Raw genomic sequence first — 63,130 nt, 5'->3', positions numbered from 1 at the left:
GTTTCCTAATACAACACATCTACCAGGATTCACAGTTGTGGCCAACCAGCAAACCAACAGTAGTATCAACACTAAGATTTTGCTTAAACCACACCAAAAACTAACCTTAGACCGAACCAGTTGTCACAAACAATTTTTCTTGTTGCCACCTGGAAAAAGTAAAAGAAAGTCAATAATGATAAGACTATCTATGCACTTCCTAGGAAAATGTTTTAAATAAGTCAGTGTTTTATAGCTTTTCTCATTACCAATAAAGCCAGCATTTACAAAACCCCCCCCCAAAAAACTAATCTGTATGTTGTTAGGTGGGACATAAGCTGTGCTTGTTACTTGTGATACCACATATAACAACCCATTGTATAGGTGGCTGTGAAAAATATGCATATAGGCAAGGTAAGTTTATTTGTATAGCACTATTCAACAACAAGGTGATTCAAAGTGCTTTACAGAGACATTAAAAACAAAAACAAATAAAAAGCATGATTTAAAATTGATTAAAACAAGCAAACAAACAAACAAACTAATTAACAAACAAACAAAACAGTATATAAAATCAAAAATCAGAACAATAGATAAAATCAGTAGTTAAAATGTTAGTTTTGAAATTTAAGCTTAAATGTGTGGAATTGGTGTTTTATTCAAATGCAGCTGAGAACAGGTGAGGGCACAAAACATCAGGCCTGACATTAGAAAGTGATCATGGCTGCCATGACTGGATATAAATGTTGATAATATAGCACCAGGATATCAGACGATGGCAGACCTTCCACATGATCGCATCTCACCAGGTGAACCTATATTCTCTCAGGTTGGAGTAGATTGTTTCGGACCTTTTTAGGTTAAGTGTGGAAGGTGTGAAGTAAAGAGGTATGGAATTATCTTTACATTTGTGGCAGTGAGAGGTGTGCATTTAGAGGTGTTGTCATCTTTGAGCACAGAGTCCTTTATTAATGCTCTCCGACGATTTGTATCAAGGAGGGGTCAGGTATCGGATAATGGTACAAACTCTGTGGGTGGTGAACATGAGTTGAAAGAGGCAGTGGAAGGATGGAATCAGGCTCAGATTCATGAGATGCTGCTGCAAAAAGGCATAAAGTGGATTTTTAATCCTCCTGCTTTTTCCCATCATGGCGGGGTTTGGGAACGTCTCATAAGGTCTGTCAGGAAGGTGTTAAATTCCATTTTGAAAGTGCAGAATTTGGACGAAGAAGGCTTCGTTCTTTGGGGCGATCGTGGCTCAAAGAGTTGGGAGTTCGTCTTGTAATCGGAAGGTTGCCGGTTTGAGCCTGGGCTCGGACAGTCTCGGTCGTTGTGTCCTTGGGTAAGACATTTCACCTACCGCCTACTGGTGATGGCCAGAGGGGCCGATGGCGCGATATGGCAGCCTCGCTTCGGTCAGTCTGCACCAGGGCAGCTGTGGCTACAATGTAGCTTGCCTCCACCAGTGTGTGAATGTGAGACTGAATGAATAGTGGAATTGTACAGCACTTGAGGGCCCCGAAAAGCGCTATATAAATGCAATTCATTATTATTATTATTTGTGAGGCAGAGGCTATTGTACATGGCTACAGTACATGTCTGACCTGTTCTGGAAGCGCTGAGTGAAGGAGTACCTGCCCCAGCTTCAAGAGTGTCAGAAGTAGCAGAAAATTGAACTAAACTTCATTCCTGGGGATGTGGTTATCGTGGTCGATGATTCTGCGCCTCGTAACTCTTGGGTGATTGGAAGGGTTGTGGAGGCAATTTCTGACGGTAAAGGACTTTTACGTCAGATTCGTATTAAAGCAAAGACTGGTTGTTTGGACAGGGCGATCACTAAAGTGTGTCTTCTACAGGAAGCAGAACAGTCATGAAGATTTTCAAATGTCTATTTGTATTAATGTGTATTTGTTTATTTTGAATTAAAATTGTATCCTTGAATGTTTGATAAAGGATTGATCGTGTTTATCAATATGTCTCCTACATGGTAAGTATGATGTAATTATTGCTCTAAAATAATTAGGGGCTGGTATGTAGGAGCCATATGAGTTGTTCCTTTTTTGGTTAAGTGGGTTGGTTTAAATGCACTGACTGTATTGGTGCATGGGTGTGGGGCATGACTCATGGTTGCGTTAGGTGATAAATGTGGTTGCACTCACTTGTTCACCGCCCCTGTTGTTGATGAGCAGAAAGGTGTGGTGAGGATGAGGGGAAACCTTTTGTTGAGCGCAACTTGATGTTAATTGATGACTTGATGCACTAAGTTATGCCATAGGCCAATGTTGTAGTTTGGCATAGTGATTGATATAATTCTTTGTGAGTTGCAATTATTTTGTTTGTGCAGTCTGTGCATTTGTTTAATGGTTTGATGCCATGTGCTGACTTGTATAGTGGACAGTACCATGTGGAATAAAAGGTACAAAAAGTACAGAAGTGTATTTCATGTGTTTATTGTTGCACTTCATCTGTGTCCTCATGTTTAGCCTGCCGCGGCCGTTGGTTGGAGGAGCTGCAATAAGCATGTTTTCAGTCTCTTGCCACATTAACACAGTAACACCATTTTTTTTTTTAAAAAGCTTGTACTTCATTAAACTCATTAATCAATAACTATGGATTAAACTGTAGAACTGAAAAAATGTAAGAGAAGAACTTCAGATCCTGAGTGTGAGGAAAGAGAAGAATCAGCTTTATTTCAGTTTTGAGAAATAAACCTTATAGTTGAGTTTGTAATGGTTCTTTTCTCTTTGTGATTACAGGAGCTGTCCTCAGATTCACACCTCGGCACCAAACAGTGACAGTAGACAGATCATCCAACATGTTCAAATGTTAATTGCAAAATTAACTGATGAAAACAGTGCAAAGGTTAAATTACCACATGTGCTGCCAGTGAAAGCTGCAGCTGTTTTATTGATAAAGTTAAAGACAAAAAGTCAAAGAGATTAATCACCCCTGTAACTGTGTCACTATATATCTGTCATGAACTAGCTGTGTGCAGGGAGATGAGGACCCAAATGCAAAACTCACAGAGACAAAAGCTGAACTCAAAATCTCTGCTTTATTGCAGGCTTCGCAAAGAAACTGAACTAAACTGGGAAAGCTAAACTGAGGACCGAGAAAACACAGAGAAAGGTTCAGGGAAGAGACATTGACGACAAAACCTTGAACTGAGGGAGACGTGGGCTGTGTCCGAATTCAGGGGAAGGATGTTTAAAATGCCATATTTGGATGCAATGACGTCAAAGCGACGCGGCGAAGGCTGTCCGAATTCAAAGAGCACTCAAAATGTTGCGACAAATGCGTCCTACTTTGCCCTGAATTCTAAGGAAAAATCTGGTAGTACAAAAGTTAAATTGTTATAGCGGTTGTGTTGTTAAGCTTTGGGCATCTGCATAGACATGTTTCTTTTATTTAAAATAACCGTAAACCAGCTTGTTTCGCGGGTCCTGCGATTTTTCATGTATTGCCGCTTACATACAAATAATTTAGATTTTGTGGAATTGGTGATATGTTGTGGGGAACAAAGACCAAATGGCTTAATTTATTAAAACTGTCATGGTCCTGGGTCATTTTGACCCAGCGTTTTGTGTTTCCTTGAAGTTCATTTTTGTGCCTTGTGTTTATTCTGATTTTGTATTAGTTTAGGGTTGAACCTAAAGTTTGGTGTATATTCAGCCCTACCTGTGTCTGTCCTCGGTGCTCTGTTCATGTCCCCGTGTTGTGTTATAAATCAGTCTGTGTGTTCCTGCTTTACTTTGAAGGCTCGTGTTCTGGATTTCCTGTTCTATTCTGAAGGTCTGTGTCTGTTGTCATTGTGTTCAGCTTGTGTCCTCCAGTCATCATGTGTATTCAGATCAGCTGCTCTTCCCTCCTGTGTGCGATTACCCAATTACCTTGTGTGTGTATATATAGTGGGTATCGGTCTGTGAGTACGGTCCTATTAACCTTCATGCTGTACAGCAGCGGTCCCCAACCTTTTTTGCGCCACAGACCGGTTTATGTCAGACACGGAGCGGCCTTTAAGGTATCGTGGATGAATACAACCACATAAAATGATCCGACCAAGACAAAAACTGTGGTATTTTGTAAATATAATAATAAACGTGAATGTACTGTGTGATTGTGTAACTTTATTAGCAGCGTCCTCTTGAAAATGCGCCAACATTGAGAGTAGCATCCTCCTCTCTGCCGCTTAATGCTCTCTGGTCGCTATGGTAACGTGTAAATATTTCTTTCAAAATAAGACACACAACTACAACAAGGGAAAGACCCAGGGAAACCGAGTTAACGATAACCCCTGAAAACCATAAATTTCACAGCAGAGCCTGAACTCTCGTGGCCCGGTACCAAACGACTCACGGACTGGTGGTGTTTTTATTTGCCTGCAATCATTTTTGATTTCCTCTGCCTTTAGGATTGCAAGTATCCAGGCTCAGGAGAGGGGGTCAGTGGGAAGCCCTCTGCTGCTACTTGGCCCTGGTTTGCCCTCATCCCTCATGGATGAGGTGATAGGACAGATGCCTTCCACTAAGCCTCCTGTCCCAATTTCCTCTCTCACTGAGGACACCCCAGGGCCAAGCACAGCAGTGGGTGACCAAAAGGACAGCGATGACGAAGCGGCTCAGCCACCTACGACAGGGAGAAAGAGGAAAAGAGTCAGGGATGATGAGCTGCTAGACCTCATCAGAGAGGACAAGAGGCAGCAAAGAGAGGCTGAGGAGAGGAGAGCAGGGGGAGGATGGACATACTGTTTTCACTTCTAGAAAGATTAGTTCCCAAATGAGTTATGTATTGAGAATTTTATTTATTTGAAAATGTTTGTTACATTGTTATATGTGTTGCATTAGTTTAAAGGTTTTATGTTATTAACAAACTGATTCAAACAAACAGTAATTGTCACTGAACTCAATTTGTTTTACAGGCATTTTTAAAATGTTTGAACATAACACTAACTTTGAACAATATTACATGGATATTTATTTGATAGCAATAAAGTAAATAACAATAACAATTAAACAAGAATATTTCAAATACACAGTATGCAAAGATGGAAAAACAATATTTTCAGTTGTGACCTGTTCCTGGACCGTTTCTTTTACAACTGTAATAGATTACAGGAAGTCTCTGGCAGTGTTGCTGAAGATCAGACATGGATGGGGTGCTGCAACTGAGACCTGTGGTTTGTCTTTTCTGGTCAGCAAGTGGAGAATCACACGGGTCTGCAAAGAGAGCTTAAGGATGCTTCCTCCCACTGTCCACTGCATCATCCATCCTAAATGCGTGTAGATTAAAGAAAATAATTTTACCTGGATATGATTGTCTCTGATGAGCCTATGGTACAAAACGTGCGGGCGACGACGGTAAGGTTTTTCTAGCTCCTCAAGAAATAAAATTGTCCACACAACGGAGCAACATTTGTTGCCCCTAATATAAAAATATTCACGCTGTGGCACACAGAGGTGCAGACGTGAGGGGAGAGAGAGCACCGAGGAAGAGCACAGACATAACGGGCAGGGGAAAACATGGAATAAAACACAAGGAGGGGAGACGAGGGCTCACAGATACACAGAGGGGCACACAGGTGGTAAAGTCACAAGGGGAAATCAAATAAGCAACATCTTAACAGAACAACCTAGGAACCATGGCATAAATAAAAACTAAGAATGCTAGAATGCAACATGACCCAGGATCATGACAATATCAGCATTAATTCCATACCTCAGTTTGCTGTTTCAGAAAGCTGCTGATCTCAGATCTACACAGCTTCCCTTTTAAACAATGGATGTACTCAGCTGCATGAAGAGCACAGCTGACTTTCTCTGGCACAATTAAATAAAACCTGATGAAGGTCAAATGTCGTCATTTGTATGTTGAACTACAAACTTGTGATCTGGAATTCTTTCACAGTTTTTTGCAGATAGTGTATTATTATTTACCAAAAAGTAATCCAGAGTTATTCATACCAGAGTAACCAGAGAGGATCATGTATTTTTAAATATATAACTTTCTACAGGACTGAATATAATATCTTTATGTAAAAGTCCTTCTTCTTTGTTTGTTTTCCTCCAGTTTTATAGAAATGACCCCATCGTAAAACCCACATGGTGTGTCGTAAACTCTGTGTTTGTATGAGCGAGCACGTGAGTGCCGGTGTGTACGCGTACCAGTGTGTGTGTAGGTGTGTGTGTGTGTGTGTGTGTGTGTGTGAGAGAGAGAGAAATCCTGTCGGTCATCAAAGTCCATCTCCCCACACCCAAGCGACACCGAATTCCTCTACAAAACATACAAAACATTTTACAAGCACTGAGACCCCCACTCTGCATTAGCATCCCCCGACTGTAGCTTCCTGTCTCCTTTTATGACAGGGTTAGGGTTGACAGGCTGACCCCCAGTGTCCACAAATTCCTCTCCCTCTACACCATTACACACACTCTCAGGCCTACAGCTAAACCAAACTGAAACACACAGACAAATCCTTCCCTATTTCTCTGATCTACTGCTGGACCCCCTCATCTAAGCAAATTTAACGCATTATATTCTAATAATTGGTTTTTGTACTCACAGTAGTTTAGACACAAATGTGAGTTTATTTACAGACAGATTTGGTTTAAAATAAAGGTTATTCATTCTCTTTTGTGTGTTTTCTGGCATTTTGTATTATATCTAAGTCACTTTAATTTTCTAAACGTTTATTCTATAGTGCCTGGGTTGTTCTGTTTAGTTTTGTTTATTGTCTAAGGAGCTTGGAAATAACTTCTGGATGTGATGGCCCAGGATGTGAGTGGGTGTTAAGGCGAAATGGGAATCTGGGAAGGGATCTCAAAACTGGATTATAGATGGCAGACAGTTGGTTTCGTAAACCACCGCCTCTGTTCAAAGATGGTCGCTCACAGTGGACGTAAATGGCCTCTTGTGAGCTCACCTGAGCTTCTTGGATGAGAGGGGAAACGACTTCAAGCAACTCAAAAGAAGTCCAGACGCTTTTCTTTCCAAGCTCCTTAGACTACGATGACCTGGATGACTGAGAACCTTCACAGACAGTTTTGTTTATATTTTTTTCCACTGTGTCTTTGCCCTTTGAGTCTTCCTCTGTGTGTTTGTGTTTATATAGTTGTGAGAGCCCTTGCGCCTTGTTTCCCCTGCTTTGTGTTTCATTCCATGTTTTCCGTCATGTCTGTGCTCTTCCTCGGGTTCCCTCTTGTCTACCTCTCCTCCACTCCTGCATCATGTTTCCTATTTTATTATTGATGTCTTGTGTATCAGTGTTTGTTCTGTTCAATTTTGCTTCCCCTGTTTCGTTATGGTCATTCATGCCAGGTGTTTTTCTCGTGTGTACTCACTTCCTTTTAATCCCTCTGTGTATTTAGGTCAGCTTCTCCCTCAGTCCTTCGTCGCGTCCTCCCTCATAGCTGTTTGACTCTCCCTGTGTTTCCCAATGTGTGTTATCATTAGTATTTCCCAGTTTAGTTTTGTATCGCCTTTTCCATTCAGCAAGTAAAGCTGGTTTTGAGTTTACGTCCTGTTTCTGAGAGTTTGCATTTGGGTCCTTCTCCTGCTTGCACACGGCCGCTTTTGTGACAGTTGCAGCTACAAGAGCACAAAATAATAATTCATTACCAAAAGCTGGAGCATTTTCTACCGCTGTGAAATATTCATGCTTTAAAACACACTGGAGCTAAAACCCTGGTGTAAATAATCACAGACACCATGAACCCTGCAGAGAAAACAGGATTCACACACACCAGAGACAAACAGGATAAAAATCAATCAAACTAAACACAGATCCTGTCACGGCTCGGGTCAGTGGCCATGTGAAGAGTGGAAAGGAGGACTCAAATGCAGCACTTATTCAAACGTGAGGGCGATTTATTAACAATACCAAACATAAAGTGGAGATGGCAAACAGAACTAAGGATGAACTAAACTGGGAGAAACTATACCAAGGAGTAGCAAACCTGAACATGAAGGGAGAACAGCAGGGAATTTCACAGGGTATGAACACAGACGATGCGACGAGGAACAGAGGCAAACACACACCATAAGTACACAGAGAGACACTGGGAAATCACACACAGGTGGGAGACACAGCTGGACCTGATTAACCTGACGAGACAGGGGAACACTAACACCAGGGACCAATAGAGGGAGCACAAACCCAGAACCCAGTACCTAAAATCCCAAAACACAAACCATCCCAAAACAGCCCATGAATAATAATGAGAATAATAACAATAAGGGACACAAACACAAAATCACTGAGTCATGGACGCAGGACCATGACAGTACACCCCCCCCCCCCCCCCCCCCCTCAAGGGCTGGCCCCCGACAGCCACAGAAACATACCACCAGACCCGGGCGGGTGGCAGGGGGCCCAGGACGGAGGGACCGGGCCATGACCAAAACGAAGGCCCCAGAGTCCCAAACAAACGTTCACAAAACTCACAGGGGAGCAGAGTCTGAAACACAGTTCAGGCGGCCGGCCTGGGGCCCGACAGCACAGGAGGCCAGGATGGGACAGTTCAGGAGGCCGTCCACGAAGGAGGCCGTGGCAGCGACAACCTCGTTTAGGAGGGCGGCCACGATGGCGATGACGACCAGCCAGCAGCCTAGAATGCGGCCAATGAAGACGAGGTGCCAGACGCGGACCAGATGGTGGTGTGCCAACAGCGGAACCAGGCACAGATGAGGAGAAGCAAGAGGCAGGACCTGCTAAAGCCAAACCAGGCGGGGCTGGAGCTGATGCAGCAGGCGATGATGCGGATGCTGGACCAGACGAGGATGCAGACACGAAGGCTGGGCCAGGCGAGGCTGAAGCTGGACCAGGCGAGGCTGAAGCTGGACCTGGACCAGGCGAGGATGAAGCTGGACCAGGACCAGGCGAGGATGAAGCTGCTGTTGCTGGCGGCTGGACGGGCTCCTCGGGCCCCCCAGCTGGCAAAGCAGGAGGCTGGACGGGCTCCTCGGGCCCCCCAGCTGGCGAAGCAGGAGGCTGGATGGGCTCCTCGGGCCCCCCAGCTGGCGAAGCAGGAGGCTGGACGGGCTCCTCGGGTCCCCCAGCTGGCGAAGCAGGAGGCTGGACAGGCTCCTTGGGCCCCCCAGCGAAAACAGTCTCAGGACCAGTGGGCACCGGGGCCCCCGGCACACGTGAACCAAAACCAGTCGGCACATGGGCCTCTGGCACACATGAAACAAAACCAGTAGGCACATGGGCCTCTGGCACACATGAAACAAAACCAGTAGGCACATGGGCCTCTGGCACACATGAAACAAAACCAGTAGGCACATGGGCATCTGGCACACAGAAAGAGGGCCGCAGCTGCGCAGAGCACTGACCCTGCTCAGGCAGCGACAGCCCGGTGCAGTTCACAGCTGGCATCTTGGCCTCCAGGGGTCCAGAGTAAGCTGAGGGCTGTAACCCAGCCTCTGGGGAAGCCCCGGAGCGAGTAACGGTCACTAATGTTGCCAGTTTTTGAGGAACAGGTCCATTGTGAAACAGTTTGTCTCCCTGCTCAGAAACAGCGGTGGAAAAACAGTGTGAAAATTGTGACTCAGCCATTAACTGAACTATGGGTTGTAGCGATGCTAGCGGTGGTGGTGGCTGAGTGGCTAACTGTAGCAGCGGCAGAACAGATAATTGTGTCCTTAGGGAGGCTAACGGTTGAGCTACAGACTGGGAAGCTTGTGGCTGGACACAGAACTGAGCCGGAGAATGGCGATAAAGTCCTGGCTCAGAAGGAGCGGCAGAGACACAGTCTGTCAGTTTTGCAGAGGGTTTGTAGACGCCCACTTGGGAAGGATCCGTTACCACGAAGGTAGGTAAGCAACCCACACAGTCTCCCATCCCGCTCTGAATAGCCCCAGAAAACAAAGTCCCGGAATCTGGGGAAGCCAAAGCGTCCCGCTCGCTCACCGCATCGGGCTGCTCGAAAGGGAATGCAGACGGGGGGTGAAGTCCAAGATCCAAAAGGAGAAACTCCCGCTCCCACGGACATAGCGAGCCTAGAAGCCATGGGAGACCGGTCACTAGACGCTGTAGCCGCCTCTCTACAGCGCGCTGGGACCTGCTACCCGGGTTTTCCAACCACAGGTCGATAAGCTCCTGTGTGGCATCGATGAGATTCTCCCGTAGCTCCTTAGACGGATTAAGCGCTGCTGGGTCCATCTTGTGGGCGCGTCGTACTGTCACGGCTCGGGTCAGTGGCCGTGTGAAGAGTGGAAAGGAGGACTCAAATGCAGCACTTATTCAGACGTGAGGGCGATTTATTAACAATACCAAACATAAAGTGGAGATGGCAAACAGAACTAAGGATGAACTAAACTGGGAGAAACTATACCAAGGAGTAGCAAACCTGAACATGAAGGGAGAACAGCAGGGAGAGCACACAGGGAATTTCACAGAGTATGAACACAGACGACGCGACGAGGAACAGAGGCAAACACACACCATAAGTACACAGAGAGACACTGGGAAATCACACACAGGTGGGAGACACAGCTGGACCTGATTAACCTGACGAGACAGGGGAACACTAACACCAGGGACCAATAGAGGGAGCACAAACCCAGAACCCAGTACCTAAAATCCCAAAACACAAACCATCCCAAAACAGCCCATGAATAATAAAGAGAATAATAACAATAAGGGACACAAACACAAAGTCACTGAGTCATGGACGCAGGACCATGACAGATCCACTGATGCACTTGTTTTTATACTTTAGCAATATGCTGACAATATATTAAAGTTTAGCTTGCACTTGTAATACTAAATATTTAAAATCTTTAGAATATTCTGTCTGACCGACAACTGCTGCAGGCTTCAGGTGGAGCCCAACCCTCCACCTCTCTCATTTCACGTAAAACAAAACTTACTGCATTATTTTCATTTTCTTCGTGAGATTTTATATATGTTTTTATTTTCAGATTCACTTATACATAAACTATGAAATCCCATGAAGTGCAGAAAGCTACATTAGAATTTGCTTTTTTATTTGTATGCTTTTTTAAATTATCTTGGCACTGAAGCAGCACACAATACAAAGAAGAGACTGCACATTTTACATGAGCACAAGCATCAAATTTGAAATTCAAATCATTTGTATTTTACTAAGATATGTGGGACTGATTTGCCTAACTTCTCCTGACCGGACTCTCCTCTGCTCTCCATTTTGAGTCCCTGACTAGTTGTAGTCATAGTGTTTATTTGACTTCAGTTACTTTAACAGCAAAATCCGAATAAACACTTGAGAGGGATATTATACCCCTTAAGTCAAACCGAGTGATTTATGACCCAAATAAAATGATTTATGACCTATGGAGTAATAAAGGAAGTAATAAAACAAATGGTAGCCATAAAAATATATTTTTTAACAAAATTATTATATTCATAAAAGTATGATCAAAATTGTCACATTTTATAACTCATTAATTTTCAATAATTAGAAAATGATTTGATTATTAAAACATATTGGGTTTATTTTTTCCTATTTTTTAAGCCAAAAAAGTTTACTTTTTATGGCCAAAAAACGCTTTGTATATAGCACTACCCCTGCACTGTTTATATATACACCTGGTGGAACTGTAATAAATACTGACTGTACCTCTGAGTCCTCAAGCGAACCGTGACAATTTCTCCTTCTTTCATGTTTATTCACCTCTTTATTTAATCATCATTTACTATTTATCTGTTACTCTCTTCCACACCATGTTTTTTTAATCTTCCCCACATCACCCCAACCAATCAGGCTGCCCCTCCCTGAACCTGATTCTGCTGGAGGTTTCTTCCTGTCAAAAGGGAGTTTTTCTTTTCCACTGTTACCAAACTGCTTGCTCATAAGGGGTCATAAGGCTGTTGGGATAGTCTCTGTTTTCTTTGTACTGTTGTACTTGAGGCAACTAACAACACACTATATATATTGTGTATATAAATAAAAATGAATTGAATTATGCATATTCCACCTGAGCTACAGCCACTCCTGTAGCTCAGGTGGCAGAGCAGGTCAGCCACTAATCAGAAGGTCGGTGGTTCGATCCCAGGCTGCCTCCAGGCTGCATGCCAAATATCCTTGGGCAAGATACTAACCCCATGTTTGCCTACTGGTGTTGGTCAGAGGGCCCGGTGGCGCCTGTGTCTGGCAGCCTCGCCTCTGTCAGTGCGCCCCAGGGCAGCTGTGGCTACAATGTAGCTTGCATCACCAGTGTGGGAATGTGTGTGTGAATGGGTGAATGACTGAATGTAGTGTGAAGCGCTTTGGAGTCCTTAAGGACTAGAAAAGCGCTATACAAATGCAGGCCATTTACCATTTATAGAGAGACGAGAAGATGATGCTCCAGTTACAGCAGTGCAAGTAAACAAACAATAAATATAAGAAGAGTAAGAAAATAAATATACACTTTAGGACCAGGGGTAAAGGGATCAATAACAATTTAAAATTTACAGTTTGATGATTTAAAGTCTCACACACAACCCATCGAAAGGGGAGGGACCGGCTGCTTCCGAATAGAGCACATTTCATTTATAATTTTGTAAATCCGAGCCCATTATGTATTCATGATTTGAATCCTGGGTTGTGCGAAATCCCAGAAATACACCCTAGACAAAGTGAATCTGTGAACTAAGGTTTAAGTTTATTAGCTTATGTTGTGGTGATCCTCGGGTTGAGGGATGGGTGTTCATACTGGAGTGCAAAATTAGGTCCTCAGTTTAGAAAAAAGAGAAAAGAAGAGGAGGAGAAACAAGCAAAAGATCCAGGTAAGCAGATGTGTGATTGGATAATGGCAGGTCATCCTGAAACCATCAGAATCAGAATACTTTATTAATCACTAAGGAAATTATGTGCATTACAGTTGCTCCAAGAAGAAATTGTAAAAATAGTAACAGTAACAGACTAAACTCCAAGCAATGCATTATGTTACAGATTTTAATATTAATTAGTCGTTGTCAGTTGCTGATTTGTCCTGTTCTCATTGTATGACGAATTATGATGGCTGGTGATTAATAAAGTATTCTCATATGTTACCGCTAGTTTTACAAACACATTCTTCTTTATGTCTGTTTACGTGTTTTTTATGAAACTGATTTTCAATAGTACAAGTACCTTTGCTCTCCAGAATAATGCAATCACCTCTAAACAATGCAAATATTTTATGGCTTTTTATCAGCTGCAACACCATGTAGTACCAGGATGTTAGATTCCCTTTACCAGACAGTGTTGTTAGCCCCCAACCCCCCAGGCTCCAGGTGTCTGAGCTCTAACCCTGGCTGCCAAATGTGCCCCCTAGGCCCTTGTGCCTTTTACCACCAGACTAAGTTTGTAGTCCTATCTACTAATATTATTTTATTATAGCACAAGGTTCAGCTAGGTTACTACTTTACTTTGAGCACATTTTGTAACCTGATACTTTATCAAACTTTTACTCGAGTATTTTTGACACTAGCAGCTGTACTTCTACGTGAGTAAAAATGCACTTTTGCCACCTCACTTGCCACTTTTCTTGAGTTTGTACAATTTTTACATTGACACTTTCAACGTTTTACATGTTATCCTTGATCACAGTTCTAAACAAGCTAACTTTCTTGACATCAAAGTAACCCAAAAAAAGCAAATATATGTCCAGTTCTCTTTACTCCAAACTTGCGGATCGGAAAATGTATGTAATTACTATGCACTTAATGCATACATATTATTAAAATTTGGGCTATAATGGTTGTATTGATGTATAGCAACTTGAAATGCTCCCAGAAATGGCACTACAGCATGTAAAAATATAAAGTAAGCTCTGGCGGACTTGGTTCTATGGTAGGTTTTAAAGGGTTAAGTAATGCAGGACAGGATCACTCTCTGTGTCTCTAAAATCCAACAATCTGGCAATCACCTCTAAATAATGGGAATAGTTTATGGCTGTTTATAACATGCAACACCATGTAACACCTGGATGCTAGACTCTTTTACCTGGCAGTCTTCCTAGCCCCCAACGCCCACCCTTTACTTCCAAACATTGTGTCATGCTGGAAGTTTTTATCCTGCCCACCTCCAAAAGCAGTTTACCTGTAAGCCAAAATATTAGAGTTAAACAAATTTGTGAAATCCCTGAACAATACGGGTTGTGCAGTAGCAGTAGTACTAGAACTAGTACTACAGGGTGGGCCATTTATATGGATAACATAATAACATGGGGATGGTTGGTGATATTAAAGTCCTGTTTGTGGCACATTAGTATATGTGAGGGGGCAAACTCCTCAAGATGGGTGGTGACCATGGTGGCCATTTAGAAGTCGGCCATCTTGGAATCAACTTTTGTTTTTTCAATAAGAAGAGGGCCATGTGACACATCAAACTTATTGGCAATGTCATAAGAAAAACAATGGTGTGCTTGTTTCAACATAACTTTATTCTTATATATTCTTAATCATCCATAACAGTCATAAAAACACAAACAAAACCGCAAAACACTGGGTCAAATGACCCAGAACCATGATAGTCTCTCTGTCCCTGTCTGTGGTTCCTCTGTTATCCAGAGCACTGTTACAATCATGTACAAGTACACCAAGTACCTGTTTCTCTGTAGGCGCGTCACACATATATCTGTTCCCAGGATAATAGTGGAAGAATTGCACAGACTCTGTGTCTCACTTCATAAGAGAGGTTTTCTAACAGGGACCTGGGAAAGAGGAAAATGGATGGATGAATATTCTCAGATTTGTTTTAATATTATCCATCAGTTTGCACTGAGCAGATACAAAGTCTTCACACAGATCCAAAATAACCAAACCACTTTTACACATCATAACTGCCCCTCAGCTGAAGTCTGAATGCTTTGTTTTAATAAAAGAATCTAACAAAAGGTTCTTTTTTATTAATTTAAGGTTTCTGAAATGTTATGTTTGATATTTTGTCTTCTTCTTGTCTTTACATCAAATTCCATTAGCAATAAACCAAAGAGTAAATCTGAGTCCACAGTAATCAGAATCTATGTAAAACATGGAAATCGTAAAGTGTTTACACTCAATATGTTCATTTGTTCCTTTATGTAAAAATCACTCAGTTCATCAAATAAAATCAGTCGTTGATTGGTTGATTGACAGGGCAGATAATCAGAGGTGCAGAGTTGTTACCACCATGATTCAGACTGGGACCGAAGTATGGGTGGAGTTTGTGAGTGAAGGAGCAGCCAGTAAAGGAGTAGATCAAAGCTGCAGCATCTACATCATAAAAGGAGACCAGACCCTCCTCATAATCCACAAACACCCCCACCTTCTCAGGACCAGGCTGAAGACAGAGACGGACTGGAGGGGCAGCACACGCTTTGTACTCATTTCCATTTCTCAGCAGGACAGTCCAGAAACCATTCTGAGGACTCAGTATAATATTTGACCTCCTGTCGATCGACTCTCTGGCCACTCCTAAATCCCACTCAGTCTTTCCTTTAACCTCAACCTCAAAGTAAAATCTGCCTGAAGAGAAACTCTGCTCTCCTAAAACACAAACACACTGAGAAAATCTCTCTGAGTTGTCTGGAAGTTTCTTCTTCACATCACTATGATACACTTGTTTTCTATCATCACACAGAATGAGAGCAGGATTTGCTGTATCAGGATCCAGAGTCACATCCACTGCATACTGCTGGACCCTCTTCAGCTCAGCCTTAAACAGCTTCTTCTTCATGGGTTTCCAGAATGTCTCCTCCAGCTGAGCCACAGCTCTCACCACAGTCCCCTCATATGATGGTGGACGGACTCTGACCTCTGTCCGGTCCTTGGTGGGTGGAGCAGCTTTCAGGGAGGAGAAGCTGTGGAGGAGGTGGAGATGGTCTTCAGATTGTGAGAGCTGCTCCACCTCAGAGCTTCTCTTCATCAGCTCAGATATTTCCTGTTCCAGATCTTTGATGAGACCTTCAGCCTGTTTCTCTGTCGTTTCCTGTTTGTCTTCGATCTCCTTCATGAGATCCTTCAGCCGTCTCTCAACAGACTCCTTCAGAGCAGTGAGGACCTGAACACCCACTCTTTTCTGTAAATCTGCACGATCTTTACTCATCTTCACTGACTCTTTGATCTCCTGAATCTTCAGTCGTCTCTTCTGGATCTTCTGCTGAATCTCAGCCTCTGTCTTCTCCAGCTCTGCCTTCTTTCCTTCATATTCTTCTTTCAGAGGAACAAACTCGTGGCTCTTGTGGTCTAAAACAGGGCAGAGCATGCAGACACATGTCTGGTCGGTTTTACAGAAGAGCTCGAGAAGTTTATCATGCTTTGTACACACCCTGCCTTCAAGGTTCTCCACAGCATCAATCAGCTGATGTCGTTTCAGACCTTTGACTCTCAGATGAGGCTCCAGGTGAGTCTGACAGTAGGAGGTCTGACACACCAGGCATGACTTCAGGGCCTTCAGTGTGGTTCCAGTGCAGACATCACAGGGAACTTCTCCTGGTTTGGCAGCTTGTTGCTCTGAGCTGCTGGCGTTCTGCAGAGCTTCACGTCTGCACTGAGCAACCATCTCAGAGAACAAAGTGTTGATGTCTAGTTCAGGTCGTCTCTTGAACACCTTATTACAAATAGGACATATATATCTTCGATTAGTTTTCCAGTGCTGACTGATGCAGTTTTTGCAGAAGTTGTGTCCACATGGTGTGCTGACTGGATCAGTGAACACATTGAGACAGATGGAGCACGTAATCTGATCTTCAGATTGCAGATTACCGGCAGCAGACATGTCTGCACTGTGAAGGAGAAAGAAAACATTTTTTTTTAAAATTCTATTTTGTTTCATTTTTTAAAAAGAAAGTGTCAGTATTTTACTCTTTACATGTGTCCATCAACAATTTTGAGTTATTGCTGCTCTGCTGTGACGGTATGTATACTGTGATGAGCAGATGAAGCACTTTAACCCTCTAAATGAGCAAACCTCCAGGTGAAAAAGTGTGAAAATCACCAGAATGATGCCACTTGTCACAGCCACAACAGATGTCATTGGCAGAGTTTCCACTTTCTGATGGTTCGTGGACCATAAAGTTCTTAGGCAAATTAAAGCAGCAGAAAATGTTATAAAAAGGTACCTGGTGTTGAAAATAAAATATTAGTTAAATTTAGTTAAAATTTAATTTAGTTAAAATTAGAGTAGAATTTGGAAACTCTACTCTACTTTTGATCTACTGGTCTGAGTCAGTGACCCAGTGTTTTGTGTTCTGGTTCAGTTTCCATTATTTGATATTATTCGTGGTTCTGTTTCCTTGCTCTTCCTCATTTAATCTTTTGTGTTTCCTGTTCTCTTAGTTAGTTTATTCATCTTTAGGTTCTTGTTACTGTGCCTCACCTGTGTGTCATGTTTAGTCTTAGTCTATGCTGTTTTGTCTGGATGTCTCTCGCTCTCTCTCTCCCTCCATGTTCCTCTCTCTCTGTGTCGCTCGCTCTCTCGCTCCATGCCTTAGTCATGTCTGTATCTGCCTTAGCTGTTCCCATGTTTGCCTCCTTGTGGTTCATCCATTGCCTCCCCAGTCCGTCATGTGCTTCCCTGTCTGATAAGATAAGATTTGCTGATGGTATTGCACCACCATTTATTTAACTTCCTGTTCCTGTTTTTATTATTCATGATGAAAATGGTGGCATGTGAGACAGCTCTACTGACAAAACTCCCCTCACTCTGTGACAAACAGAGTATTTCCTCTCAATGCTTCATAATAAAGGCCTGCTTTCGCTTTGCTTGTAATGTGAAAGAGCTAACTGAAACAAAAGCACTAATAAAAAGAGGAAATGTGGAGTCAGACAGAAGTCAAAAAGACAGAAGGTGCGTTCCAAAACAACCCCCACATTTTTCCAAAAAAAACCCCCCAAAACACAGCAATCTGCAAAGAACAACACAAATTATTGGCTCAAAAATCCCAACGAGGGAGTGTGAGAGAGAGTGCCGCAGGCCTGCTGACCACAACCGTCGAGTGTGCGCTCAGGTGCAAGTGTTTCTCTGTGAAAACTGCCGTCCCAGTTACTATGTTACTGTGACACGTGCATGTATGCTCGTATTGCTTCTTAGCTCTAGCAGCATTCTCCACAACAGGTTTTGTGGATTTGGCAGTAAATTGTGTGTCATAAACTTTCTAAGTTACATTTGCATGACTCATTGAAATGTCTTCCTGAAAGTAAAACTCTTACAAACACTTATTCCTTAAGGCCAACTGCAAAATGGTTTATATGCCATTCATAAAACATTAGCGTGTTAGAAGACCTCTTCTAACTCCAGAGAAGCCTGATAGACCCGTTTAAGTAAGATCAGCGTTTTCTAATCTTTTGCCATTCTCAGCACACAGCTCTTCTCTTTTCCTAAGTCCTTATCATATCTCCTACCAACTTTTCCTTGACCTCAGTGACGTCTTCATTAAGGTCAAGGAAAGCAGGTTAGGAATATAAGATAGGAGGTACTTTTGGACACCTCGAGGTTCATTCCAAAGTCCTGAGCAGTGCCTCAGTGAGACTCTTTCAAACAGCAGCTCAGTGTTTCTACAGTGGATCTGTGGCTATATGAGCACATTTCTATTGAACCAATGTGACTGTGATGAACAAAGTAATCAGCTGCACTCACCACTGTTGCTGAGAGAAACCTGATGGACAGCTGAATCTTCTTTCAGAGACAAACAGGACTCAACTGCAGCTCTGCTCTCTCACACGTTTACTTTCGCTTCTGGAAAATGATGTTAAATTTCTTGCTCCGCCTCTGGCTGTACATATTTGCATTTCCTGCTTCTCCCATTAGGATCACCTGGTTTGTAGCAGCTAACTGGTGTAGCAGGTGAAAGGAGTGGATCCTGAATTTACACAGTAATGATGGTGTTAGGTGAAACTCAGATGTTTCCTCTGAGCTGAATTGATGCTTTAAATTTAAGATGTTAAAAATTCATTTTTGAAACCTCTGACTATCCCTCCTTTCAGGCTGCTGCAGGTACAGATGACATCAGGTTAAAAAAATATGTTCATTTACATTTCTGTGTTTTTTATTACTTAAAAAATGTAAATATATGTTTATATTTATATACATTCATATTTTTAATTAGTGCTCTTAAATGACTACAACAATAATAATAATAGTTATTTTTGATTTGACTAACCAACTAGCCTGGCTCTGGTCGACTGTGAGGGGAAGTAAGGTGGCCAGCAGGCTGACACGCTCTGGTAGAGCTGCAGTCATGGAGGGGGTCACTGACTTTTTGACGTAGGGTGTATCCTCAGTAAGCAGCCCAGGAAGGTAAGCTCGGGACTGGTGGCGCGTGTAGTTTTTCAGCAGGTATACACTATATACACATCTAAGGGGGTGCCACTCCTCTCAACAGAAAGTCTTTCAGGTTTATGAGCTGCTGCGTGGCAGTTTGAAGCTTCAGTTCCCTTTACAGATTTTCTATAGGGCTGAGATCAGATCTGGAGACTCTTTGCTTTGATCAGTGTATCCTATCAGTGTATACGTATTAGAGTGATTTATTTTACTACTCATTATATTACTTTCATGTTATTCTGTAAAATGTCCTGAAATACACTATAGATTTATACTTTTCACTGGTTAGGGAGAAACAAAATGGACTCGCCCTCTCCCGTGATGCACCACTGTCCAGCCCTCAGAGTCCATCTAGGACTTGAATTTTTAAATATTTCTCTTGTAGTAACCACTAAACTCAACATTGATGTTTTTTGTCTCAGCCATTTAATCTCAAATTTATTCTGAATGTTACAAGGACAGATATGGACAGTTTCAATACGAAGCACAATGCAGTGTACATGAATAACGAGTAGGAATTCCTCCTCCTCTATACTTACACTCAATGAGCTCCTCCCTGACAAATACCAAGTTATCATTTCCATACTGTTTGTGTGTGTGTGTGTATTCATCACACTTTTTGAGTTTCATCGCTAAATCGGTGTACTTAAGTGCATAAGATGGAAAAGAATTTATTCTGAAAAAAATACAGCCCTATCGACAGCATAGATCGTTTTTTTTAACCTTTCACCAGGTCCCCGGTGACGGTCTAGCCACGTCAGATGCCAGTCATTTGAGGGACTAATATTTTTTGGGAATTTAAATTGTGCTAACTCACTTTGTTCAACACATTCCACAGTAACATTAAAAATAAAACATTAGAACGAATTTTGTTAGACACAAGAACAACCCAAGCATCTTTTTCGGGAGCCGAACTAGGGATTACAAATTTTGCCGTGCCCATGGGGCCAGTGCAAGGTTGTGCAGCAGATCCTGGCATGGAAGCTGAGGGTCCAGCCAGCCCCAGCACCCCCATAGCGCAGACTTTGCTACCTGCACAGAGCGTTTCTGGTGTTGTTGTTGTTGTGAAAAAGAATTGCAAAAATACAGGTGTTTCTCTGCTCCAAGATTCCCTTTCACACTGTAAGCATGTCTGTTGTATCCTGTGCTTCATAAATGTCTGTTTGATTATTAAAACAGTGTTTAAAATGTGACTCATCTGTTATCCAAAAACATTTTCTCTAGATATGCAATGTTACTGTTTTGAAATATATGTATCTTTTCAAGTTTTCAGCTCGATGTCAAACATATGACTGACTCTTGAGCATATTTAACTAGCAAAAATCCACAATGGTATAACCATGTTAAATAAAAGATGCCCAAGTGTGCACCTTAATGCATGTCTTTGAACTGTATGTTAATATGTACATGTAGTGTACCTCTACCTCTGTATGTACTCACTCAAATACTGCCAAGATGGCGGCGCGCACAGACGCAGCGGCCCGGAGCTCCTACACTTTTGCACTTTTGGTGGTACTGTGTATTATTTCACACAGTCTGGGGTTACTTCAATACAACAGAGATGATCTACTACAACTAAGCCGTGGAGATCTTCAACTAACATCCGAGTATCTCATCCCCCCGGAGATCGTTAAGCAACCCCCGGGGCTACCCGCAACAGCAAGCCGCAGGAGGAGACGTTGCGAGCGGAGGCAGAAGAGAGGCAAGCGGGGAGGCCTGTGGGCACGGCTAAAGACTAGTCCGTTTAAACCACCACTCCCGATCATATTCCTCTCCAACGCCCGTTCAATCCGTTACAAACTGGATGAAATACGACTGCAGATCGCCACTCGACGGACTTTTAATAACTGTTCGTGCATGATTTTCACTGAAACCTGGCTGGACAGCGCCATTCCCGATGCGGCTATCGATCTAGCAGGCCGCACCGCCTATCGAGCCGACAGGTCTGCGGACTCGGGTAAGAAGACTGGCGGGGGGCTGTGCATCTATATTAACAACCTTTGGTGCACGAACGTCACGGTAACGGAAAAACTGTGCAGTACAGAGGTAGAACTGTTGGTGTTAAAGTGCCGTCCATTCTATCTCCCTTGGGAATTTTCTGCCGTTTACATCTGCGCTGTTTACATTCCACCAGATGCTAATGCTAAGCTAGCGTTAGCACAATTGAGCAGCAGCATCAATAACAGCCTGGTAGCACACCCGGACAGTGTCTTTATTGCGGCTGGGGATTTTAACCACGCGGACCTGAAATCTGTACTTCACAATTTCCACCGTAATGTGAAGTGTGCTACCAGAGGAGATAGAACGTTGGACCAGGTGTACACCAACATGGCGAATGCGTACAGAGCCCAGGCTTATCCCCACCTGGGTCTGTCAGACCATCTCTCCCTTCTGCTACACCCAATATACACACAAAAGATCAAGAGCACTGGGATTACAACCAAAACCGTGAGAACATGGCCGCAGGATGCTATTCCGATGCTTCAGGACTGTTTCCACTGCACAGACTGGGATGTATTCAAGGTGCAGGACACTGACAATCGTGTCGCATTGGACAGTTACACCTCCACTGTCTTGGACTACATCTGTTTCTGTGTGGACAATGTAACAACTTGGAAACGATTCCGTGTGTTCCCTAATAATCCACCCTGGATGACACACGGAGTTCAACAACTTATTCGAACAAGGAACAACGCTTTCAAATCCGGGGACCAGGAGGCATACAGTGCTGCCAGGGCCAACCTGAGAAGAGGCATCAAGACTGCCAAGCAGCAGCACAGGAGGCGTATCGAGGCCAGGTTTGAGAACAACACAAACCCAAGGCAGGTCTGGGAGGGCATCAGGGCTATCACGGACTACAAAAGAAGAACACCATCACCCTCAGCCGACAGTTCTACTCTGGCTGAGGATCTAAATCTCTTTTATGCCCGTTTTGACAGGGAGAACACCGACCCTGTCCTGTCCCCTCTCCCCTCAACCGACCCTGCTCCGGTCCTGAGCACTCATGAGCTGAGGCGTGTGTTCCGGAGCATTAACACCAGGAAGGCGGCCGGGCCGGATGGAGTGCTGGGCCGGGTGCTAAAAGACTGTGCTGCGGACCTGGCGGACGTCTTCACCTCTATATATAACACCTCGTTGTCCTGTTCACTGGTACCATCCTGTTTCAAAGCAGCAACCATCGTTCCCATCCCAAAACAGTCAAATGTCACATGTCTGAACGATTTCAGACCTGTGGCACTCACCCCCATTCCCGCCAAATGCCTGGAGAGACTGGTCATTAAACACATCAGAGCTGCTTTTCCACCATCCCTGGACTCGCACCAGTTTGCATACAGGGAGAACCGGTCAACCGAGGATGCGATCGCCACAGTGCTGCACACATTACTGAAGCACTTGGAACACAGGAACACCTATGCACGGCTCCTCTTTGTAGACTACAGCTCGGCTTTTAATACCATCCGGCCATACAAACTCCGTCCCAAACTCCACCAACTGGGACTTAACTCCTCTCTGTGCAACTGGATTGTGGACTTCCTCACTAACCGTAGACAGAGTGTCAGAGTGGGTAAGAACACCTCTTCCACCCTTGTGGTCAACACCGGTGCCCCTCAGGGGTGTGTTCTGAGCCCTCTGCTATACACTCTCTTCACCCATGACTGTATTTCCTCCTGCGCGTCCAATCTCATTGTTAAGTTTGCAGATGACACTACAGTGCTCGGATTTATATCCAACAATGATGAGACAAACTATAGGACAGAGGTGCAACAACTAGAGTCATGGTGCCACGACAATAACTTGGTCTTAAACACCAAAAAGACCAAGGAGATCATTGTAGATTTCCGGAAGAGGGGTCATAACAACCATCTGCCTCTCTTTATTGGCAGTGAGGCGGTGGAGAGGGTGAGCAGTTTTAAATTCTTGGGGGTAACTGTGACCGAGGACCTGTCCTGGGGCAACCATATCACCTCAGTTGTACGGAAGGCCCAACAGCGCCTCTACTACCTGAGGAGACTGCGGAGCGCACACATTCCCAGATCTCTGATGTTGAACTTCTACAACTGTGCCATCAGCAGCGTTCTGACGTATGGATTTCTAGTGTGGTTCCCCAGCTGCACCAAGGCTGATCAGCAAGCACTCCAGCGGGTGGTGAAAGAAGCTGGCAGAATTATTGGAACAAGTCTGCCAGAGATCAGTAATATCTTCCCCACTCGCTGTCTGAGGAGGGTGCACAGTATCCTGCGGGACCAACATCACCCTGCGCACCACCTTTTCCATCTGCTGCCCTCAGGGAGAAGGTACAGGTCTATACAGGCCAGAACATCCAGACTGGCCAACAGCCTGTATCCACAGGCTGTGAGGCTCCTGAACTCTCTGCCCCCCTCTCACGGACAATAACCATATCCAACTTCTTAATAGCAATGAACTGGTCTGCATTGGTGCATCATATCTTTATTCTCTTCCCCCTCCTGCCCCCCCCCCCCCCCCCTCTTTCTTAAATAGATAACTATCATATCTGATATCATATCTCACAGTACAATAATATTGAATGGGTTGCATTGTTGTATTTTGTCATGTTTCTCAGGTCTTTGTCTGAATTTCTACGAACATTATTGCTAAGGATTGTCTTATTGCATTGGAGTCACACTGGGTTAAATATGTACACTTGGGTTTTAAGGGGTATTTATTATTTTCTTCTTTTTTTTGGGTTGTATGGAAGCCCCAAACGCAATTTCATTGTTCTTGACAATGACAATAAATAAATAAATACTAAATACTAAATACTCACTTTTTATTATTATTTGTAAATATGTATACAAATGGTTGGGGTTTTTTTGTACTGTTTTTATCAATAAATCTCAGCAACAAAGGAAATACACCCATGTGTGTTGATTTCTCCCTAAGATGGCAAACTGAAACACTCCAAGTTGATGACTTTTGGAGATTTATTTCCCTGGATGATTGAGAATGCATCAAGACGAACACAAAAGGAAGTTCACAGCTTTTAGCAGCTCCCCCACCCCCACACACAAACAAAGAGGCAGTTGGCAGTTAGAAATCAGCAATCATTCACACACCCCCACTCCCCCACTTCTCAGGTAACGACCTAATTTACATATGAATGACTAGCCAATTTAGCTTCCACTTGGCTGAAGCTAAAGCCTAGCTAAAAGCCTGCCAGCCATTTGGCTGGAAGGTGGGTTTTAAAGGTAGAAAGCCAAATGGCTGCTCTCTGGGACTCTAAGTGTTGCAGAGCTTTCTATGACAATATCTACAAAAAATACACTTGTTGTTTGACATGCAACTGCATAGGTTAAATTGATACTGTAAAACATGAAGAAAAAGCTTTGTAGGTGTATACTGACCCATGAAACTACAACACATCACACTGACGCAGACATCTTTGTCTCTGTGGTAAAAGCTGCCCTTGACCAAGCACTTACATCCACACAGATGCCACCAGACCTCATGATGCCTTCACAGACATAAACAAACTTAATATGAAATATGAAAATAATTATTTGGGAAGTAATGTGTAAACGAGGCCGATACTGTTTATTTTTCTTTATAAGAACATGCTTTGGTTTATAAATCTCACCTGCAGAGACAAATGTGAAGGCGCCGGCAAACAGCAAAGTCGAGCAGAGTGACGCAGTTACAGGAGACATTTCCATGTTGTCCAGGTCTGCTGCTGTTATAAATGTGTGAGCCTGTTGGTATTTTCTATGACATACGAGAAATGTGTGGATTTCCATGTCTCTGTATCCTGGACAAACTGGCTCAGCAGTGACTAATAATAATAATAATAAATTGTATTTATAGGTGCCTTTAAAGACACTGAAGGTCACCTTAAATTAGTAGAACAAAATAAAAACATGTAAAAAAAACCAAAAAAAAAAACCAAGTATGAAAGTATAAAAGCTAACCAAGGTAAAAAATAGACTATGACTGAATCATGAAGCGGGGTATGCAATTTTTAAAACATGGGTTTTAAGACGTGATTTAAAAGTGGAGAAAGAGTTTGTAGTCTGGAGATCTGGTGGACGTGGACTGCATTCTAAAAACAATCCGCCAAACAAAACTTGAACCAGCTTTTTTAAAATATGAAGTGCAACAGCATGGTTGGCTCATGTTTCATTGGCTATTTTGGCAAAGAGCCGGGAAACACATGTCACCAAGGTATCTCCCAGGTTTCAACTGAGTTGAAACTCTGATAACAGACAACACACTGTGCAAAAAAACAGAATCCAATCTATATTTGGTGGGTGATGAAGTCTTAAAAGTATATTATATTTCTGAAAACAACTTTATAAACTTTATAATACAATAGTAGTGACACAGCATGATACCCAATGACACAACATAAATAACATGTAAACACTAAAGTACCACAGGTGATTTTTCTCCTTGGAAATTTTAACTAAACATATAAAATAGCTGCTTAATAATTTAGTTGAACAATTACTGAAGTAATTTAACTTTTTACTTGTCAGTAACTGCAAGACTGAAAAAAATATTTTTCTACTTATCTTGTACCTGGAGTCTTTAATTAGCCACGTGAACACAGCTTTTCCCACCATGTAACTGCATCATCAATTTCCATCCACGGTTTTGTTCTGTCATATGATGTGAGAACAAATACTCCAGTGATGATTATTGGGCTTGTCAGCAGCTGCCAGTATCTCCTCTGTAGCCTGTTGTACTGGAATGCTGTGTTTTTACCTCTAGTTTGTAAAACAAATCTATTGTTTCCACATTTACAGAGAGACATTTTTACAGATGGACATGATAATGATAATGTTGAACTAGTTTCAGGCTTGATGGCAGACTAGGTTCAGATCTTATTTTGAACTAGACTGAGATTTTATGTCAGATAAATTTTGAATGTAAAATTACTTCCAGATTTGATGTTTAGTTGGTTTCAGACTTGTTGTCTATTGTGGAAATCGTGTGCATTAAATAGAGGTAGTCACATTGCTAGCGTTTTCTCAAGTGTTTATTCTTGTGAGAAGAATTGTGAATATCTCTAAAATATCGATAGTCTGCGTTCTACTAAAGAATTCACCAGAAGAGAGGAAACTGACCCTATTACCACAATGTCTTCCTTGCATGCTTATTGCCATATTGCCAAGGAGAAAACCAGCAGCCTACAAAGGTTAGACACAGTTCAAAAGGCTATAAGTAGCAGACAGGTTAAATAAGAACAGGGGCAGGAAGTAGGATACTGCCTCAGTTAAGGAATAATGCTGGGGTAAAGGGGTTAGACGTAATTTAGATACAAGAGAAAGAAAGCTGTATGTAACAAAATTATCTTCTACATGTTGAAATAGTTTTCAGATTTGATGTCAAAGTTTCAGATTCAAAGTGAAAGTAGTTTTAAATGCCAAACTAGCTTTAGATTTGATGTTGAACTAGTTTAAATTTATGTGCAAGTGCTAATACAGTTATATCATACACAAGTGATTTAGAAACGATAGGTACACTATTATCACTATTACACAACTGTAACATGACTAATTCAATACATATCAAATCAACCACATTGATTTATTAACTATTATGGTTATTTTATCATGAGATGTTTGTGCATAAATAAGACAAAAAAAATTGTTGTCTCTTTGTACACCGCCTCCATGAAACAGGACAATAAAAACACTTGTAATTATCTGAGATGATCTTTTTGCAGTCCAGTCTGGACTTTGGACTTCATGTCAACACCATCTAGCATCACATTATTTCCTTATTAATTCTCATTTATGTCTTCAATTTACCCCATTTTTACCTTTCATCTGGCTGTAAAGGTTGATAAGGTATAGTCGTCACCCTGCTGGGCAGATGTGGGTGGTGCTAGCACCCAAGTTTCTAAATGATGAGATAGGATTTGGAAATTCATGCTCTAGCTGCACCGAAAAATTTCAAGTACATATCTAAGTTACTTTAATGTCAATGTCTAAGTCACAGGTCATATTTTCTAAAACTTTTGTGAAGTTAGTTACTGTCAGTTACTTCAAGGTTCAAGGTTCTTTATTTGTCACATGCATAGTTATACAAGTATAACACACAGTGAAATGTAGCCTGACACGCTCCTCGACATGTGCAAAAAAATTGGGGGGGGGGGTGTAGAGGAAAAACATTATATATATATATATATATATATATATATATATATATATATATATATATATACACATATAGTATATACATTGGGTGAATGTGCAGTAGTAGCAGCAAGCAGGTGAATTCTGTACATTAATATGAATAGACATCTGACTATTTTACAGGATAGACAATATAAACATATTTAAAATTAAAGGAATTGAAATGTACATTGTGCCTTGGTTTAGTGTCTGGAAGAGTCCTGACTCAGTCAATTATAGATGATGTGAGAGGGCGGGTGTGTGTGTTTAGGGCACGGATGGCTTGGGGATAGAAGCTTCTCTTGAGTCTCTCTGTCCTTGCCCGGAAGATGCGGAACCTTCTAGAGGGAACCTTCTACTTCAAGAGGAAAGTCACCTAGGACTGTCAAATGTACATGCATCTGATGGAGGCTGAGGGAATATTGCTGGCAACCACCAATATTTGTGTAATTTCCCAATGATTTCATGGGGGGATGAAACCAACAGACATGCTGGGTCTCCAACTGCTGCATTTGTAACAAAACAGACTAGAACAACAAACTGCAACTGAAAGACACAACACAGGGGGATACACAAACAAACATGAAGTTTTGCTGTTTGTTTCTATGTGTGTCTGTGTAGGTGTGAGTGTGAGAGAGAAAAAGCAAAAGAAATAATGTGAGTTTGTCATGAAACATACTCGAAAATGAGAGTGAGTGTGGTGGATTTTTGGATGACATGTATACAGGTGTACCTGTATACCTGACTCCTGGTGTTCGTGGCATGTCCCACCAGGAGGACGCTCCGGGGCAGACCCAGGACATGCTGGAGAGATTATATCTCGCCTTGGTATTAGTTGGTGTTGACACTTTGATGCATTTCTGCAGCTCATTCATGATTCAGGCTGTGAAAGTTTGGGCGATTATCAACAGGTTTATCTACTTAATGTCTGCACGTCATTGCTCCTTGCATCTTTGGCATCTTTCTGTTTATGTCTGTAAAAACTACAAACTCTTTTAGAAACATGCTTTCTTTAAGTCAGTGTCAAAGGTGCGAAAACTGACTGCTACTAGATGAATATGGAGAGAGCCAGAACTTTATTTTTATTGGTCACCTGAAACCTAAATACGTAGTCAACAACTTTTATGTGCTCTAATAAGCAGCTTGTCATGTGAAAATCCTCCAGACACCTTCTGTACAGAGTGTAGAAATAAGTGTCAAAATGATCCGGAAACTATATTCAGAGTCAGAGAGACAATTATTCAGCAAAAAATAAAAACCATGAAACAGTTTCACAGTTAAAGGGTTTTCATGTGGAGATCACATTCATTACTGCATTCCTGCACCTCCTTAAACTCAGCAGATTTCAAGATTTCACTCCTTAATATTTAATATCATCTTTCTTTAAATATTAGGCCTTTCCAGATTACACATAAATTATTGTTTTCTCAGATATTCCACTTTATATTATGTACTTTAAAATAGCAAATTTCCACAGAGCACAGAGAATTGATTTTTGTTACTTTGATTTAAAGCCAGTATCATGTCACGCCATCATCAAATAGAGGGCGCTCTAACATAAATAGATGTGGATCTTTGTGTTTTCTTTTTCAGCTCCAACAACAATTCTTTAATCCGTACCTCTTTCATGAGCCTCATTGTACTCTTACTGTTTTTAGACATACAAGCTGCAAAGTTCCTTCATCTAACTTTTCATCTTACATGTGTAAGAGTGAATGGTCTGGAAAAAAGAAAATATCCAGTTAGCGTGAACATGCCTTGTTGATGTCAGACGACAGAGGAGAATTGCCAGAATGCAAAAGGGACTCAAATAACCAGAAGACCACACGAGTTTCACTAAGAACAAAAGATGGGAAATACATGTCCTGGTCTAATGAGTCTGTGATAATGATTACTGCTGTGACCTTCATTGTGACTTGAACGTGAGTAAGGAACAGTGGTGAACCAGCAACTAATGCACGCAGGGAGTGAAGGGTGGTCTGTGTGGTTCCATCGAACAGAAAATTGACTGTGGCTCAAACAACCAAAAAGGTTGATGCTGGTTCTGAAAGAAAGGTGTCAAAATGCATGGTGTATTGCAGTTCATGTGAGGAGGAGGCTAACAAATTTGAGATGTTGACTTGGCCTTTAAATTCCTCAGATCTCAGCACACCTTCAGAAGTCCAGTGGGGTCTATACCTCAGTGGGTCAGGGCTGTTTGTCAGTAATAACATCAGTGCACCAATTAGATCTGCAGAGGACTGAAGTAATTATAAGCCAAGGAGTTGAGATGCTGGAACACTGCACATAGTGTATTATGTGTATGTGGGCTCCACCCTGTGAAACACTAGAGTGCACATAAAACCTGAACACAATAAACAACCATTTTGGATCTGACCTTTATATACAGTACAACCAGAAAAATCACAAGGACATTTGTTTTGTTTTTTTAATTACAAATTAAAAGATATTGGACAAAAACTTAAACAAATAAACAGTAAAGACTAAAAGTACAAGTTGTATGGGTGCATGTATGCTTATTGTATGTTTGTTGATTATGCTGTTTTATAATCACGTTCCTTTAAATGTTAAAAAAACCACAAATAACTGCTACAGCAGCAAAAATTAAACACAACTCCTTAATGTTAATGTCAAATAACAACTTAAAAATGCAAAATACATATAGGGTATACACTGTCTTTTAAATGGGTTTTTTTCCTGTGCAGCCAGTTGTATTTAGTTTCAGGCAGTAACACGTTAGTGCTCCAGTTCTGCCCTCGTGCAGATTGTAACACGACTACTGTTGGAAATGTTTCAACAACCTGACTTACAGTGAGCTCAAACTGCACCCATCTCACAGTCTGCGAGTTGAAGTAAAACATGGTTACACACAATTTCTGTGCCTTTAGGAAATTCTGCAGAAGTAAATCAACACTGCCTAAAATAGATTATTATGAAGGTGTAATTTTACATTACATATTTTGAAATATTAGGTAATTGTTATTTTGTTTCATTACGCATTTGTTTTAATTAAAACTTACCCTCCAAAAATAAAGATATAATTTTTTTAGAGAATTGATTGCTGACGTACAAAGCTCCAAAATATTGCATCTACATAGTTTTTAGTGCAAACCACTTTTGCTTAAAAAAAACCCAAAAAACACAACAACATCAACAACAACAAAATAAAGCAACAAAGAGCAATAGCAGATACACACCTGCACCACTTGATTGTTCTGTTTTTACATTGTTACCACAGTAACAAGCCAAGCGTTCAGACCGTGACCTCTGAGTCAGCTACAGAGCCACGTCCCCTGAATGCTGCCCATCCTCTTCTGTTCCCATTTGGAAGACACAGGTAGTTTGTTATTATTACCTGTTATTACTCCCAAGCCTGGATAATAGGAGGAAGCATACAACACTTTCAAAGCTGCTGAGGACATGACTGAAGGTCACATATATATTAGGGATGCAACGATACACAAAATTCACGGTTCGGTTCGGTTCGATACTTTGGTGTCATGGTTCGATATTTTTTTGATACAAAAAAAATGTTCATGCCTTTTTAATTTGTCATTTATTAAAATTATAAATATATATTTTAACTCAAAAGTACAGTTTTTATATTTAATGTTGCTTAAACAACAAAGTAATACAAAAATAAATCTATCTCATCGAGAAAACATTCATCTTTGGAAAAGAGAGTTTATTACAGAGAAATGGCTCTTTCCAAACTAAAAGCTATACTATACGCTTCTTCTTCTGGGCTATATTCTCAGCAGCATATTAAACATATCAGGTCCCCATAAGGAGAATCATGTGCTAACGGCTGTCTAAATGACTCGGGTAAAGTTTGTAGCATGTGTGCTTGTTGTTTTTGTCTGCTTCCACTTGTCTTTGCACTAGGATGATGTCGGAGTAAATGTGCAGTCATATTCGTTGTGTTCCCACTAGTGCTGTCAGCGTTAATCTGAAATGACGTTAGCGCCACAACATGGCAAATCTCCGTTAACGAGCTACCGATCGCCCCGTGTCTGAGGCTGGATGGCCAACACGTTAACGAGCTAACTGCGCTAACACACTAGCTCCCACCCATGTAATTGAGCATTCCGTGGCACATCCAACATACTGTTTTACTTTAGTCCATGACGCGCTTACCTTCAGGGTCATATGTCACATGAAGACCAAAATAGTTCCAAACGCCACATCTGAATGAGGGTGGGGGAGGTTCAATTTGCCATGTTGCAAGGAGAGCTTAACTTCTGTCTGCTAGCTTGCCCTGCACTCAGTGAATCTGCGTTCGACTACTCCGCCTAGGCTGCACTGTCGAGCGCAGATCCACTGAGCGCTCAACACAGACAGCATCGTCAGAAGGAAGGTTGATAAAATAAATTAAAAATTTTGTATTGTTCGATACATATGCGTACCGAACCGAAAGCACTGTATCAAACGGTTCAATATCGATATGAGTATCGTTGCACCCCTAATATATATATATATATATATATATTACACATCGAGCAAACAGATGACCAACAAGTTAGAGAAATAATATCTTTTACAGACATTCACAGACATTTATTTTACTGCAGAAAAAGAAACTTCTGCTTTTTTTATTTTTGAATTTTTTTTGCAAAGGTCTGCCACAAGACATTTTTGTTGGATGTATCAAAACCAAACAAATAATATGTTTGTAATAATAAACAACATTGCATGATGGAGATAGTGGCCATTTGATTCCCAATTATAAAGAACAGAGGTTCCCAAGAGCCACTGCAGGGGTGCATGGTATGAAAAGAAAAAAAAAAAAAGAATGCTTGGACACTGCTAGCATAACTGACAGGTTATTGACGGGGCTTCTTATAAAGTTTGTATCTGTCTTGTGTGAAACTTGTATGAAAAGCATACAAGAGTGAAAACAGATATAAGATCCCTTGAAAAATTATATAAATGAAATGTAACTAAACGTAACTACTCCTGAAATTTTGGAGATAATTTGTAATACTTTTGGAGATATATAATGATATATTTAACCCTTTAAGACCTACCATAGAACCAAGTCCGCCAGAGGTGAAATGTGCAGGCCTTTCCGGGGACTGGAAACGAACACCGATCCTACTGTAGGACGCAGCATCTCTAGCTCTACGTGGAGCAGGACTGGGACTGCGTCGGTATCTGTTATTGTCAGGGTAATTGTACCTGGAATACTGGGGGGGCTGTTGGGAAGGGTATGTGCGTTGATCGTGTTTCTCACATTTGTCCCACTCATTGAACCTCTGGGGAACAGGGGAAGAAGGACGTTCACGGTGAGACTCTGGATCACGATGATAACGCCTCTCAGGCGAGCAATAGTCTCTGGAATGTTGTCTGGCATGATAAGGCGACGGGGACGCACTGCTGGTGCTGTACTGAACATTGGAAGAGGAGGATCTATCACGACTGGAGTCCAAACGTTGGGCAAGGTAACTCTGTTTCTCCCGTAACTGCTGTATTTCATGTTTCAGGCCGGTTACAGTAAGCGTGAGCTCCTCAACCGCTTGAAGAAGTTTAGCATCAGTCTAAACATTCAAACATGTAAACATGTAAATATCAAAACACGTAACCACCAAATACATAACTAGTTTTATAACCTTTGTAAACACCTCTTTGTATATCAAAGTAGATTTAAATTTACTTCTACACTTTACACATATATAATTCCATAATTTGTTCCCCCTGTCCAAATCATGAACAAACAGTATCCCATAGTTGTTTATGTTTTTAAACCCATTTTTCAAGAAGATTTTTCTTGTAAAACAAAGTAAATGTGTGTGTGTGTGTGTGTGTGTGTGTGTGTGTGTGTGTTTTTTTTAGAAGACCTGGAAACGGAGACATTGGTTACACATTGCTATCCTTACCATGCTGTCCTCTGGGGCCTCCGTGTTAGATTTGAGTGGGATTCCTCCAGTGTCTCCAGAGTCATAAAGCTGCAATTTCTCTCTCTTTTTTAGACAGAAAAATGCAAGGACTGGGACTGCAACAAAAAGCAGGCATATTCAAAATCAGAGCTCACAGAGTGCTTTTATGTGTGGTATACCTACACTATTGTATGCAGCATTGTTCACTTCCTAATATGCAATGAGCAAACTACAAGAGAACCCCCATCTAACCCTTACAACTTAATCACAGTGGGAGACTCACAAAGCAGTAGGAGGAGGACCACAGGACACAGTATAGTCATAATTCCCAGTAGTCCGAAGGACACAGACCTGCAGGAAAAGGTGAATCAGTCATTTTTCCAAGTGTCCAAAAAGCAACCACACCCCATCTTACCCTGAATCCATATGTAACAAGTGTCACCTGGCAGTTTGTTGCTGTCTGCCAGGTGATTGGCTGAAGAGCTGTGAAAAGGTAGTGGGTGTGTGCGGTGAAGTCAGTGCTCTTCTGTGGAAAAAAACCAGAGGCGATTAATTCGCTTGGGTGTGAGTACGTATACTGTTGGTAAGAGTCTTTTGCCATTTTGTTTGGATCATTTGTTATTGTAGGTGCCCATTTTTAATGTGTGTCGTTTGACTTTTTTAGTGTTTTAATAGAAGAATTGAATTTAATAGAAGAAACAGCCCTAGATCGACTGCGTGCAGGGAAACTGATCAATATTGTAGGTATATTGATTGTTTTTTTTTTTGCTTTGTGATTTTGAATGGTTTGAAGTCCCGTCTCTCTTGTTTATCGCCCAATTTGCACCAGAACGGGGAAACCGGCAGATGTCACGCTAAACAACAGCAGCAGGTTTAAGCTTGATGAGCTGTTGTTAGAATTTATTTAATATTGATTTCTAGTATCAGCTGATATTTGCTGGAGCCAACAGCTGTAAAGCTGCTGGTCATGATATCAGTTTGGTGAGAGGGAAACATGAAGATGAAACCAGGAGATGTCCTTACTGAATCATCAGAGCTGAACAGGTGATGAAGAAACAGGTTTACATTTTAGGTGACATGAATGAGTTGAAAGGAAGTTATGAACTGTTTCTGAGAGACAAATAACACCAGGATGCTTTTCTAAGTAGCTGACAGCTGGTAACTGTGCAGGGGTGGATCTAGCAAAGTTTTGCCAGGGGGCCAGGTAGGGCATTAACAGGGAGAGGGGGGCACAAAGAAATACTTTTCTTTCTTATTTTCATTTAAAATGTCTGGCTGTTATTAAATAAATGTCTGAATCTTACAACCAAAGTGTTTATCTGATGTAAAATGTATAGAAATCATACATATACCAACAAGACTGTACATCACTGTCACAACAGCGTTTGTTTTCATTGACAGGCTCTATTGCTTTTCCTATAATACCTGGTGAGCGGGTCTCTGGTCAAAATTCCCGGGCTGATCTTTTGTCCCAGTCCAGCCCTGACTGCATCCACTTTTTCAACATTGACATTCACAGGGATGGACTGCCACGTGGCACTGCTGCCATTCAGTGATGCTACATTTTGTGCAGTGATAAGGAGCTGGACATCGTTGGTCTTCTCATAATCTAATGGCTGGAAAAAAGAAAGACATTTTAAAGTTTATAAATATAAATCAGTTGTATATAGGCTGACTTTGCATTAGATGTGATCCATGCAAAATGCTTCCACCAACATCACTAAATGATAATAATGAATTGAATAAGAAGCCAGTCTCACCTTTGAGATGTACAAAAGCCCTTCATCTGTTTGGGGATCAGTAACTATCCTGAAATTTCCATTTTCGTTTCCTTTAGTAATAACAAACTTTGACATCCAGTTTGATGTGTTTATCAAATCTTTATCTTGAACAGGAATTCGAAGTAAAAGTTTTTCACTTTCATCTTCTTGCACAGTAACATTATACTACAAGAAAAAAAGCAGAGGGGGTTAATTGCTGATTACTTATGTTAGTAAAAAGTATTTTGGTGAAAAAGGTAGAAAAAGGACGCCAAAATCAATCGATATGATTTCAGTTATTCAGCCAAATTACAAACTGACACTTCTTTCAAACACTTACAGTTGATTTCATGAAGGCTGGTGGATTGTCATTAATATCACTCAGAGCAATTGTTGCTGTCGATGTGGCAAACAGACCATTTGGTGCACCATTCATATCCTGGATTTTTACAGTCACCACATGGTTGTCTTTTAACTTTAAAAGAAATGTTACAAAGTATTATAATAAAAATATGTTGTAAAGCACTTGCATCATCGATTTTAATGATGCAAGTTTTCAATTACCTAAAGTTCACAGGTATCAGTGATGCAGAGGCAGTGCTCACCTCTCTGTCTAGGGTGTTGGTTGTTGTTGTGATGACACCTGTTTCTGGATGAATGGTAAACATGTCTGATCCAGATACGAGTGTATATTTAATCTTCACATGGTCTGTGCCAATTTGGTCTCTGTCAGTTGCACTCACCACTCCCACCACAGTCCCTGTATTGTAACCCATAATCATTTAGAGCAACTGCACTGAAAGTCAAATACCACAGAATCAACTATTACTGTATGTTGTCTTTCTCACCTGCACTACAGTGCTCAGGAACTGTAAAGTGTAAAGGACCTACGAACTCTGGAGCATTGTCATTGACATCATCTACAATCACTCTCAGGGGGGCTTTCTCATCTAGCTCCGCATTGGTATGCCTGTCAAAAACAATCATCAAAATCTATAGAGGGAAAACAAACAAACGTTTGACTAGTTTGATCCACACAAATATAGAAAGCAGAGTCAGGAACATAACAAGACTCCATATGTGAACTGTGCCAGTTCCAGGTTTGAATGAAAACATAAATAAACAAACATGCTCAGTAGAGGATTGATTACGCTGCAACTATTTGAATGATTGATAAATCACTCCTTAAAGATGACTGTGGAACATTATTGGAACTCTTTACAAATCTTCTAAACCAGCGTCATCTTCACACTCACATTATATGCTGGGAACTCCTCACGATCCACCACTTTGAGCAAGAACAGAGCCCCCGTGTCTGTGTCCATACTGAACACTCCAGTTGGATACGTATCGACTCCCTCTCCTTCAATAAAGTACCAATAACGGCTGTCTGGGGAATCTGACCCCTGCCACAGCAGAAACCAAATAAAATGATACATATTAAGGAAAAGAAAAAAAAAAGGATTCTGTTATTCATAAAGTCTTTACAATCTGATGTGTATTGACAATAAACATTTGTATACCACAGTGATCATAAATGATGAAAATTAAACATTCAATTCACCGTTTGAATTCGCTTTGGATAGCTCCCTTCATAGTTCTCCACTACATTCAAATCCCCATAGCTTCGTCTTCTAGAGCGGTTCAGGGAGCCTTGGCCTCGTCGCTATGACATTCCAACAAGTTTGGACATGTTAGAAAAAAGATGCACTGTTCCTTCTGACCTGTATAAACGACTCACAATGCAGTTGCCTTACATGTCTTTTCGGCTTTGTACTGCGGACAAGGTGAACTTCCATCTTTCTTTCCCGTTCACTCTTGTCCTGAGCAGACACAGAAAATATCCGTCCTCCTTCTGCCACTGAGACAGACGTTAAAGCTACGACTGCTCCGTTACTTTTTATTGTGAAACTCGGGTCCTTCACAGTTAACTGCACTGATTTTGCATCACAGCCGACGGTTTCAACTGAAAAGCGAGAAAGTGAAAGTTAAAAAGAGACATAAAACACAAAACATTCGGCTTACAACACTTTTTCAAACAGAAGGAATAACACAAATACACAGAGCGGCACCTTTTGCTACTTGGTATCCAGCTGGAATTATTTCAGGTACAATTACGTAGAGAGATCTCAGCAGAAAGCACGACTCCACACAGGACAGGATCTGGAGGTGAAAGTGAGTTTCAAACTGACTTGTCACGTTTAATGTTTTAATACTTCTTGGCATGACAAAAGTGAGAGAAAGTAAACATGTATCAATCATGTAGGCATGCTCTAAAAACAAACTAGAAGCACTTACCAGCATTAGGTAGGTGGAGGAAATCAAAAGTTTCCCCATCTTAGGAAAAAAAAAAAGAGACTGACTTTGTCCTGCGTCAAAGTGTTGGGAGTCTGGTTAGTGTAAGTGTGTTAACTCAAGAGCTTTGTCACTGGTCTATTGCTTCACTTCTCTATCAATGTAAAAAGACAGGCGTTTCTCAGATGGTACACCCCACTATCGCATGAGTGCTGCTGTTTGACTGAGGATAAATAAAGTAGTCGTGGTAAACCAATCACATGACTACTTCAAGATGACAAAGCAAAACGATGATATATAACAGTTTTTCAGTTGTGTTGATAGGCCACGTAAAACCAGAGTCATGATAAACAATATATATGTGGCATCTTTTCCTCACCTTTAATGTCTAAGGACAGCTCTAGCAAGCATTCTCAGCTTATGAGCATAAAAAAAAAAGAAACAAAACAAAGAACACCTGTGTTGGTGGAAAAATGTAAAATGTTGACCAATCAAAAAATGTTCTGGCAACATGACATTTGGATGTTTAGAAAGAGGGGGGAATTTAAGGAGTGATGGTGAGAGAGAGACAGAGAGAGAGAGAGAGAGAGAGAGAGAGACAGAGAGAGTTAGAGTTTGTGAGAGATTTAGCGTGTTTGGAGTGTGTATATGCGGTTGTTACAGTAAAAAATGTACCTTTTTCTAATCAGAGTTTCTTTTTTGTCTGACTTTAGATCAGTTGTGCTAATACAGTATGTCAAAATGAAAACATAACTGTAAATTCAGACATGTGAGGTTGTGCTGAAAAGAATGACATAAGTGAAACCTAAAATGGGACTAAACTAAACAAACTATGACGACAATGACACTAAGCCAGGCCACTGAGTGTTTGCTTTCAGCAGTTCAGGTTCATGCTCATGTCATGTTTGAAGTACTTCACGTTCAAGGTTTTTCATTCACCTGTTCAGGTTTCATCTTATGTCTCGTGTCATTGTCTCCATAGTTTGTTTAGTTCAGTCCCAGATTAGGTTTCACTTTTGTTTGGTCTCGCCTTGTTTTTCTGTTTTGTTTTTTCTTTTTTTTATCAGCCGTAATAAAGGCTCACTTTTTGTTTGATCATCAGTTTATTTCTCCTATGCTTGCTTTTGGGTCCGCTCCACAAACACACCGGCCATGACGGCCGTGACAATTTTGTTTTTTCTGGAACTTTTTGTTATACCACTGTGGTTGTGAATCTTACTTCACAGCACAGGTAGTCTAAATCTCAAATAGCAACAAGCAAGGTTAGAGAGTGCATTAAAGGTGAAAGTGAGTTTCAAACTGACTTGTCACCTTTAAATGTTTTAATGCTTCCTGGCATGACAAAAGTGACAGAAAGTAAACATGTATCAATCATGTAGGAGTGCTATAAAACCAAACTAGAAGCACTTACCAGCATTAGGTAGATGGTGGAAATCAAAAGTTTCCCCATCTTTGGAAAAAAAAAGACTGACTTTGTCCTGCGTCTGGGAGTCTGGTTAGTGTAAGTGTGTTAACTCAAGAGCTTTGTCTCTTGTCTATTGCTTCACTTCTCTATCCATGTAAAAACACAGGCGTTTCTCAGACGGCACACCCAAGTGGAATTTTAAACAAGCGAAATAGCTTCGGGCTGTGCTCGCTGGTGTCTGCTGAGAAACCTCCCTGAAAGTTGCAGATATTCACGTTTTTTTCCCCACCAGCAGGGGCAACATATCTATTTTACTGCAAGACATTAAACCGCGACTAAATGCTTTACTATTTCCCCATGTAGCATTATTTATATAAATCTGTGCATATGGAGTATAAACAATATTCTTTTTTTTCTTTTTTTTTTTTTTTTTTTTTTTTTTTGGCAGAGCTTCAGTTCATCCTTTGTCATCCTTTTTTTTTTTTTTTTTTTTTTTTTTTTAATAGGACAGGGGGAAAGAATGAAAGAAAGAGGGGGAGAGGAAGAAAGAAAACCAAAGGGGAGAAGAGACGGTGAGAAGGGGGGGAAGAGAGAAAAAAAAAAAAAAAAAAAAAAAAACTCCTGGGTCACCTGTATGGAGAGAAAGAAAAACAAAAAAAACAGGGGAGACAGCAAACAACAAAGAGCAACATAATAATAATAATAAAAAAGAAAAGCACCATCACAAGCAGGTATGGAGGAGATCAAAACTCCAGACATCCAGAGGCCCCCAGAACACAAGAGACCAAGGAAGACCAACAGAGGGGCAGCCGCGCCACTGTCCCAGTAAGAGCTGAGGAGAGTCCCAGATGAGAGCTCATTCAGCAGCCGCGGAGCAGAAGCCAGGGGGAGTTGCAGTGACGCGCCCGTGAGCTCCGCCGGCAGCCAGCTGTGCCTGAGTGACCGAGCCCCAGGCCGAGAGGCCGGTTGCACCCCACCTCCAAAGTGGCCCGAGCGAGCCCCAATAAGCGGCCGCCAAGGAGTGAGCCGGTGTGTACCCGGACGCCCACCCCCAGATACAAAGAACCACCAACGCACCGATACCTGAGGGAGTCCGCCACCGAATTGTATAAACAATATTCTTATAACACTACAGCATGCTGCAGGTACACGTATTTGAAGAAATACTGGTCTGTCTGCTTTTTTTGTCAAGACTTGTCTGCAGTAATGAATTAGTCATTGCTCATCAGGACTAATACAGTTTCCTAATACAACACATCTACCAGGATTCACAGTTGTGGCCAACCAGCAAACCAACAGTAGTATCAACACTAAGATTTTGCTTAAACCACACCAAAAACTAACCTTAGACCGAACCAGTTGTCACAAACAATTTTTCTTGTTGCCACCTGGAAAAAGTAAAAGAAAGTCAATAATGATAACACTATCTATGCACTTCCTAGGAAAATGTTTTAAATAAGTCAGTGTTTTATAGCTTTTCTCATTGCCAATAAAGCCAGCATTTACAAAAAAAACCCCAAAAAACTAATCTGTATGTTGTGAGGTGGGACATAAGCTGTGCTTGTTACTTGTGATACCACATATAACAACCCATTGTATAGGTGGCTGTGAAAAATATGCATATAGGCAAGGTAAGTTTATTTGTATAGCACAATTCAACAACAAGGTGATTCAAAGTGCTTTACAGAGACATTAAAAACAAAAACAAATAAAAAGCATGATTTAAAATTGATTAAAACAAGCAAACAAACAAACAAACTAATTAACAAACAAACAAACAAAACAGTATATAAAATCAAAAATCAGAACAATAGATAAAATCAGTAGTTAAAATGTTAGTTTTGAAATTTAAGCTTAAATGGGTGGAATTGGTGTTTTATTCAAATGCAGCTGAGAACAGGTGAGGGCACAAAACATCAGGCCTGACATTAGAAAGTGATCATGGCTGCCATGACTGGATATAAATGTTGATAATATAATAGACTCAGGTGGCTCAAGCCATATACATTTATTATTTTTTGGAATTTTTGTTTGTGACCAGGCGTTTTGAGTTAATTTTTTTTATTTTTGATTTCCTGATGTTAGATTGAGATTATATTAAATTCTTGTGTTATAATTCAGTTAGGGAGTAATTGAGTTTCATTCTAGTTTTTGTTTCATCTATGTCTCCTGATATGAGTCTTTTCCTCTCCTCTATGTAGTCTGTTTTGTCCTCAGTGTTTTTACTTTCAGTTATCTCAGTGCGTCATTCTCTCCCTGTGTTACATTTTCTAAGCTTGTGTTGTCAAGTCTCCATTATGTTTCCTGTTGTATTTTGCAAGTGGTTTTTGTAAATTATTATTTTCAGTGGGTTTAGTTTTGCTTCCCCTGTGGCATCATGTTCATTTTTGTCAGCTGTGTTTCCTCAGGTGTTTCCACTTCCCTCATTACCCTCCTGTATATTTAAGTCCTCTGTCTTCCTCTCCTCCTTGTCATGTCACCATGTCAAGTCAGGTCAGGTCACTGAGTGTTTGCTTTCAGCAGTTCAGGTTCATGCTCATGTCATGTTTGTAGTACTTCACGGTTTTACATACACCTGTTGAGTTTTCATCTTATGCCTCGTGTCATTGTCTTCATAGTTTGTTTAGTTCAGTCCCAGAATAGGTTTAGTTTCACTTGTTTTACTGTTTGTTTGTTTTTTTCTTAATATCAGCCGTAATAATGGTTTGATCATCAGTTCATTTCTCCTGTGTTTGCTTTTGGGTCTGCTACACAAACATGCAGGGCATGACGATCCTTTCTTTTTTCCTGGCACTTTTTTTTATATATATCACTGTGTTTTTGAATCTTACTTCATGGGGTAGGTAGTCTAAATCTCAAAAAGTAACAAGCAAGGTTAGAGAGTGCATTAAAGGAATGCCACAGTTATTACTCATGTTTCCTCAGTAGAATATTTCTCATTTCTAACTTTTGTTTTTTTTGAAATATTCAAGTTTATTCAACAAAAAATTATAATGTATTTCAAATGAGAGAATCTCCACCTCCCTTTTCAACTTTACTTCCACATACGTTGACCTACAGACACCATTCAAACTTTAAAACAAAGCCAAGTCATTGAGCCATTCAGCTTGCATGTCTCTTATAGCTTTTCCTTCAGTTCCTGTTCAAGTTCCATGTTTTATTCCCACATTTCAGAATTTATAGTAGGTGCCTATATGACGGTATGGTAAATGGTAAATGGCCTGTATTTATATAGCGCTTTTCTAGTCCCTAAGGACCCCAAAGCGCTTTACATATCCAGTCATCCACCCAGTCACGCACACATTCACACACTGGTGATGGTAAGCTACATTGTAGCCACAGCCACCCTGGGGCGCACTGACAGAGGCGAGGCTGCCGGACACTGGCGCCACCGGGCCCTCTGACCACCACCAGTAGGCAACGGGTGAAGTGTCTTGCCCAAGGACACAACGACCGAGACTGTCCAAGCCGGGGCTCGAACCGGCAACCTTCCGATTACAAGGCGAACGCCCAACTCTTGAGCCACGATCGCTCAAGAGTTAGCAGTTAATTCCCTGTTCCATTAGTACCTACTTGGATCAACTCTGCATGGTTTGCAGGGTTTGCCATCAGGTTATAGTACATGCTCAGCCAGATTTCCAAGTGATCCAAACAGGTACTACAGTGTGACACCATCAGACTGCATGCCACTGATTGGCTGGTCAGTAGCATCATTCGATGAGTCACTAGAGCATCTTGTTCACAGAAATAGCATTTTTGAAAGTAAGCAATAAAGGAAATGGTTACAAAAAACAAATTTAAGTTCAGATAGTGGAACATTACACACACTGTAATGCTCAATTTGTTTTTAATTTTTTTACTGTGTTTTCACTGTGCAGCCAGTTGTATTTAGTTTCAGGCAGTAACACTTTACCTCTCCAGTTCTGCCCTTGTGCAGATTGTAAACGGAGACTGTTGGAAATGTTTCAATAACCTGCACCCATTTGACAGTCAGGGAGTTGAAATAAAACACAGTAACACAGTATTTCTGTGCCATTAGGAAATTCAGCAGGAGTAAATCAACACTGAGTAAAATAGATCATTATGAAGGTCTAATTTTTACATTACATATTGTGAAATATTAGGCAGTTATTTTCTTTCGTTATGTTTTTGTTTTACTTCAAATATATCTGCAAAGATGAAAATTAATAACAATAAAAACCAGCAACAAGGCGAAAAAAGAAATGCACTTTCTTACTGCAGACAATGATTTAAATAAAAAAAGAGTAAAACATACCATAGTGACTACTAACTAATATACAGACAAACACGAGTAGCTGAATTTCAACCCAAATTAACCAGAACTTCTAGTCCATGAACTAAGAGCTAAAAGGTTCCCTTAAGGTGGTTTTGTATGTTCTCCCACCAATAGCTTGTGTGCAAGAAAACACAGTTTTGTTTTTGTTTTGTTTCCATTTCCCTTCACAGCTTTCTGAATTAATTTAAGTTAATGATAATCAACAATTTATGTGGTATACTCCGAAAACAGCTGGATTTTTATGAGAAATTGCTTTCCAACAAGAAACGTCCATGCACCAAAGACTCCTGAAGTGTAAGAAGGTGCTGTCCTCCAAAAATAAAGATATGATTTTTTTTTAGATCTTGAGGTACAAAGCTCCAAAAGATTGCTTGGTAAGGAGCTCCTGGTGGAAATGTTGCTAAAGCCATACAGCACACAGTATGCACAACTAACAGCATCTGCTTAGTTTTTAGAACAAAACCACTTTAACATTAAAAATACAAACAAAGGAACAACAAAAAACTCACAACAACAATAACAGCAAAGAAATAAAGCAAAAAACAGCAATAGCAGATACACACCTGCACCACCTGCTTGTTCTTTTTTTATATATATATTCTTACCCCAGAAACAAGCGAAGCATTCAGACCCAATCTGCATCTTTTACAGCTTAAAGTAAACAACATTAATCTGGAGTGACTGTTTTCATTTCTTCCTGCAGACCTTTGCAAGAGTTTTTAACTTTCATCCGAATGTGTTCAGAAAGTCAATGTTATCGTTTTCATTATTATCACTGCAACATCTGATAGAGCCAGTTACACAGCCACATCCTTAGACCCTTAGAAGTGAATGATATCGTCTGCGTATTGCCCTTTTGTTCCCATTTGAATCAGTTTCTAGAAGACACAGGCAGTTTGTTAATATTTCCTGTTATTACTGACGGTCAGATATTGAACATCGGGCTAACATATCACCAACAAGTTAAAGACAAAATATATTTTACCAAAAGCTGAGAAATGCTGAGGTTTGCACAGGATACTATCCAGACTTAGAGAAAAAGACGATATTACAAATGGGATTTAACTCATGTTTGTAATCATAAAAAAAAAAAAATACCTGATGTATATAGCAACCATTTGTTATACAGAAAACCTCTTTAGTCTACACCACTACCAACAGGCTGACCAATGGTGCTTGAGGTTTTTCTTTCAAGCCAAGATTAATCATTACACCCTTAACATAAACCATTTAGTGTTTGGTCAGTCTCGAAACGGAGACGACTGATGAGACTTGCATCAATTAAAGCAAAAGCAGCAATAAAACAAATAAAGCCAAAGGAGGGGGGGGAGAAGCAAATATGGTTTCTTTGTGAATAACTGTAAGCCGAGACGGTGCTTCTACGTTACTAACCTTACCGCGCTGTCCCCTGGGACGTCTATGTTGGATATGAGTGGGATTCTTCCTGTGTTTCCTGGTTCATTAAGCTGCAATTTCTCTCTCTTTGTTAGACAGAAAAATGCAAGAAGCAGGACTGCAACAAAAAGCAGGCGTGTTCAAAATCAGAGGTCACAGAGTTCTTTTATGTGTGGTAGGCATCACAAGAATGAGCATAGCAGCATTATACACTACACTATTGTATGCAATAGTGTTCACTTCCTAATATGCAATGAGCAAACTACAAGAGAACCCCTATCTAACCCTTACAACTTAATCACAATGGGAGACTCACAGAGCATCAGGAGCAGGACCACAGGGCACAGCATAGTCATAATTCCTAGTAGTCCGAAGGACACAGAGCTGCAGGAAAAGGTGTATCAGTCATTTTCCAAGAGTCCAGACAAAGGAAACAACCATACCCATCTTACCCTGCATCCACTTTTTCAACATTGACATTCACAGGGATGGACTGCCACGTGGCACTGCTGCCATTCAGTGATGCTACATTTTGTGCAGTGATCTGAAGCTGGACATCGTTGGTCTTCTCATAATCTAATGGCTGGAAAAAAGAAAGACATTTATAAGTTTATGAATATAAATCAGTTGTATATAGGCTGACTTTGCATTAGATGTGATCCATGCAAAATGCTTCCACCAACATCACTAAATGATAATAATGAATTGAATAATAATCCAGTCTCACCTTTGAGATGTACAAAAGCCCTTCGTTTGTTTGGGGGTCAGTAACTATCCTGAAATTTCCATTTTCGTTTCCTTTAGTAATGACAAACTTTGACATCCAGTTCGATGTGTTTATCAAATCTTTATCTTGAACAGGAATTCGAAGTAAAGGTTTTTCACTTTCATCTTCTTGCACAGTAACATTATACTACAAGAAAGAGCAAGAAGATGGGGAAGAGAGGGGGTGTCTTTAGTATTTCTTTAATTATGTCAGTAAAAAGTATTTTGGTGAAAAAGGTAGAAAAAGGACGCTAAAATCAATCGATATGATTTCAGTTATTCAGCCAAATTACAAACTGACACTTCTTTCAAACACTTACAGTTGATTTCATGAAGGTTGGTGGATTGTCATTAATATCACTCAGAGCAATTGTTGCTGTCGATGTGGCAAACAGACCATTTGGTGCACCATTCATATCCTGGATTTTTACAGTCACCACATGGTTGTCTTTTAACTTTAAAAGAAATGTTAGAAAAGTATTATAATAAAAATATGTTGTAAAGCACTTGCATCATCGATTTCAATAATGCAAGTTTTCAATTACATAAAGTTCACAGGTATCAGTGATGCAGAGGCAGTGCTCACCTCTCTGTCTAGGGTGTTGGTTGTTGTTGTGATGACACCTGTTTCTGGATGAATGGTAAACATGTCTGATCCAGATACGAGTGTATATTTAATCTTCACATGGTTGGTGTAAATTCGGTCTCTGTCAGTTGCACTCACCACTCCCACCACAGTCCCTGTATTGTAACCCATAATCATTTAGAGCAACTGCACTGAAAGTCAAATACAACAGAATCAACTATTACTGTATGTTGTCTTTCTCACCTGCACTACAGTGCTCAGGAACTGTAAAGTGTAAAGGACCTACGAACTCTGGAGCATTGTCATTGACATCATCTACAATCACTCTCAGGGGGAATTTCTCCTCTAGCTCCACATTGGTATGCTTGTCAAAAGCACGCACTACAAACTATAGAGGGAAAAAAAACACACACATTTGACTAGGTTAATGCACACAAATATCGAAAGGAGAGGCAGGGACATAACAAGACTCCATATGTGAACTGTGCCAGTACCAGGTTTGAATGAAAACATAAATAAATTTAAAAAAAGAAATAAACAAACATGCTCAGTAGAGGAACAAATACTCTGCAGCTATTTAAATGATTGATAAATCACCCGTTAAAGATGACTGTGGAACATTATTGGAACTCTTTACAAATCTTCTAAATCAGCGTCATCTTCACACTCACATTATACGCTGGGAACTCCTCACGATCCACTGCTTTGAGCAAGAACAGATCCCCCGTGTCTCTGTCTATACTGAACACTCCAGTTGGATACGTATCGACTCCCTCTCCTTCAATAGTAAAGTACATATCATGGCTTGCTGAGGGCTCTGACACCAGCTACAGGAGAATCCAAATAAAATCATAAACAAAAACAAGGATTCTGTTATTCATAACGTGTTTATCATGAAGCAGTCTGCTGTGGGCTCTTTCAGCTCACAGGGTCATGAAATAGATCAAAAGTGTACGCAGTTTACAATATGGTACTGTAGCTCAAACACATAACATCAAAGAAAATAATAACTTTGTCAGCTGAATGTAACCTGAATCAGATCAAATGAAGGGAGGGTATATAAATTTAGCATTCAATTCACCTTCTCAAGGAGTATTGGATAGTTCCCTTCATAATTCTCGACTACAGACGTCGGAAAACGACAGGCCGGTCTTTTAGAGCGGTTCAGGGAGCCTTGGCCTCGTCGCTGTGACATTCCAACAAGTTCAGACATGTTAGATAAAAAAAAAAAAAAGACTGTGCCTTCTGACCTGTATAAACGACTCACAATATGCAGTTGCCTTACATGTCTTTTCGGCATTGTACTGCGGACAAGGTGAACTTCCATCTTTCTTTCCAGTCCACTATTGTCCCGAGCAGACACAGAAAATGTCCGTCCTCTTTCTCCCACTGAAACAGACGTTAAAGCTACGACTGCTCCGTTACTTTTTATTGTGAAACTCGGGTCCTTCACAGTTAACTGCACTGATTTTGCAACACAGCCGACAGTTTCAACTGAAAAGCGAGAAAGTGAAAGATAAAAAGAGACATAAAACACAAAACATTCGGCTTACAACACTTTTTCAAACAGAAGGAATAACACAAATATACAGAGCGGCACCTTTTGCTACTTGGTATCCAGCTGGAATTATTTCAGGTACAATTACGTAGAGAGATCTCAGCAGAAAGCACGACTCCACACAGGACAGGATCTGGAGGTGAAAGTGAGTTTCAAACTGACTTGTCACATTTAATGTTTTAATGCTTCCTGGCATGACAAAAGTGAGAGAAAGTAAACATGTATCAATCATGTAGGCATGCTCTAAAACCAAACTAGAAGCACTTACCAGCATTAGGTAGGTGGAGGAAATCAAAAGTTTCCCCATGTTTGGAAAAAAAAAGACTGACTTTGTCCTGCGTCAAAGTGTTGGGAGTCTGGTTAGTGTAAGTGTGTTAACTCAAGAGCTTCTTCTCTTGTCTATTGCTTCACTTCTCTATCAATGTCAAAACACAGGCGTTTCTCAGACGGCACACCCAAGTGGAATTTTAAACAAGCGAAGTAGCTTCGGGCTGTGCTCGCTGGTGTCTGCTGAGAAAGCTCCCTGAAAGTTGCAGATTTTCAAGTGTTTTTTCCCCACCAAATCAAATCAAATCAAATCACTTTTATTGTCACATCACATGTGCAGGCACACTGGCACAGCACATGCGAGTGAAATTCTTGTGTGCGAGCCCCACAAGCAACAGAGATGTGCAAAACACAACAACACAAACGAGCAAAATACAAGAATGGCCAACCTGAAACTAATAAATATATGTACAATATATAATAGTGTATGCATTTCTGGATGTGTATACTAAATGTTTTCCTACGTGTGTGTGTGTGTGTGTGTGTGTGTGGTGTGTGTGTGTGGCTGTGTATACACATTTTTACAAATTAAATAGTAAACAATAATAAAATAAAATATATAAAAATATAAAAATATACAGAGTTGAATATGTGCAAAACAGTGGCATTACTGTACAGTATGGAGTGCATAATGTTGAAGTTCCAGTAGTGAAGCTGAGGTGTCTATGACGTGTTCAGCAGTCTGATGGCCTGATGGAAAAAGTTGTCTCTCAGTCTGCTGGTACGGGACCGGATGCTGCAGAACCTCCTTCCTGATGGAAGCAGTCTGAACAGTTTATGGCTGGGGTGACTGGAGTCCTTGATGATCCTCCCCGCTTTCCTCAGGCAGCGCTTCCTGTAGATGTCTTGGAGGGAGGGAAGCTCACCTCCAATTATCCGTTCAGAGCACCGCACTACTCGCTGGAGAGCTTTGCAGTTGTAGGCGGTGCTGTTGCCATACCAGGTGGTGATGCATCCAGTGAGGATGCTCTCAATGGCACAGTGATAGAAGGCCCTGAGGATGCGGGGGCTCATGCCGAATCTTTTCAGTCTCCTGAGAAAGAAGAGGCGCTGCTGCGCCTTCTTCACTGTTTTGTTTGTGTGTACTGACCACGTAAGATCCTCAGCCAGATGTACGCCAAGGAACCGGAAGCTGCTCACTCTCTCCACAGCAGCGCCGTTGATGGTGATGGGGGTGTGTACTTCTCTGCACCTCCGGAAGTCCACTATCAACTCCTTTGTCTTTGCGACGTTGAGGGTGAGATGGTTGTCTTGACACCAGTGGGTCAGGGCGCTGACCTCCTCCCTGTAAGCCGTCTCATCACTGTTGGTGATAAGACCCACCACTGTAGTGTCGTCCGCAAACTTCACAATGATGTTGGAGTTGTTAGTGGCTGTGCAGTCGTAGGTGTAGAGTGAGTACAGGAGAGGGCTCAGTACACACCCCTGTGGAGCACCAGTGTTCAGTGTGATGGGGGATGAGGTGATGCTGCCCAGTCTGACCACTTGGCGTCTGTCAGACAGGAAGCTAAGGATCCAGCTGCAGAGGGAGCTGCTCAGTCCTAGATCCTGCAGTTTCCTGTCCAGCTTCGAGGGAACGATGGTATTGAATGCTGAGCTGTAATCTACAAACAGCATTCTCACATACGTGTCTCTCCTCTCCAGGTGTGACAGGGCAGTGTGTAGTGTCAGGGCTATGGCATCATCAGTGGACCTGTTGTGGCGGTATGCAAACTGTAGAGGGTCCAGTGAGTCGGGTAGTGCAGAGCAGATGAAGTCCCTGACCAGCTTCTCGAAGCATTTGCTCACGATGGGGGTCAGGGCTACAGGTCGCCAGTCGTTCAATGAGGAGATGGTGGAGGATTTGGGTACAGGGACGATGGTGGCCATTTTGAAGCAGGCTGGGACTACAGACAGAGAGAGGGAAAGGTTGAAGATGTGCGTGAACACTCCAGCCAGCTGAGCCGCGCATGACTTGAGGACGCGGCCGGGAATCCCGTCCGGACCAGTAGCTTTGCGCGCGTTCACCTTCCTGAAGCACTTCCGCACATCCTCCTCAGACACAGTGTGCGCACTGACGTCATCCGCGGTGCGCACACTGTCCAGTCTCATGGTGTTCGCTGTGTCGAATCTAGCGTAGAATACGTTTAGATCCTCACACAGAGAGGCCGTGGTCTGCGGTGTGCTGGTTTTCCCTCTAAAGTCTGCGATCGTGTTTAGTCCCTGCCACATACTCCGAGGGTTGTCAAACTGTTGCTCCACCCTGTCCCTGTACTCACGTTTGACTGCTTTGATCGTCTTCCGGAGTTGGTAATGTGAGTGTTTGTAGTCCAATGTGTTCGCGGAGGCAAAGGCGGTGCTCCATGCCGCCAGTGCAACATCTCCGTTAATCCAGGGTTTTTGATTTGGGAAGGATTTAACTGTTCTGGATGGGACGACATCTTCCACGCATTTCCTGATAAATCCACAGACTGAGTCTGTGTATTCATCAATGTCCCTAGCAGCCACGCAAAACATTTCCCAGTCCGCGTGATCAAAACAGTCCCGCAGCGCGGACTCCGATTGGTCCGTCCAACAGTGCACCGCCCTCCGGGTTGGAGCTTCCTGTTTCAGCTTCTGCCTGTAGGCGGGCAGGAGCAGGATGGAGCAGTGATCTGATTGGCCGAATGGGGCGCGGGGGAGGGCTTTGTACGCATCCCGGAAAGAGGTGTAACAGTGGTCCAGAAGCCGTTCTCCACGAGTGTTAAAATGTATGTGTTGGTGGAGTTTGGGTGAGACTTTCTTCAGGTTTCCCTTATTAAAGTCTCCGGCTGTGATAAACGCTGCCCCTGGGTGTGCGGTTTCCTCGCTGCTGATCGCGCTGTACAGTTCCCTGAGTGCTCGGTCAGTATCGGCTTGTGGGGGAATGTAAACAGCCGTAATAATCACTGCTGTAAATTCCCTCGGCAGCCAGAATGGCCGGCACTTAATCATCAGGTACTCCAGGTCCGGTGAGCAGAAGGATTTGACCGGGTGCACGTTCGAAAAATCACACCAGCTGCTGTTGATCATGAAACATACACCACCGCCTCTGCTTTTCCCAGTAAGATCCTGCGACCTGTCCGCGCGGTGCACAGAGAACCCCGGTAGTTGTATTGCGGAGTCCAGCAGGGGCAACATATCTATTTTACTGCAAGACATTAAACAGCGACTAAATGCGGTTTAATTCTGGAAAAAGACATTAAACCGCTAAAACTCTTCCCCTCAAAGAGTTTTAGCGGGATTATAAGAGCTACAAATACACACAATTAAAGCATGTAGCATTATTTATAGAAATCTGTGCATATGGAGTATAAACAATATTCTTATAACACTACAGCATGCTGCAGGTACACGTATTTGAAGAAATACTGGTCTGTCTGCTTTTTTTGCCAAGACTTGTGTGCAGTAATGACTTGGTCTTTGCTCATCAGGACTAATAAATATTTATTTTTGTCAATCTGTTGCAACAGATCTACCAGGATTCACAGTTGTGGCCAACCAGCAAACCAACACTAGTATCACCACCACGATTTTGCTTAAACTCCACCAAGAATTAACCTTAGACCGAACCAGTTGTCAGAAACAATTTTTCTTATTGCGACCTGAAAAAAGTAAAAGAAAGTCAATAATGATAACACTATCTATGCACTTCCTAGGAAAATGTTTTAAATAAGTCAGTGTTTTATAGCTTTTCTCATTGCCAATAAAGCCATTTGAAGCTTACACAGCTACATTCTCGCTTGAAAATAACTTAAACGTTTATTTTGTGACCCAGACAGAGTAATAATTCAAACTCCGCCACTCTGTGTTTCTCTGCTGCTGCCTCGTTTGCGTTTTGGACGAAATGGATTCTGGGATATTGCATTTTGTCATTTCGAGCTGATTGGAGACCAAAACAGCCAATCAGATTTTTTTTGCATCCAAGTCTGTAATTGGCTGTTTTTTTTGGCACCAATATAACGGTGTACAGAAAGAGTTGAGCGCGCGAGCAACACATTGCGAGCGAGCGCAAATGCAAAAATAGAGCGAGAAGGGCTGCTATTGTGAGTGTGTGTGGATAATAGCAAACACTGAAATACATTTTTTGCACACAGCAATGAATTTTGTTCACTCAAATTCAGCTTTTCTTTGCTCAAAATAAATTTCTCCTCAAAATGCTACACTTGCACCTGCAATTTTTTTTTACGTGTGCTCAGAATAGTGGCACAAAACTAACGCCATACATAAAAAGTCCAAAACACGTAAAAACTCCAAAACATTTAAAAACTCCATAGCACGTACAAACTTCGAAGCACGTGCAAAACACAACAGAAGTGCTTCAGGATGCTAGGCGCAGTGTTGAGCTTTTGTTACCTAGTGGCTACACAAGCCAGGAAGTACCAACGACCGGATTTGGTGTGTGGTAGTAACAGGTAAACAAAGATTTATTTTTTTTTGTAATTATTTGAATATATATGAGTGCTTGTGTATAAATACACAAACAATACACATATGCTTTCAATTGTGTAATTTAAGTGATCTAGTAGCTCTGTTTTGGAAGTTCATTAGATCTGACATTAAGACAATCAGGTTGAAATCAAGGAATGTAAGAAGTCACTTACATCCAAGCTGTCTACTCTGAATATCAAGATAACAAGTATGGAGGGAGGCACACAATATTTTGCATCTACAGAAAGTACACAGCCCATCTGCAGGGACTCGTGTGCTACAAAATAGGTTTGATGATTTACAAGTCTGATTGCAGAGGAAAAATGTTAGTTGTCAAAAATGTGTTTATTCTTCTAAATTGTATGTAGCTTCATATCTCCCATACTAGTGTTGAGTTGTTACTGTGGTTTAACTGTTGTAAATCATAAGATGGTAAACAATACAGAGCTGTGTAATCACAGTCCTACACTCCATTTACTTTAGATACAAACTAGTGTGGCTTCAGGGCAGTAACCAGCTAAAATAAACAAGACATCACTGAGCCAGTTAAACCTACTATGCAATCCTACAGCTGACTCCTTATCAAAGTGAAAGTGACAAAAAGAGAAAACAAAGAAAAAGTCTACACATTCTCTTAGGGCAGCAGATCAGCAAGTCCCATGAAAGAAAGAAAAAAAATTGCACCACAGCAGTTGTAAATCCGAGTTAAGTTTTGTGACGATAATAACTTCAATAATAAAACCTGCATGCACTTTTTTTTGCATATTTATTATTTTTGTAGATACCTTTCTGAACTACAGAAATAATTGTTATGTTTTGATTTGATTTTTCACCTTCTACCATAACAAAATCATTATTGATTATGTATTAATATATATATTTATTTATTTCATGACACAATATATAAACATTTTGTATTAAATTTAAATGTTAATTACTTAGCGTTATTACATTTGGGTAACTGTTAATATTAGAGATATTTTTATCCAGAGTCCAGTTTGCAGGTGCTGGATCTTCATTCTTGCTCTCAGTTTTTATTGTGTAGCCTGTGTAGGTGTTTGGTTCTTCAAGATCACCACTTTTACACTCTTCAGGGGTTTCCAACTCTAGGCCTCCAGGGCTGGTGTCCTGCAGGTTTTAGATCAAACCCTGGGTCAACACACTTGAATCAAATGATTAGTCCATTCCCAGGCCTCTGGAGAACTGCAAGACATGTTGAGGAGGTCATTTAGCCATTTAAATCAGCTGTGATGGATCAAGGATACATCTAAAACCTGCAGGACACTGGCCCTCAAGGCCTGGAGTTCGACTCCTGTGCCTTAGGGGTTCCTCTTGTTTTCATGGAGCCTGCAGTGCAGCAGTAATGTGGGCATGTTGGCACACAGGAACAATTGCAAATATAAAATGTAACCTACAGCCTACTTTATGTGAAGAACTGTAGACTTTAACCAGTTTATTGAATAATCTGAAACTTTTGAGAAAGAGTTTATTAATGGAATGACCCCAGAGAGAATGGTTTGTGAAAATTGAAGAAAAAGTAACAAATCATCCACATAAAAACAGATTTTATGTTCTACACTCTTGCATCATATGCACTTAATAATTATAGCCTGTCTAATTGCTGCTAGTGGTTTGATAAAAATTGCAAACAGTGAAGAGGAGAGTGGGCATCCCTGCCTGGTGCCCCTCTAGAGACAAAAATTGGAGGATGTTTGGTCATTCAGCCTGACAGATGCTTTTGGGGAATTATATAATATTTTTAATCAGTTTATGAAACAGTTTCCAAAACCAGATTTGTGTAGAGTTACAAAAAAAAAATTTCCAGTGTACTCTATCCAATGCTTTTCCCGCATCTAGAGACAATATTGTAGTTTCAGTGCTTTTATTACATGAACAGTCTATTAAATTAAATAATCTATGTGCATTTTTAATGAATGGCTCCCTTTTAAGAAACCAGTTCGTCAGGATGTATTGTGAGATGGGTTATCTTCTCTAATCTTTTTAGAGAGCTTTGCAGATTGTTTTAAGATCAACATTAAAATGGTAGGAATGTCTTTGCTTTGGTTTTAGCAGGAGAATAATGATGGCTGAATTCATATTTAATGGTAGTCTGCCATATTCCTTGATTTCCTGCAACATTCTGTGGAATAATGGTGCCAGAATTGTCCATACTTTTCAGGGCTTCCTGGAGTTCACCTGATGTCAGCGATGAACCTAGTGCCATTGCTTGACTGTCACATACCAACCATGCCACTGCACACATCAGACATAAAGATGCTGCTCCTGCTTTTTGGGGGTTGTTGTGGTGGAAGGTGATTCTCCTCTAATTGGCCCACAGTACCTCCAAAACAGTTTCTTGTCATCTCCCTGTCATTTACCCAGTAGTTAGAATTTCTACTGTGGGGTCCTGAATGGTCAAAAGATCCATTCTCATTCATTCAAACAACTTTGACATAGTGGACATAATTAAAATGTCTGCTGCCCTATTCTTGCTCAAAAAAGAACACATTACAGGCCATTGTAAGGCATTTGTCTCATGGGCGATCGTGGCTCAAGAGTTGGGAGTTCGCCTTGTAATCGGAAGGTTGTCGGTTCGAGCCCCGGCTTGGACAGTCTCGGTCATTGTGTCCTTGGGCAAGACACTTCACCCGTTGCCTACTGGTGGTGGTCAGAGGGCCCGGTGGCGCCAGTGTCCGGCAGCCTCGCCTCTGTCAGTGCGCCCCAGGGTGGCTGTGGCTACAATGTAGCTTGCCATCACCTGTGTGTGAATGTGTGTGTGAATGGGTGAATGACTGGATATGTAAAGCGCGTTGGGGTCCTTATGGACTAGTAAAGCGTGTTATACGCACATCAATCCCAGTCTGTGGAGACAAGCCGTGTGGTGGTGTGTGGTGGGCCCAGGTGCGAACACAGGTGAGGAGACAGGAGTGAATTTAAACTGAAAGTGAGCCTTTATTATGGCTGATGACATAGAGGTTAAACAAGGCAGAAGCACAGTGACTAAACTAAACTATAACTAAACCGGGAAACTGATACTGCGATAACCTATGAAGACTCAGAAAACTAAGAATGCAAAGACTGGCCGTGAAAACATGGAGGGTAGGAACACAGACGATGCGACACAGACTGAATGAAACACAGGGACTAAATACACATAAGGGATGATCAAGGGAAGTGGAAACGCATGAGAGGGAACAGCTGATACACATGAACCTAATGACATACACTGACATTAGACACAGACTTTCAAAGTAAAACAGGAAACATAGGGATTAAATGGACGTGACCTGAACTGAACATAATCACGGAGACATGACGCATGACAGGTAGACGCACGAACCAGGGAGACTGAGTACAGGAGGAGATGACATAAACAACTAAGAAACAAAGGGCTAAACAGCACCCTAGAAATTAACTAGACGAACTAAGCTAGAGCATAAATGAATACAAAAGATACATAAAACTCAGCACTGGGTCGCACGACCCAGGACCATGACACTATTAAAATCCACACAATAAAATCTTAGCTTAGTAACTTTAATTTTGTCTTGAGTCCCCTTTCTATTTCTATGCATCTAAATCTAACTTCTGATCTTTTCTGTCACTGAAGCTTAATTAAGTGTCCACACATAAACCAAATCCACTTTGCTGCATTCAGATTCTGACATGGCTCAGACATGGAGTTTACCTCAGTGAGGCTGTTCTGTGCTCAAGAAAAATTTTGTTGTTGAGCCCAGGAAACAGTCACTGCTTCAGTCTCTCTTCCTCTGTCTCCATCGTCACTGTATCCAAACAGACGGAAAAAGAGCCATTAGGCTGAGCGCACACATCTGCCTCGCTGCCACACCTCCACGCCACCCTGAGAGCTCACTGTGCCACCCCTACCCTACAGCAGGCCAAAGACCACCACACACCTGCCACAACCTCATTGACTAAATTCAATCCAGATCTTCATAACTGTAACAATGAACTTCACTTCATCTCTCAAGACTGCCTTCTTTCCCAAACAAAGTAAAACTAAGCAGGCAGACAGTCCTCATTCCATATTTTATTTGAAGATAACTCTGTCTTGACCCTTTACAAGTCGTTGTCCTTTACCTCCAGCTTTCTCCTGAAGTTGTTCTGAAATATGCCAAGTCTCCATCACCACAGTGTGAAGGCAGACGCACAAAACAGTTAAACATTTTAAAACAGTGAAATCATTCATAATTTTGGAGCATCTTGTTTCATCCGGATCAATGCTCATCTTATTGTTTTAATATGACCGAAAATTTGCCCAGAAAGTCACCGGGAAACTGTGACTGCTGCCATGATTGTGAATTGCTCCCTGCTTGTCAATAAAAAGAATGCAGGTGTGAGGCCTCACTTATCAGAGCTGGAAGCTGCATCTGCATCAGGTCTGCGCTGAAGAATCATTAATGACTTCAGACTGTAGTTCGCAACTGCCTCACCTTCACTACTTCTGTATGTATGTAAACTAGAGCATTAGGCAGCAATTCACTTTAAATAATGCATTAATTCTGACCTCTCTAGATTGTTTTGAAGTGTTTAATGACGTTAGCCTGAAAGAAGACATCACACTCACTCTGATCATGATCCCAGCACTCTTCCTGCACAAACAGACAAATAAATGAATGAGTTGGTTTGTGTGGACATGTCACTTTAAATCTTCTCTGTAGCTCTTACACTTTAGTTTACTGCAGCAGAAAAAATTTAATTTAATTTTTGAGTTTAGCAGGTGTATCTACTTGACTGCATGCTTCGTTTAAGAAAAAGAGGACATTATGTAAATGTTTGTCCTAAATTCCTCTGTGTGGTTTGATGCTCATTAAAAAAATCATGGATGATCATCTCACAGTCTTATTTTCCTGCCTCATTACTCTTCATGTTTCAAATGCCGGGTCTTTACCTTACAATACAAAGCACCTCTGGGCAACACTTGTTGCAATTTATCACCTTATGATTAAAATTGAACTAAATGGTCAGAAACTTTGCTCTTTAGATGTTATTAGTGTTTACAAATGTGTGGAGGTATTTTTTTAATAAACATTTGGAGGATGAGAATTATCTGGTGTAATGTCCCAGTTTGACCTCATGGTGACAGTGTTGTCTCACTGTTACCAATGCTACACTGAGGCAAAAAGATGACTGAGAGAGCAGTGTTACAGTGTTGGAGCGTGTTTTATGGCCAAAGTTATCAAAGCAATTACTCAAAGATTTTCAAATCAAAATATTTATTATTAAACGTCATTTATGATAACACAGCACTGGTGTTAACAGAACTGGTATTAGAATCTGGTATATCTGATGATACAGAGTGTGTTTTTTAGGAAGGGAAGCCTAGTAACAGACTTAGGATTAAAGGTGTTACATCTCATTCACTGAGAAGAAGAATGAAGTGTCTGGTACAACGTACAGGAACATGTCTAAACCCACTTACTTTAAGTGCTTTAAGAACATACAGCAGATTTTTTAACTAATTAAATTTGTTTTTCACAAATAGGAAGTTCATTTGTGTTTAGCTGATTATTTCTTTGTTGTAACAAAGCTTCTTGGCAGTAAACCTTATAGCATGGACAATCATATAACTTAGAAAATGTAGAATTTAGACGCTATGATTCTTAAAAGTTGGGTATGTGTTGTCAACATATAGCACAGTTTGAAGGTTTAAAATATTGTATGACCTTTACCTCCTTCAAGGTCAAGAGATTGTTCTCAACTATCTGCTATGTCAAAACTGGTTCTCACTGCCAGTGCTTGTATTGACAACATGCATAAAGGGAATGATATATGCGGATCCTAAATACTTTGGACCAACGTCACATTAAGGTCAAACTTTTATAAAGTCTATTGTATCTTTAAAAATTAGTTCCCTTTGTTTGTATTGGAAATGTTTTAGTAAGAAGCACTGATATATGTCCGGTCTAAACATCACCTTATAGTCTGCATTCAAATTTGACAGTTTGACATAACCAGTTTCAATGAAACTGGTTTGGATTATTTGGGGACATGGGTGAACTTACATTACTGCTACTGAGTCACAATGTAATAAAGAAAACAGGGCTAACACAGAGAGCAGAGTGTAAATACAGGACATGATAGAAGAAACTTTGGATCCGTGTTTGAAATTCAAAAATGATTCAAATTACTACGTGTCCCTTCTGCTCCGTGTTTTTAGTCTGGGTACATAATGGTATTATTTTCAGTATGTATAAGTGTGGAGAACCTGGTGAAAAATATCACTTTATTAAAAACCAAAGGTGGCTGTGAATGGAAAAGAATCTGCAGTAAAAACATCAGTTCTTCTTACTGATGTGACTGACCTTTAGTTTCTGATTAACATGTATTATGTTTTTAACTGTTTAACTATGTAATAACTACATAACCCTCAGCAGAAAAAGTCCACTTTATAAACCTTCTCAGCAGAGGAAACACTGTTGTTTATCTGTGTGGAGTGGCTCAAGAGTTGGCAGTTTGTCTTGTAATCGGAAGGTTGCTGGTTCGAGCCCCGGTTCCATCAGTCTCGGGGGTTGTGTCCTTGGGCAAGACACTTCACCCGTTGCCTACTGGTGGGGGTCAGAGGGCCCGGTTGGTGTCAGTGTCTGGCAGCCTCGCCTCTGTCAGCAGTGGCGGTCCTAGCCTGTTTGGCGCCCCGGGCGAACACTCCCTCTAGTTCACCTTAGTTCAGAGATTCACTTTGTAATCATCAAACTGTAAATTATACATTTTAAATTGTTATTGATCTCTTTACCCCGAGTCCTAAAGTGTATATTTATTTTCTTACTCTTCTTATATATATTGTTTGTTTACTTGCACTGCTGTAACTGGAGCCTCGTCGTCTCGTCTCTATATGCTGGACTGTATGTAGCGAAGATGACAATAAAGTTCACTTTGACTTCAGCAGTGAGTAGGCGCACCGAGGGCTCTCGCGCTCACTTTATAGAATTTTGAAAAATACATAGTCTGAGAAAAAAAAAAAAAAAAAAAACATAGAAGAGCCACCTCCACGGGACAAGACTCAGCAGTTCATCTGCATCTAAAGGACAAAGGTCACTCTTTCGAGGATGCCAACTGTTACGACCCGGCTCAAAAGCCGCAACATAAAAAAGGAGATGAATACGAGAGTATGTGTGGCCAATTAGCACCAGCTGAACACACTGAGCAGATTAGAGGCTGCAGAGGGACGTAACACCTCCCTTAAAAGGGTTCCTCTAGGACCCCTAAATTTATTAAAAGCCCCTCTGAAGCCTTCAGGTCCTTGACCCACAAACCTGGAATAAAAGTTAAAGCTAACAGAAGCACAGTGTTCACATTATAGTTGGCATCTCTAAGAATGGATGGGCATGAGGATTTGAAGTTGCCACACTGAACACACACACAAAGTAACATGTGACCAACACAAAGGAGCACAATGGTCACAAACCCAAAATGATTACCTGATCTGCTACAACACAAAACCAAAAGTAGCTTCAAATAATCACAAGTGATCTGTTGTCTCCACCACACAAACAGTCACATACAAGTGGCCCTATACCACAACAAGTTACTTTAATCCAAAAAGTTCAGTAAATCAAGCACACTAGTGACCAACCACAAAATGGAGAGCTATGGCCACACAATGATCACATCAAGGGTGGCTCAGCACCCCACAGTGTTATTGCCATCACCTGGCCAACAACACTCACAAGTGATCCAACAAAATAGCCATATTCCCCACAACACTAAAGGTCACAGCACAAAACCCTCACCTCACAAGGATCTCATTAGCATCCATCAACACTGACATATGCACACACATGGTGTGCACACAATGCCAACCTAAAAACAGCCTACCTGCCTCAGCTACAGACCATAATCAAATCAGTCTCAAACCTCCTACCAAGTTTGGTGCCACTGATTTACTATGTGCAACTCCCAGCCTAAAACACTAAAAACAACAAAACCCTAACTTTACCTACCCTAGTCTTCAGTGGTGTACCAGGCTCGAGGCAACTTTAAACGCGAACTCGAGAGCAGGCAGCAGACCAGAGATATAGTCTCCTACCAAACTCTGAAGCGTACCCCCACCCAGGATAGCCACTAAAGGGACTAAAGGGAGTTTGCTCAATTACAGTGACCACCATCACTCACCCACTTAAAACTAAAACAAACTGACATTCAGTCTCCACTAGTGATGTGACGTTCTGTATCGAGGCTTCGAAGCTTGTGTCGAGTAATTGAGGGGGCGTTTCCGCGATGCGCGTATCGAGGCTTGCTTCATTTATGGGAGGAGCTGAAAATGATGACGTCCGAAGCCTCGCTGCCCGGCTGTACCACGTGACTGGTTCATGAAGTGGTTCGAACTTTGCCGCGAGCTATGACAGCGATATAAACCACTCAGACTTCATAGAGATTGAAAATGTGACGTCACTCAGGGGTAAAACCTCAAAGAATTCTGGGAACTCGTGGCAAGAGGTACTAGCGCACGCAGGCTTTCAATTGAAATCAGTTATACAGCGATAAAAAGAAACACAAAAAATGGCAAGAAGCTGTTGTATTATTAACTGCAATAGCCGGTCGCATGACAGTCACGGAAAGCCGACGGGTAAAGAGATCGGCTGTTATCGGATTACGTCGTTGAAGAGAAATTGTTCGAGCCATGTTTCCGAAGTAACAAAGAGGCGACTGGATTGCAGCCATTCAAAGACAAAATATAACGTCCCAGAACACCCCAGCTCACAGGTTAGTCTGCTCCAAGCATTTACACAAAGGTCAGTCTGCTGTTGTAGTTAATGCGTCATTTTTCTTAACATAATTGGTGATATAGGTTACAAGCAAGTCTGGCGCTGAACAGAAATTGTCGCGCTATGCTCCTTTATTTATTGTGCATAAATAGTGAATTGTCCTGACACAATATTGTGTTTCGCTTCTGTTATTACCATGGTACATTGACAAAAACATATACTTTTATTCACAGGATAAAACAGTTGTTTTGTATCACTAATTGCCCAGTACGATTACAACATACAATATTATTGTCACTGCTACATTTCTGTAATGCTACCAGAAATTATTTCTATTACTAATTAATTACCGTTGAGCTCAAAGGTCTTATCAATAAACGGTTAACGAATGTGTATTTATGACGACGATTTGTGAGACTGGTAAACTTATGTTGTGTCCTTGGGCAAGACACTTTACCCTACTTGCCTACTGGTGATGGCCAGAGGGACCGATGGCGCGATATGGCAGCCTCGCTTCTGTCAGTCTGCCCCAGGGCAGCTGTGGCTACAACTGTAGCTTGCCTCCACCAGTGTATGAATGTGAGAGTGAATGAATAGTGGTATTGTAAAGCGCTTTGGGTGCCTAGAAAAGCGCTATATAAATCCAATCCATTATTATTATTATTATGATATGTACGATGGTCTTTCGTTCTACACGGTGCATTTCAAGGTCCTGTACCCATCCGTCGGTAAACTGTACCTGGGCTTGTTGCAGTGACCTGAAGTTACTAAACTTCACGAGTGTATGCACTCACTTCAAGAACCGTATAATTATAAATATGAGCGTGGTGAAAGTTGGGCAGCACGCTAACGTATTTTGTCCCTCTGTGTGCTCGTAAGGGTCTGACCCTTTCACTGGTTTGATTTTTTTCCTCGTATCTTTGACTTTTCATCAAGTCTGTCTTTGTACGGACCGGCATTGTTCTCCTTTGTTTTGTACATACCTTTTTGGGGGACAAAGTAAAAGCAAGAATTTATTGGAACCGAAGAATGAACGTTTTGCGGTGCTGCAAATGCTTGCATTTGATGCGGTACTTGGATTGTTTTGCCACGAGTTACCGGCATGCAATGCGCGAAAGTCACGTGGTCTGTCAATCTCTATTCAAAAATGTGGGTGTTTGATGGAGAGTTGCGGTTAGTGAGAGTTTGGAGACAGTTTGGAGGTTTATCAGAGTGAGGAGAGAAAGTCAGGAGAGAATGGAGCCAGCTAAGAAGAGGAGGATGTCCTCCCCTGTGTGGGAACATTTTGATCTTATTCCTCCCAACAAGGTATGTAAATTTCTACAGAAGATGTATTTTCATAATACTGATGGTGCAATACAATTTATGTTAAGCTGTCTTTACTTTTGTACAAGGTGAAGTGTTTGCTATGTGCCAGGGGGCTGAGATATAACAACAACACCTCATCCATGCTTAGGCACTACAGAGCTTTGCATGAGAATAAGGGGAACAGCGATTGTGGAGCAAGACCAGGTGAGCCATCAAATGCCATGATAATATAGCATGCAGTAATGTTACTAAATGATATAACAATATTATACAACTGTTATAAGTTACGTGTGTGATATTTATATTTGTGCTTTGTCTTTATTGTCTTTCCTCAGGAGAACAATCTCTTTTTTTTTTTTTTTTTTTTTTTTTTTAATAAATAGGACAGGGGGAATGAATGAGAGAGAGAGGGGGAGAGAAAGAAAGAAAACCAAAGGGGAGAAGAGACGGTGAGAAGGGGGGGGAAGAGAGACAAAAAAAGAAAAAACTCCTGGGTCACCTGTATGGAGAAAAAAAACAAACAAACAAACAAAAACAAACAGAGGAGACAGCAAACAACAAAGAGCAACATAATAATAGAGAAAACAAAGCACCATCACAATAAACTAGCTAGTCATAGATATCAGTATTTACTAAGTAATAAACGATATTGTGCAGCACGCAAGATAGACAGCGCACAGTGTGCTTTGAGGCAGCAGCCAAGAAAGCTTTAGTCCGCGTCTGTGAATACCCATGTGTGCATACCTGTGTGGATCAGCATGCTTGCATTCCAAAGGTTTCTCCATGTAATGATCTGCTAGGGAGTGTGGGGGGGCCACAGCCCCGTCCTCCAGGGTGTGAAGCGGGTATGGAGGAGATCAAAACTCCAGACATCCAGAGGCCCCCAGAACACAAGAGACCATGGAAGACCAACAGAGGGGCAGCCGCGCCACTGTCCCAGTAAGAGCTGAGGAGAGTCCCAGATGAGGGCTCGCCCAGCAGCCGCGGAGCAGAAGTCAGGGGGAGTTGCAGTGACGCGCCCGTGAGCTCCGCCGGCCCCCAGCTGC

At 41.4% G+C, this 63,130-nt stretch overlaps 3 protein-coding genes across 4 annotated transcripts; all 3 read right to left on the bottom strand.

Annotated features, from left to right (window-relative positions):
• Positions 1 to 14,471: 14,471 nt before the first annotated feature.
• Positions 14,472 to 18,639, bottom strand: LOC147334226 (E3 ubiquitin-protein ligase TRIM21-like). The gene is made up of 2 exons (XM_086286506.1): positions 18,543 to 18,639; positions 14,472 to 16,689 (listed from the first exon to the last, which is right to left on the bottom strand). The coding sequence occupies exon 2, from the start codon at positions 16,680 to 16,682 to the stop codon at positions 15,036 to 15,038; it is 1,647 nt and encodes a 548-aa protein (XP_086142632.1). The 5' UTR covers positions 16,683 to 16,689; positions 18,543 to 18,639; the 3' UTR covers positions 14,472 to 15,035.
• A 10,681-nt stretch (positions 18,640 to 29,320) lies between these two features.
• LOC147334225 (desmocollin 2-like protein) lies at positions 29,321 to 37,446 on the bottom strand. The gene is made up of 14 exons (XM_086286816.1): positions 37,296 to 37,446; positions 37,070 to 37,160; positions 36,755 to 36,963; positions 36,562 to 36,663; positions 36,254 to 36,403; positions 35,846 to 35,990; positions 35,603 to 35,757; positions 35,338 to 35,472; positions 34,998 to 35,183; positions 34,663 to 34,853; positions 33,680 to 33,763; positions 33,521 to 33,588; positions 33,238 to 33,353; positions 29,321 to 30,734 (listed from the first exon to the last, which is right to left on the bottom strand). Exons 1-14 carry the CDS (start codon positions 37,332 to 37,334, stop codon positions 30,723 to 30,725), a joined length of 1,683 nt encoding a protein of 560 aa, XP_086142942.1. The 5' UTR covers positions 37,335 to 37,446; the 3' UTR covers positions 29,321 to 30,722.
• A 4,986-nt stretch (positions 37,447 to 42,432) lies between these two features.
• LOC147334224 (desmocollin 2-like protein) lies at positions 42,433 to 47,710 on the bottom strand. 2 transcript variants are annotated; one of them, XM_086286508.1, is made up of 13 exons: positions 47,567 to 47,710; positions 47,341 to 47,431; positions 47,026 to 47,234; positions 46,822 to 46,926; positions 46,412 to 46,567; positions 45,984 to 46,128; positions 45,741 to 45,895; positions 45,475 to 45,609; positions 45,117 to 45,302; positions 44,842 to 44,972; positions 44,706 to 44,773; positions 44,387 to 44,507; positions 42,433 to 43,872 (listed from the first exon to the last, which is right to left on the bottom strand). In XM_086286508.1, the coding sequence occupies exons 1-13, from the start codon at positions 47,603 to 47,605 to the stop codon at positions 43,866 to 43,868; spliced, it is 1,548 nt and encodes a 515-aa protein (XP_086142634.1). In that variant the 5' UTR covers positions 47,606 to 47,710; the 3' UTR covers positions 42,433 to 43,865. The 2 variants fall into 2 exon arrangements, with proteins under 2 accessions (XP_086142634.1, XP_086142633.1); XM_086286507.1 differs by having other exon boundaries at positions 44,392 to 44,507.
• Between the last annotated feature and the right edge of the window lie 15,420 nt (positions 47,711 to 63,130).

Source organism: Aulonocara sp. 'chitande type north' Nkhata Bay, linkage group LG3, assembly GCF_057382095.1.
Source record: "Aulonocara sp. 'chitande type north' Nkhata Bay isolate Kocher_YH1m ecotype deep benthic linkage group LG3, A_spYH_male_GT1.1, whole genome shotgun sequence".
Classification (NCBI taxonomy): Eukaryota; Metazoa; Chordata; class Actinopteri; order Cichliformes; family Cichlidae; genus Aulonocara; species Aulonocara sp. 'chitande type north' Nkhata Bay.
Note: the sequence above shows the minus strand (reverse complement) of the source record. Positions and strands in the feature narration are given on the sequence as shown.

Coding starts and splice junctions, on each gene's coding strand:
- LOC147334226 (XM_086286506.1), bottom strand. CDS start 16,682: ATGTCTGCTGCCGGTAATCTGCAATCTGAAGATCAGATTACGTGCTCC.
- LOC147334225 (XM_086286816.1), bottom strand. CDS start 37,334: ATGGGGAAACTTTTGATTTCCTCCACCTACCTAATGCTG. Junction 36,664..36,754: donor GTACAAAGCCGAAAAGACAT/GTAAGGCAACTG, acceptor GGAATGTCATAG/CGACGAGGCCAAGGCTCCCT. Junction 35,473..35,602: donor CCAACACCCTAGACAGAGAG/GTGAGCACTGCC, acceptor TTTCTTTTAAAG/TTAAAAGACAACCATGTGGT.
- LOC147334224 (XM_086286507.1), bottom strand. CDS start 47,605: ATGGGGAAACTTTTGATTTCCTCCACCTACCTAATGCTG. Junction 47,432..47,566: donor CCTCCACCTACCTAATGCTG/GTAAGTGCTTCT, acceptor TTTCACCTCCAG/ATCCTGTCCTGTGTGGAGTC. Junction 44,508..44,705: donor GGTCCTGCTCCTGATGCTCT/GTGAGTCTCCCA, acceptor TTTTTGTTGCAG/TCCTGCTTCTTGCATTTTTC.